This window comes from Gopherus flavomarginatus, chromosome 2, assembly GCF_025201925.1.
Source record: "Gopherus flavomarginatus isolate rGopFla2 chromosome 2, rGopFla2.mat.asm, whole genome shotgun sequence".
NCBI lineage: Eukaryota > Metazoa > Chordata > Testudines > Testudinidae > Gopherus > Gopherus flavomarginatus.
This window is the reverse complement of record NC_066618.1, coordinates 228,656,919-228,729,007: the sequence shown is the minus strand read 5'-3', so window position 1 is coordinate 228,729,007 and position 72,089 is coordinate 228,656,919. Positions and strand designations below refer to the sequence as shown.

General features: G+C 40.0%; 1 protein-coding gene across 1 annotated transcript; it reads left to right on the top strand.

The window, feature by feature from the left end:
* Nucleotides 1-16,848: 16,848 nt before the first annotated feature.
* On the top strand, nt 16,849-67,753 carry ALKAL1 (ALK and LTK ligand 1). Its single transcript, XM_050942074.1, has 6 exons — nt 16,849-17,010; nt 18,588-18,935; nt 55,528-55,581; nt 62,306-62,386; nt 64,021-64,097; nt 67,135-67,753. The coding sequence occupies exons 2-5, from the start codon at nt 18,599-18,601 to the stop codon at nt 64,083-64,085; spliced, it is 537 nt and encodes a 178-aa protein (XP_050798031.1). The 5' UTR covers nt 16,849-17,010; nt 18,588-18,598; the 3' UTR covers nt 64,086-64,097; nt 67,135-67,753.
* Nucleotides 67,754-72,089: the final 4,336 nt, after the last annotated feature.

Genomic DNA, 72,089 nt, shown 5'->3' with positions numbered 1-72,089 from the left:
CCAGGCTCTGAGGTCCATATCAGCTGTCCCTGAGACATTTGTTAGCTTGTTGAACATGTCATCATAAGTTCTTTCTTTCTGTCCTCTAATCTAATCTGCTGTAGCCTCTCCACTGGTGTGGAGGATGTGCTGAAGGCCAAGTTTTCCACTGTAAGGCTCTCAAAGCACAAGGCAACCATTGTCAGCACATACCCTGGGTCTGGTACAAGGTTGCTATTTAAAAAACACTCCCCTTATTACTCTCAGGTGAAAGCCAGAACAAAATCAGAATCCCTAGCTATTTAACAAACTGGTTTGCTGTTCCAGCCATGGTGAGTATGCCCTAGCAGCATGGGGTGACATGCCTTGTGATGCAACTTGTGGGAAACCCACACTGGGAGCACAAGTGAACAATCCCTCCTCCCCCTAGCAACATGGATCTTGCCTAGAGACCAGGGACCAGGGTTTACCTCCAAAATTGTGGTCTTTGTCTGAGGTAGTTCTGGGGGGAAGGGATGTTTGTGTGCAGCCAGAAGGGAACATAAGAAGCCGCGCTGCCCTTCTCTTAACGCTGCTCACAGTTGTCCTGGGCTTGTAGATTCTGAGGTCAGTGTTGATCCCTGCCATCCAAACATGTTAGTGAAACCATGGTTGAGGGATCCAGAAATCACCATGGGTGGGGGATCACATACTCTATTGTTTGTGGTATGAGTCTAGTAATGAAAACTTCCTCCATCTCCCCTAGGTGACCCTATGTGATAGTCTCCTGAGGGTAACAGAGATGGCAAGGGAGCAGATTCTGCAAGCATCTGGGTACAGATCTAGTCCTCAGGCTGCTATGCTGTGTATTGCAGTGATGTTGTCAGAGTTAATAGTGGAGTGGTGGAAGAAATAAGGCAAAACTTTTGAAAAGGATTGCAGAGTAGTTCCATGAAAGTTTCCTGGAGATCTCCATGGTGGATTCTTGGGCCATCCCTGTTCATATAAACAGTCCGGGGGGCACCCTTTGCATAGCATAAGAATTCTTGAAGAGAAAAATTAATTTTCTGTGCAATTTTTGCAATAAAAGATTAGATAAGAATGATCTCTTTGTAAAGCATACCTTTTCAGAGATTTTTGCATATCCCACTAACTTAATAAGTATATTGCATAGACTTCAAATTTCACCCAAAGTATCTCAGACATAGACTACAGAGTGGAACTTGAAATAACAAAGTCATTTCTAAAGTTCATCATAATGTAATCTAGATTCACCAGCAAAATATAGTAGATATTAAAGTTACGTAAAAACAGTCAAATGAATATCCCAGAATCTCAACTTTCACTCAAAATAAACAAACAAAACTGTATCTGTAATCTGTAAAACTGTATCTCTGTAATCCTCATGGTTGTGAAGAAAATCTTGAAGACTTTAACCAATTGTAATTGAGGTCTTCTCAACCACGAGTTAAAAATATATATATTCACAAACCCAAAATTTCATTTAACTTTAGTTAAGGTTGCTCTACTCGATAAACTGAACCATAAAAAAATTAGAAAATAAAAAATTAGTGATTAAAAAGAATTAAAAGGTTGCAAAGTTGAGCACTAACAAGTTGGAAAATGTTAGAATGAATGTTACCCATGCAACCTAAATTCAGTCCCCTTGTGCATATGCATTATGATACAGCCTTTAATTACATGCATAAGTGACTGTCTGGGAAAAAAAACTAATACTAATTAGTCACTGAAATTTGCTTCCAATTCCCCGTGGCATGTTTACAAAACAGAGTTAAAAAGATGAGACACTGACATACAGACTCAGTAAAACGGAAAATTCTGATGCAACCTTAATTATAATCTTGCTATTCTAAAATGATAATGAAGCAGGAAATTGAAAGGTCTAGAAAAATAAGGGTTACTGAAACAATTTAGGAGCTGCATACATTAGGCCATATGGAAAATTATTAAATATTTAATTTTGTTGTAGCACAAAAGCAGATCTTAAAAACTATATAAAGCTCATCTGATGTTACTATTTCCACATATTTTGGGCATATCAGATATTATTTTTTGTTTTTTTATGTCAACTTTTATTTTTTTTTCAAGACTCAATGACTGTTAATGTACACCAGTTGTGGAACAGGGCTAGGTATTTATGACCTTGTCCCATGGAAATCAGGACCTAGGATGAAAACCTTACCCTATTGAAATCAAGAGCGTTTTGCTATTGACTTCAATAGGGCCAAGATTTTATCTCTAAGCTTCCAGCACTGGAGCATGCTGATGCAGTGGTTAAATAAGGATTCTGGAAGAACAGATCCACTGAAATCAAAGCGAATATTTGTGTTGTTAAGCGCTACTTGTCCACTGAAATGTCACCCTAGGAAAATGAATGGATGATTGTGTGTATATGAGCATGTAGGAAGCTGAGAGTGGTGTAGAATCATTTGGTTTTGCACAGCACCTGGTTTAGTGTCCTCTTATTATGGGCTAGATAGTGAACGCCTTACTCCCATTGGTGAGTAATTATTTGCGTAACATCTGTCAAGGTTAAAACTGTTTCTATTGTTGTAAAAGAATATTTTAATGAAATTGTGGCCTTTTTATCCAAAAGGATTATTATTTTATTTATTATTAGAAAAACCTCTAGAATGGTAAGTTTTGTGTCCTGCTAATGTTAAGTAGATAATTTTGGCATTAATAACTGTATTTATTTTAGGAGTGCTTGTGGCACCTTAGAGACTAACAAGGTGCCACAAGTACTCCTCATTCCTTTTGCTGATACAGACTAACATGACTACCACTCTGAAACCTGTATTTATTTTGAAAGTCTCAGTCCCTATTATATTATCTCTATGCTTGAAACATTAGATTTGGTATTGTTTAAAAAAAAAAAAGAAAAGAGAAGACGCATTTCACTAACACTATAAGAAGAAATGTGATATTGCTTAGTTTAGTTCGGGCTCATTCCTTATTTCAGAAAATGTTCTTTAATCCAGTGAGATATAATAAATAAAGTTTTAGAAATTATTCCAAAAAGTCAACAAACTGTCATATTTTCTCATTGTTGCCTTTCTGTTTACTTGAAAAAATCTTAATAATGCAGTTTGCAAGTTCTTTAGTAACCTAACACATGAAACAATCAGCTGAAATGTTGCTAATGTCAGCATGAAATATGTTTTCATAGGAAATCATAAGGCATAAGTTCATTGCCCATCACATTGCTGGAAAACTTGCCCTCTTACAAGCCGTGATTCAGCAAATTATTTAAGTTCATGCTTATCTTTAAGCATTCCAGTGAGATATAAATACTTGTTTAAGTGAGATCAAAAGAGGACCTAGGAGAGTTCTTAGGGACTAGCACAGAAAGGCAGAGGGAAGAGGCTGTGAAGTCTCTGAAAGAGACAATGAAGGTGCAGTCAGAAAGATAAGAAGATAACCAGGAGAGTAATAAATTTTGGAAGCCCAAAGCAAGGAGGCAGTGAAGGAGAAAGAACTAACTAACTTCTCAAAGGTCACAGAAAGGGAAGAAGAGTTAGAACAGTAAAGAAGTTGAAATTAATTAGGAGGTGGGCATTGGTGATTTTAATTAGTAAGAGTGGTTTTTATGTGATGAAGGAGAGCAAACATCAGATTGGAGGCTATGACAGGACTCAAGATGCTATCTTGGCCCTGGTGACAGGTGGGTAACTTGAGCTCAGCTCCTTCCTTCCCTTGCACAGGTGTCAGGTAAGGGTGCTTGGGAAACAAAGTGGAAAGAGTGTTTTCAGGTTCCACAGCCAGGAGTCATAGACCAGAACTGAACCTTAAACTGAGGAGATTTTCTACTTTCTGAGTATGTTCATTATTTTGCTTTCTTGTCATGAATAGGAAAAAACCTGGCTGACTGCAGTAGGGGAGTTTTCTCATGAGTCACTCTATCATGTTCCAGAGCTGAAGAGTAGGGCTGGCCAGAAAAGAAGAAAAATTTTGAGGTTTCAAAATTTGTTTTTATTCCACTTCAGAATAAAACTGAGACCTTTTGTGTGTGTGTGTGTGTGTGTGTGTGTGTGTGTGTGTGTGTGTGTGTGTGTGTGTGTAAAAATCACACAAGAGAAAGACACCACTCCCCCAGAATAGATAATAGACCAGTGTTAGGGTGCTCACCTGAGCTGTCGGAGACTGAGGTTTATCTCCCTGCTCTGCCTGGTTCAGAGCAGGGACCTGAACGTAGATTGCTTGCATCCCAGCTGAATGTCCTAACTAATGGCCTTTGTTGGTGGGGAGGAGTTAAACATTCTCTCTCCATTTTGACCAGAGATTCAGTCCTAGACCTGAAAAGCCTTCCCAGTGAATGTTGGGTTAAAAATTATATACTTCTGCAAAAAGTTTTGGTTTTGACAAATTGGCATTTCCTGACACCTCCTGCTCCCAAAAATATTAACAAATTCCAAAACAACTCTACTAAAGAGAGGAAATCTAAGAGTGAAAATAGAATCTATCAAAATAAGGAGTCTGGATAATTGAGGTAATGGAACAGTAATTAGAGAGACAACAGGCTTCAGAGATTTTTAGTTTGCTTGTTTGTTTAAGATAAGGGAGGTGGCATGGCCAAGTGGCTAGGGCACTGGAGCAGGGATCAAGAGACCTTACTTTTCTGTGTAACATTGGGTAAATCATAAAATGTCTCTATGCCTTTGTTTATCTTCCCACTTGTTGGCTATATTTCCTACTTATACTGAAAGCTCTTCAGAGCAAGAAATGATGTGTGTTTGTTAGAGCTGGCTAGAAAAAGAATTTTCCTTCCTGTGAATTTTTTTTGTTTTTGAGAAATGTTTTGTTCCGAATCAGGAAGTAAAAAACTTGTCATTTTTTTGTGGGAATGAAAATCCAAAAAAAAAAAAATCTGTTTTGGCAGAATTTAGATGGAACTTTTCAGTTTGCTGGGCTGCCTGGTTTCTCAGTCAGTTCCACAGTTCCCCAGCTGCTCAGCTGGCTAAAAGGCCAGTTAACAAGCCAGACAGCAGGCAATCAGGGACACAGGGTTTAAAGGTCTCTTGAAGTACATTTTGAAGAGACAATTTAAAAATGAGTGGTAGAGGTATTGTGTTGGTGGTACCAGTGACTTCTGTACCCTCCTTTCTGTCTCCTTCTTTTACAGAAATAATTCAAAGTTTGTGTTCCATTAATTGATTATCAACCCTCAAAACTCTAACACATTGAATAATCAAAATTTTATTTTATGTTTAAAATAAAATCCTTATGAAGGTTTTGATGGAATCCTTGAGGTTGGCCATCTGGCACTTAAGGAATGCCTATACTTCAAGCCACTGATTGAGACGGCACACTAAAATTAGAATGTAGCCACAGTGGTGGAGGAGCTAACTTCCCCTAGCCTATACATAGGGTTCCAGTCAGGGCTGTATTGTGGGCAGCTAACCCTTCCTGTTTTTCGTGCTGCTGTAGCTACAATCTATTTTTATCATGCTAGTTCCCTCAGAGCTAGCACAGATATGTCTCCTCAAACTGGGAATAACATGCCCATCTTGAAGTGTAGACATATCCATATGATGCAATTATTACTTTTGTGCTTTACAGAAGCACTGAAGACAACACTATGATAATCTTATCTCACTCGGTTGATTTGTTTAAGTTAAATTACTCTCCAACTGTCTAGAAAGGCTTAGGCTCATATAAGTAACCTGATCAAGTTAGATTTAATAAAAGGCCATATGGTGCAGCCAGTCTGAGGCTCTTAATGAATGCTCTTTGCTTGACCCTGTCAAAGGTTAGCCCTACTTTATTTTTTTCTTTTGAAATAGATAAATTCCTTTGTCTAGGATGAGAACATCTAGTTATCCCAGACCCATGAGCTTTGGTAATGGATTTTTCACTGGTTCTTATAGCACTTCTAAAGCAGCCTTAGTGGCTCATGGAATCTCCCTCCTTTTAGCTGGAGTGGGGGGCCCTGTTACAGTTTTGTCCCCTGTTTCTTAAAGCTCTGAGTAAAGCTCTTGGTCTGTACAATTAGTCAGTATTGATAGTCAATAATCAAACGTAATCAAAGAATGTATGTTAGTCAAACTAAGAGAGTGAGAAAAAGCAGGGTCACAATGTATGTGCACATTACTTTCTGATCTATGATCTCTTCTATCTTTTAGAGCTCTCCTAGAATGCCATGGCTCCAATCTGTGTTTAAGGTTGACGTGACATTGCTGTGTGCTTGGCATTAGAATGGGTGCAGAGTGGCTTTCAAATAATGAACAGAAATGTCCCTGTCCATGATGAAAAGAGCATTGTTGAGGAGTATACCTGGTCATGATACAGAAGAGGCATAGAAAGGGCATTGGTGTTTTAAATGCAGCCTGTGAGTGCAATAATGGGACCAGTCCTCCTTCCAGCCAGTCAGTAGGAATTTTCCCATTGACTTCAGTGAGAGGAGGATGGAGCCTGACATGCAAAGCAGCCATTTTTAGAGATTTCTGGTAACTCCTCTTGCCAGCCAGGCTTACTCAGCTATGCTTAGGAACTACATTCTAAGGAAGAGAGGAAGGAAGGGATAGCTCAGTGCTTTGACCATTGGCCTGCTAAACCCAGGGTTGTGAGTTCAATCCATAAGGGGACCATTTAGGGATCTGAGGCAAAAATCTGTCTGGGGATTGGTCCTGCTTTGAGCAGGAGGTTGGACTAGATGACCTCCTGAGGTCCCTTCCAACCCTGATATTAAAGATATTAAAGGAAAAGCAAGGGCAGGCATGAGCATAGGCACTGCCTCTGTGGGTGCTCTAGGGCTGAAGCACCCATAGAAAAAAATAGTGGATGCTCAGCAGGGCGGGGCCTTGGGGCAGAGGAGGGATGGAGGACCCCTTGGAAAAACTGAAAGTCAGTGCCTGTGGTCATGAGTCCTAGCTGTGATTAGAAATGCTTCTGAAGGGTCACTGGAAACATTGTCTCACAGCCCAGCACTTCAAACACATATTCAGCACAGTGATCTTACAGCATGGCTCTCCCCTCAAATTACTTCACTGTATTAAATTGCAGGTAACAAATCACCGTGCTTATTGCTGCTCTCTGAAACCTTCATCCACAACCCGTAGCATAAAAGTACACAGCTAAGCCTGAAACACTCCCTCCAATGGAAATATCCCTGGGAAGTAATCTGTAGGGAGGAAAATTCTGCAAAGATGCCCTTGAGCAGCAGTTATTGACCCTGTGGATCCAGTCCCCTGCACTCAAGGCAGGACTAAGTATTATCTAGACCATCCCTGACAGGTGTTTGTCTAACCTGCTCTTAAAAATCTCCAAGCATGGAGATTCCACAACCTCCCTAGACAATTTATTCCAGTGCTTAACCACCCTGACAGTTAGCAAGTTTTTATTAATGTCCAACCTTAACCTCTCTTGCTGCAATTTAAGCCCATTGCTTCTTGTCCTATTCTCAGAAGCTAAGACAAACAATTTTTCCCCCTCCTCCTTATAACAATCTTTTATGTACTTGAAAACTGTTGTCATGTTCAGTCTTCTCTTTTCCAGACTAAACAAACCAAATTTTTTCAATCTTCCCTCATAGGTCATGTTTTCTATATCTTTTTTGTCGCTCTTCTCTGGATTCTCTTTAAATTGTCCACATCCTTCCTGAAATGTGGTGGCCAGAACTGGACACAATACCCCAGTTAAGGCCTAATCAGCACAGAGTAGAGCAGAATAATTACTTCTCATGTCTTGCTTACAACGCTCCTGCTAATACATCCCAAAATGATGTTTGCTTTTCTTGCAATAGCATTACATTGTTGACTCATATTTAGCTTGTGGTCCACTATGACTCCCATATCCCTTTCCACAGTACTCCCTCCTAGGCAGTCATTTCCCACTTCGTATGTATGCAACTGATTGTTCCTTCCAAAGTGCAATACTTTGCATTTGTCCTTATTGAATTTCATTCTATTTACTTCAGACCATTTCTCCACTTTGTCCAGATCACTTTGCATTTTAATCCTATCCTCTAAAGCATTTGCTACCCTCCGAACTTGGTATTATCCTCAAACTTTATAAATGTACTCTCTATGCCATTATCTAAATCATTGATGAAGATATTGAACAGAACTGGACCCAGAACTGATCCCTGCGGGACCCCACTCATCATGTCCTTCCAGCATGACTGTGAATTACTGACAACTACTCTCTGGGAATGGTTTTCCAACCAGTTTTGCACCCACCTTCCAGTAGCTCCATATAGGTTGCATTTCCCCAGTTTGTTTATCAGAAGGTCATGCGAGTCAGTATCAAAAGCTTTACTAAAGTTAAGATCTACCACATCTACCGCTTTCCTCCATCCACAAGGCTTGTTACCCTGTCAATGAAACCTATCAGGTTGGTTTGACATGATTTGTTTTTGACAAATCCATGCCATCACTTATCACCTTATTATCTTCTAGATCAGTGGTTCTCAAAGCTGGTCCGCTGCTTGTTCAGGGAAAGTCACCAGCGAGCCAGGCCGGTTTGTTTACCTGCCATGTCCACAGGTTCGGCTGATCATGGCTCCCACTGGCCGCAGTTCACCGCTTCAGGCCAATGGGGTCTGCGGGAAGGGTGGCCAGCACATCCCTCAGACTGCGCCGCTTCCCTCAGCCCCCATTGGCCTGGAGTGGCAAATCGCAGCCAGTGGGAGTTGTGATCAGCCAAACCTGCGGACGCAGCAGGTAAACAAAGAGACGTGACCCGCCGGGGGCTTTCCTTGAACAAGCAGCAGACTGGCTTTGAGAACCACTGGTCTAGATGTTTTTAAATTGATTGCTTAATTATTTGCTCCATTATTTTTCTGGGTACAGAAGTTAAACTGCCTGGTCTGTAATTCCCTGGGTTGTCCTTATTTCTCTTTACATAAATTGGCACTACATTTGCCCTTTTCCAGTCTTCTGGGATCTCTCCAGTCTTCCATGATTTTTCTAAGATAATTGCTAATGATATCTCCTCAGTAAGTTCCTTGAATATTCTAGGATGCATTTCATCAGGCCCTGGTGACTTGAAGACATCTGATTTATCTACATCATTTTAAACTTGTTTTTTCCCTAAGTACTTCTGCCATTTCCACATTTTCTGTTATTATTCTCCCTTCCCCCCATCCCCCCACCGAGTAATGAGCCTACCCTGTCCTTGATCTTCCTCTTGCTTCTCATGTATTTGTAGAATGTTTTCTTGTTACCCTTTATATGTCTAGCTAGTTTCATCTCATTTTGCAACTTGGCCTTTCTAATTTTGTCCCTATATAATTGTGTTAGTTTATACAGTATTCATCCTTGTAATTTGACCTATTTTCTACTTTTTATAGGATTTGTTTTTTTATTTTTAGATCATTGAAGATCTCCTGGTTTAGCCAAGGTGGTCTCTTCCCATACTTCCTATCTTTCCTACGCAGTGGGATAGTTTGCTCTTGTGCCCTTAATAATGTCTCTTTGAAGAAGTGCCAGCTTTCTTCAGTTGTTTTTCCTCTTAGACTTGCTTCCCATGGGATCTTACCTACCAACTCCATGAGTTTGCTAAAATCTGCCTTCTTGAAATCCATTGTCTTTATTTTGCTGTTCTCCCTCCTACCATTCCTTAGCATCATGAACTCTATCATTTCATGATCACTTTCACCCAAGCTGCCTTCCACTGTCAAATTCTCAAACAGTTCCTCCCTATTCGCAAAATCAAATCTAGAACAGCCTCTCTCTCTTAGTAGCTTTCTTCACCTTGTGAAATAAAAAATTGTCTCCAATATATTCCAAGAACTTGTTGGATAATCTGTGCCTTGCTGTGTTATTTTCCCAAAAGATGTCTGAGTAGTTGAAGTCCCCCATCACCATCAAGTCCTGTGATTTGGATGATTTTATTAGTTGTTTAAAAAAAGCCTCATCCACTTCTTCTTCCTGGCTAGGTAGTCTGTAGTAGACCCAACCATGACATCACCTTTGTTTTTTACCCTTTTATCCTTACCAAGAGACTTTCAACAAGTCTGTCTCCTGTTTCCATCTCAACCTCAGTCCAAGTGTATACATTTTTAATATATAAGGCATAACCTCCTTCCTTTTTCCCCTGCCTGAGCAAGCTGTACCCTTCTATATCAATATTCCAGTTATGCATATTATCCCACCAGGTCTCTGTAATGCCAACTGTCATATTTGTGTTTATTTACTAGCATTTCACGTTCTTCCTGCTTATTCCCCATACTTCTCTTCTTAGTATACAGACATCTAAGATACTTATTTGATCTTGGGGAACCAAGAGAAGGCTGGGACTATTCATGGGGAAGGCCTGGTGTATCTATGCTGGGTTTGGGGTCTCTTTCACTCCGGGCCGGGTAGCTCCTTTGGAGACCTTAGCTGCCCACAAAACCCTCTTAAAAAGGAATTCCTAACCAGACTCCACCCAAATGCAGTACAGTCTGGCTTCATGTTATATTTTGTATTGATTCCCTCAGGCTTGATGGAGGATGACATACATTCTTTTCAGTTCTACTCTGCCCTTTATGCACCTGGCCAGTCTTTCTCCCTATGTGCAGGTCTATGTTTTCAGTGCAGAGCTCTCCATGAGGTACCAGAAAAAGGAAGAGGTTGATGCAGAGATAGTTGCATGACCCATTATTCCATGTGGATGGTATTCTTCAAGTGTGGGTTCCAAGGGTTTTATTGGGCCCCAATTAGATATGCATTTTTTAATTCTTGTACATGGCAAACACCTGTGGTGAAAGGAGATGAACAGGTGTGGATTGAGAAATGTACAACTCAGCATAAATTAACCTCCATTTCAGTTAAACTGAGAAAAAGCCTACAACAGAAGAGCATATCTCATTCACAGTGATCACTTCCTGATTTTCTCTTACAATTTTTCTTCTTTTCTTCCCTTAAAAATACCTATGGAACTAACAAAAATGATAGTGTAACATTACAATTGCAGGACCATTAAAAGTTAGGGAACTAAAAATGTTAAGGTTGCCTCAACAATAACTTGGGCACAACTCAGATGCCACAGTGAAGAGCATGATATGACTGATAGATTGCACATATTCAGCATTTTCTCATGTTAAATGTACATCTTAAAATATTGCTCTCTGTTATTAAAATATATGGGAAGTATAACATTGAAGCCTTAACTCTTGGAATTTCCCAGTGTTTGATCTTGCAATTGGTGTGTGTGTGTGTGTGTGTGTGTGTGTGTGTGTGTGTGTGTGTGTGTGTGTGTGTGTGTGTGTGTGTGTGTGTGTGTGTGTTTCTAAATTAAAAGGAAATATAAGGGATGAGAGATTTTTCTGTGAGGGGGTGTATACATGGATAGATGGAAGGGATGGGTCAAGAAGGACTGAGCAATGGCAGGAAGGACTTAAAGGAGGAAATAGGGGCACCTGGAGTAGAGGCAGAGAGACCATTGCAGGGGATACCATGACAGAAGGCAGGAAGCAGAGGGTGGGAAAAGAGGGAAAAGGGCCAGAAAGGTAACAAAACTATAAAGAATTAGTGATTTCATTATATTTAAGCTTTTGAAGATAGGTGTGTCAATGCATCCAATATCATAATACATGAAAAGGGGAAATTAACTGAAAGTGAAATACAATTTTTTTTAATTGATAAGAAAAACCCACATCACTAAATAATCCATAATTTGCCTCTGAAACTCTTCACAATAAAATACACTTGGGGCCAAGAGATTATGTGATTCCAAATAGGAAATGAAAATTTAATGGTTAATTATCCTCCCTGTTAAAAATTTGCATTGTATTTCTAGTCTATATTTTTCTAGCTTCATCTTCAATGATTGGGTCTTGTTATACTTTGTCTGCTAGACTGAAGAGCACTTTATTATCATATTTCTGTTCCTTTGTAGATACTTATAGATTGTGATCAAGTCACCTCATAACCTTCTCTTTGATAAACTAAATAGATTGAGCTCCTTGACTCTTTCACTATAAGGCATGTTTTCTAATCCTTTAAACATTCTTGTGTGTCTTCTGTGACACCTCTTCAATTTATTAAAATCCTTCTTGAATTGTGGACATCAGAACTTGATACAGTATTCCAGTAGTGGTCAAACCAGTGCCAAATGAAGTGGTACTATTACCTTTGTACTCCGACTTGTATTGTTTATACTTCCAAAGATAACTTCAGCCCTTTTGGCCACAGCCAGTTATGTTATTCTTCAAGTATGTGTCAGTGTGTAGCCCACTGCAGATGAGCATGTGCTTCCTGTGTGAGACTAAAGTTTTTCTGGAGGGTTGTTAATAACTGTGTCTGTCATGACTATTCATAGGCCCTGTGACTCCTCATGCTCCTGTATAAAGGACAAAGGGTGGGGTGGCCACAATCTTCTCTTAGTTCCCTCTTACTGGCCTCGGCAATGAGACAGAATCTGGAGACTGTCTGATCCACTAGTTCTTAGCTCAGGCTAATCTTCAGAATCTTCAGAATCACTTCTGATCTCCTGTTTCCCTCACCATGATCTGATTTCAACCATCTGGACCAAACTTTTCTAGTTAGACCGTCCCCCCCACCTCCCAACCCACACAGGGCTCTTCAAAATGGCAGACTCAAACCTGCAGGCTTCCAATTCTGTCCATCCCGTGATAGACTAATTCTACTAAAGGGCAGGCAGAGTAGATTTCTCTTTTGCCTGGGGCAATCACCTTCTGAGCTGATGCTTGGTTTCTTATCCAGTCTTGATATGAGAGGCAGAGACTCCACTCTCTGGAACAGTCCAGGCAGATCTCATCGGACCCTGTGGAAAAAAGCTCCAGAATCTTACTGGTGGACAAGCCAGCATCTTTAAGCATACTATTAAGCGGGGGGTGACATATGAGACCAGCATGGAGAAGACAGCACTGAGGAAAGATCTGGTATAGATATTGGCACTGGCACTAAAGTCAGCTTAAACGTTGAAGCCTACAGCAATACCTCCAGCGTCAAAGTAGAGCACCGAAAGGAGTTGCTCCAAGCACCAAGGCAGAAGTTCAAGAAAGAGCTCAGTGTCCTCCCATGAGAAGAGTCACAGCAAAGCCTCTGGAGAGAAACTCTACAAACTTTGCATGACATTAATGCAACAGACTCTGACAATGTTCCTCTCTGCGTCGATCCCATTGGGGCATGAGACTCAGACTGAACAAGGTCCTTCACTGGTGCTGAAAAAATCTACCAACATCAGTACTGACTCTGATACTGGGAGCACTTTAAACACAAGTTCTATCTGTTTAGAAATACATTCTCTCCATCATAGAACAAAGAACCTTCTCCTCTGAGGTCTGCAATCAGCGACACAAAGAGACATACAGACTTCTCCTATAGGACTCAGCTGCCACTGAGTAGTCAAGACTCGCATTTGTCTAGCCAACAACCAGCAAACCTTCTATATGTACAAGGTGTGCTACTGGGGCTCTACTGAGGGTCACTCCAAGCTCAAAACTGGTGTGTAGCTCTTCATTTGCAGGATGTTTACTTCCATATCACCATCCACCTGGGCCACAAGAAGTATCTAAGAGTCACAGCAGGGCTTCTTATTAATACAGGGTTCTGCCCTTCTGATTCTCCATGGCACCAAGAGTGTTCACCAAGTGCCTGGAAGTAGTGGCAACACATTTATGAAAACAGGAAATCCACATTTACCCGTACTGGCTGATCAGCAGCAGGTCCCTGCAGGAGCCTGAGACAACCTTAAATTGTGTCCTTTCTCTCTTCTCTCAACTAGGATTCCTTCTGAACTACAGTAAATTGTCTCTAATACCATCACACACAGTAGACTTAATAGGAGCTTTAGTCAGCTCCAGAGCAGCAAGTGATTACCTGCCAACAGAAAGATTATGATCTCTTCAGTCTGTCATAAACAATTCACAGATTAAATAGACTATGACAGTTCCTATGTGTCTGGAGCTCTTAGGCTACATTCGGTGTGCACCTTGCCAAACTTCACCTTTGGTCCTTACAACTTTGGCCTCCACATCCAGATGGCTCATGAACATGGTCCTGCCTGAAGTCCGGTGAGTGGTCATTTGGCGGCTAGATCCCTTGAATGTGTGGAGAGGGGGAAACATTCTCAGTCACTTCCCTGATGATGGCTTTTATCAAGGATGCTTCTGGAACAGGCTGGGGCACCCACCTCAACCATCTGCAAATGTACTGAGTAACATAAAACTGATGATTATAAGTTAAAATTCCCATTGATTTCAAAAGGAGCAGGATTTCACCTTCTGGGTTTTCTTGTGTAGCTGGGTTAACATGAAAGACATGCTAACAGATTCACTTTGACTCAGTCAGGCACCTATCCTTTGAATCTTCACTTTATCTGCTTTCAGTTATATGGATAATTTGAGGGTAAACTTGAGTAGTTTGTGTATTTTAGTACCTAGAAACCTCATCACTAAAGCAACGCTGGCAAGCAGGTCACCCACTTGCAATTGAGCATATGTTGACCAAGGATAAAGTGAAAATTCAAAAGAGTGTCTCACTGAGCCCAAATGATTTTGTCGGTATGACTTTAATTTCATCCCAGCTAAACACACACTTGTTACTGAGGGATGTCAGAGAAGAAAAAGAAAGTACCACTAATCAATGCAGTAACTAACCAGTGGTTTATAGTTCAGATAGCAAGTAAATATCTCAAACAATTTATGGCTATTGTGGTCATGTTCTTTACATATATCCTAAATAAGGGGCCGTGTCAACTCTAAATCCTTTAGAATTAAGAATTACTCTGTTTGCTGTTTTCCAAGTACTTTCGCTTTAAAAATCACACTGGGATTCTTTCCAAGAATACTGATGTAGGGCTCTTCATGGCCACCGCTAGATAGCCCTGCTGCAGTCTTGGCCTGAGAATAGGTTTTCAACCTATTAAAATTGCCTGAGATTAGTAAAGCAGTCTTCTCCCCCTAGCTGCTGCCCATGTCTCCTTCTTTGAAATACTTTCTGAAGAATGCACATTCCCAAACAACATAAGCAGAAGTAAGGCTTTGCGCAATAATAGAAGATAAATCTCTTAAAAAAAAAACAAAACATAGACTCTGAGGTTCTTGCTTACTTTTTTTTAACTAAATAGGAAAAGCTACTTAAAAGTAGAGATTCAGGAATCATGTAGCCCTAATTAGTCATTATTTTAGAGCTTGATCCAACTCCCATTGCAGTCAATGAGAATCTTTACAGTGACTTTAATGGAAGCTAGATCAGCCCTACTATCTGTAATGCTTACTCTCTTACTCCCTTGGTTTCTTGTTTACTCTCTTGAAAACAGAGGAGGAATACATTTAAAAAAATGTAAAAGATGGGATAGTGCATTGGGCTTTCACCTTTGGCAACCTGGGTTGTTGGTTTTATATTTATTTATTTAATTGAAAGTCTTTATTGGTTTTTTTAGGTGGGAATACCAGTGTATTGTTAATCCAAAAATGTTAGGGTGCAGGTCACTGGAAAGAGAGAAAGAACTGGTAGCAGGAATAAAAGAGAAAGGAAGAAGTTGGGTGCTCTACAAGGTATTCAATGAATGACAATCAAATAAAATGAAAGTGTAATACAGAGTTTTGCAGAATATAACTATAGATTATTGATCATACGTGTCAAGGAATAAGTTATGACTATGTACAACAAAATTTGCTGGTTTTATACTCATTCCTAGCCAACATCCGCTTCCCAGAACCACCACAGAATTTGGATGGCATGAATAGTAGGTTTTGCTCAAGAGATGCTCAGGCATCCAGATCAGGATCCCCAAGATGTTACTGAACAAGATTCAGCTGCATTTGCAGAGCTGACTAGGGAAGCTTTCAAAATACCTGCTCCTTACTATGGTTTTGAGACCTGAGATTGGGAAGATTACTTTAGGATCACAATGATTGCCATACCAGGTCACTCCATGTAGCACAGCATGCTGTCTGACAAGGACCAGTCCCCAATACTTCTAAGGATGATACAAACAACCCCGAGATGGCCAATTATGGGATAATCTGACCAAGGGAAAGTTTCTTCCTAGCTCCCCTATTAGTTAAAGTTTGGCTTATATGTTGTCTAAGCATGAAGATTTGTATCTCCTACAAGACTCTTCTTTAAAAAAACCCTTACTCTTAGAACTTTGGTTACTCCATATAAATGTCCAATTCTTTTTTAAATCCTGTTAAACTTTGGCCTCAGGTGACTTGTGACAAAGGGCTTGATGGGTTAATTCTGTGCTGTTGTGAAGAAGTATTTCCTCACATCATTTTTAAATGTGCTGCTTTTCAATTTACAACAGAACCTTCTGTGCCTGATTGTTCTTCCAGTGCAGAGGTCCAATTTCCAATGATTTCAAAGCTTCCTTTCCATCTTTATGAATCTTTAAGGCAAATTTACAAACATTTTGGAATTAATGATTTTGCTAAGGCAGTGGTAACTATTTTGCCATTTTATTTTTTGTCTCCCATGTTCTGAAATTATTTTTTAAAGAAAAGTATTAACTTGTAATGTGCTTTACTTTATTGGTTCATTAAAAACTTTCTCTCCCTACCTGCCCTCAAAGCATGACAAACCTGGGTGTGTGCAATTTATATACACTGCTCCTTTCTGATGGCTTCTTTTTTTCCAATATGAGAGAAATTAATTTTACTTTCTCCCAATGTATTAATAGCTGTACAAGGGAATTCCACAACGTTCAAAAGTATTCTCCTCTCTCCTACGTGTAGGTTTATTAGCAAGCATTTCCTAATCTACAGAGAAATCTAATTTCACAAATAGATCCGAGCCACTTCAACTGATGGCTTTCAATTGCTATCCACTGGGGGACGAAAAGGGAGGAGGAAGTTTGTCAGAAACACTTTCGCTGAGGCGAAGAATGATTACCAAAGATGTCTTCATTGACTGCCACCCACCTACAGTCGATAGTACTCAAATGAATACGCCGATAGTGAACTATATAAGACAGGCGAATGGCTGCTAAAGGCGCATCCTACTGTTTTGGGTTTAGAACCGATCGCTCCCCATTCACTCTCTAACCAAAGAAGTAAGTCTTCACTGGGAGAAAGAGGAAGGAAAGTCTCTTAGCAACTTAGAAATACCAGAGTTGAGCAAAATTTGACTCTACTTCAAGGTAAGCGCTCCCTCTTATCCTGTTTAGAGAGAGAGACATTTTGCCAGGCTGCTGCAATTCTCTTTGTAGTCAAGATATGGTGGCTGGGGTTTAGCGATTTCTTTAATTATTCCAGGGGTTGTGTCACCACTTAGAATAATCAGGATCCGCTCGCCGCATCAATGAATGAAAGGCTAAATCCGTTCCTAATTCATTCATAGAGCTAGTCATATGCAATAGCTTCAGGCGGAGGGTTGGAAACCTCGAACTATTTGGGGGCAGTTCGCTTGCTGCGAGATCTTTTTAGCTCTTTTGACAAAAGGGAGTTGCAAGTGATGCAAACATAAATCGGTTTGTAAATAACTAAATTATTCCCCTCTTTTGTAATCCTAATTGTTTGCTATATTTAGAATAGCTTACTACATGTATTAAGTTCTCTGCTAGGAGTCTCAGCCCGTCATTTTTGTGTTTGCCTTTTAAACCGCCCTTCATATTTGTCTCCGCTCCAAAATAATGAAACACCCCCGCCTCCGTTTTCCTAAAATACTTATGGAAGTATCTTGGCTTGTAGTATCTCCATGTGTGTAATGTGCTCGCGTGGATGTAGGAGGGCTTTGAGGTCTCACACTGATACAGTAAAACATACTAAAGGTTTGGGCTTTTAAAATGTATTCCTGTCAGAGCACGGGCTACATTGAAAAACAAAGCGCCTAAATTCTCTTACCAGTCACCTGGCAAAATCATTAACCCACCCGAAAGCCAGGAGTTCGATCAATGAATGTGCCCAGTAGATTCACAGAGATGAAAGTCAAGCACATAACTAGAACTGGGGGAAATTGTCATTCTAAGTGGAAAGACAGCGAGAGTGTATTTTATATAATGTATATCAGTATGAGAATCTAGGGCAATGCCAGAATAGTGTGGGGATTTCTAGTTCTATGGCTTAAAAATCCTGGGAACATTTCTCCTTCCTTCCCCATTAAAAAAAAAGTCTCTGTCTTGGTTATCTGTGTCCAGCTGAAAGTTAAAACTGGTTGTAATTCCGCTGAAAGACTAAAGCTTCAGGAGTGATCACACTGGGAGAAGAAAGCTAGGCAAAGCCCCAATAAAGCCCTGGATTGTAATATGTGCTGCTCGGTTAATACTCTTGTCCTAATCTGTGTCTATAAATGAGTCCTAAAGGGATCTGAGATGAAACTGCAGCGCTTGCCGCGGTGGGCGGGGAAGTGTGGCGCGCCCAGGCCATCCGGAGAGCCCTCCTTCTCCCCCGCCCCCCCCCCACGCCAGCGCAGCGGGGCTGGCACTAGCAAGGTCCCCAGCCCGGCAGCGCGCAGTGTAGGCGCTGGAGAGGAGAGGGGTGTGCTGAGCCCAGCGCCCTTGCGCCCACCCGGCTCCCTGCGCGCCCAGCAACACGCGCCTCCGCTGCGCTCCAGCCAGTCTGGTCCCAGCAGCGCTCTTCTACCCAGCGCCCTGCAGCCGGCCCATTGGCTTCGCTCGCTTTCCCCACCCAGTGGGACAGGAGCCGGCCCCAGCATGAGGAGAGGGCTGGGTGCGGGCATGGCCAGGAGCTAACCGTGCTCTGCTCTCTCTTCTCCCAGGAGCCAGAGAGATGCGAGGGGCAAAGAGATGTCACGCTCTGCCTGCCATCTTCTTCCTGCTGCTCACTTCAGCCCCTGCGCCGCCGGGGGTCGAGGGCAGCAGCAGGGACCTGGAGGCGCCAGGAGGGGACAGGAGGACTCTGCTCGATCTCCTCTTGCAAGCTATCGGGGACAGCCAGAGCCACCACCCCCCGAGGGGGGACAGGGTGATCTCCAGGCGCTACAGCGGCAGCGCCCTTTACTCTGCAGCTGTGGAACAAGACCTCCGGGTGACTTCCTCCGCCTCCGCCTCCAGGGAGCGAGCAGCTGGGCAGGTGCCCCGGCTCTTCACCAGCTCCAGGCACGTAGGTAAGAGCAGCGTCCCTTCCCCTCTCCTTTTCCCCTCCGCGCCCCCGATCCCAGCAGGCGGGGGACCGCTCAGCCTCTCTCTCCTATCCCTGGCCTGGCAGAGGAAACTTGTCCTCAGCAGCTGTGGTACTTGTCACACCTAGGCCGGGAGGAAGGGCGCGTTTCCCCAGCTCCCGCGAGGGCAAGCACGCGTGTTTTGTCGTGCTCCGTGGGGATCTGTGTTTCTTCCCCGCCCCTCTATCTGCGGGAGCGGGACATGTTGATGGCTTTAGAGCCAGCGGGAGCCAAGCTGACCGTCCTCCTGGCTCGTCTGAGATCTGCCGCTTGCACGTGGATCCCAGCCGCGCAGAGGAGCTGGCCTCAGCCTTGTAGAAACACAGAAGCAGAGAGCGAGCTTCTAGAAATCTGCTTCTCCGCTTCCTTCCCCCTCTGCCCTGGTGTCCTTGTCGCTGCTGCTCGGCTCCCGTGGCAGCCACCGCAGCGCGAAAGCTGCAAACTTTCGGTGCAGGCAGGAGCGGGAGCAGCGCGCGGATGTTTTGACTGGAGCAGAGCGCGTGGCCCGATGCCCTGGATTGGCTGCTGCTGCCTGTGTGAGCTGCAGAACTTTCCCCACCTTGTCCTTAAAGTTTCTACCTAAGCGATTCCCATTCACTTTCAGGTCCTCGGGTGCCTTGTTAGCCTTTAAGTGCTGCAGGTCTCCCGAGGCTAAGAGCCTGAGTTTACCCCGTGAGCTGCTGTCCCTCTCCCTTACACACCCGCAGGCAGGGCGCAGGAGGTCGGATGATGGGCTGGGGCAGAGGAAAGCACAGCGCTGGGTAGGGAGAGCCGCTGGGGGCGGGGGCGATCCGCTGCAGCACGGGGAGCCTCTTACAGAACAGGGGCCAGGGGCTGCTCCAGGGGAGCTTTTCTTCTTTATCACTTCGCCGTCGTTTCCAGGCTCTCGGCAGCCCCTGGATTTGTTTCTGCCTTTGTGTCCCTCCCGGGGCAGCCAGGAGACTCAGCACATCCGAGACCTGGTGGATTATAGAATATAATATCAGGCTTGGGAAGGGACCTCAGCAGGTCATCTAGTCCAGGGGGTTGGTAACCTTTCAGAAGTGCTGTGCCAAGTCTTTATTTATTCACTCTGATTTAAGGTTTCACGTGCCAGTAGTATATGTTAACGTTTTTAGAAGGTCTCTTTCTATAAGTCTGTAATGTATAACTAAACTATTGTTGTATGCAAAGTAAATAAGGTTTTTAAAATGTTTAAGAAGCTTCATTTACAATTAAATTAAGATTCAGAGCCCCCCTGGACCAGTGACCAGGACCTGGGCAGTATGATTACACTGAAAATCAGCTTGAGTGCTGCCTTCACCACCTCTACCATAGGTTGCCTACCCCATCTAGTCCAACCCCCTGCTCAAAGCAGGACTAATCCCCAGGCAGATTTTTTTTCCCCAGGTCCCTAAATGGCCCCCTCAAGGATTGAACTCTCCTACCCCTTCCCTCAGCTGCACCCTGAAGGGGACTCCTCTCAGACCTGTACTTTTTAAACAACTAGCAAGCAAATATAGGAAGCAATTTATTATCCTGCGGCTTCTGCTTTGGCTCCATTCCCCAAACTAAGAGTTCAGCTTGTGTTGGGCTCCTTGGGGGTGTGTGGGGGGGGGGCGTGGAGGCTAAAGTTACACCAAACCTAACAAAGTATGCTGTCCTTATCTGGAGGTGTGAGAGGGGGAATCAAGTTTACTGGTGTCATGTGATTGTCACTTTGGCTGCAAAAGTTGAGCTTCATATTTTTTGGAAAAACAAAACCAATGAGCAGTGGTTTTAAATCAAGCCCCTCCCTCTTCATATTTACATTGTTTTGTTCTATCCTTGGGTCAGCACAGAAACACTTCTCATGAAAATGAATTCCTACCCACATTCTGCACTGGCAGTTCTTTTATTCCTAGAATTAAGCACAGAGAAAATAACTGATGTTACATTTAGCTCTGGATTTGTTAATTCAAGATGTCTTGTTTTATTGATACTGACAGCACCATTTGGTCCATATATTAAATAAATGCTAGCAACTTTCATGAGTCTGCCTGGGAGAAATGCAGTTTACCTTTTCTTCTTTTTGTGTGAAGAAGGTCAGAGTAGGTCAGAAACATTCCTCCTGTTAAGCAATAAAGTATGGCAGGGAAATGAATTGTGGGTTTGGGCATAAAAGTCAATTGTGATCAACATAATTGTGTCTAGAACATATCAGGTACTAAGGTCTTATTGTGATAACGTCTTGTATCCAGTAATGATGTCAAAACACTGAGTTACAGTGATTAGTTATCTGCAGAATTCTTTAATAGATAAGTGTATAGGTAAGACACACAGTCTTTTGTCTATGTGGTTAGGCTATGTACATTCTACATAACTGGTATTTTTGCATGAAAGTAGCATTATAAGATTTACAAAAAGGAGATTAAAGCATGAATATATCCTGGCTGTAGCCCCCACTGGTGTTTTCCATCAGGCTCACTGCTATTTCCTCCTGATGATGCTGAGCAATGAGAAAAGACACATGAGAAAAGTTGACATGGCAAAAACAAATAAAGTTTGGCCTTTCAGTATTGTGCCTCTTCTATACACATTCCTTGACCTTTACATTTCAAAGGTGCAGGAAGATGCCATTAGTGAATACAGTCCCAGGAAGGAGAGTATCTTTAATGAACCTGCCAATATTTTCCCCCAGTGCTTAGACCACTAGTTTACTGAAAAGAGAGGTGCCCATGATGCATGATATATCACTATCCTGGCTTGGACTACATGTGAGACAACTGCAATATGTCTGATTTTTCACAGGTCCCCCTTTCAAGGCAACATGCAGGATGTTTGACCAAGTTCCACCATAAGTAATTTATTCTCATGACAGGATGGTAGAAGGACAGAATAATTGCACTCCCTGGTCTATGTATATAAATCCTCAGGCTGGGGAGTGCTATTTTTTTAAAAAGCATGATAGATGCAAAAGAAGCATAAACCTCTTAGTGTTGAGAGCAGCCAGACTAACTCTGGGAGTTATAAAAAAAAGTCTATTAGAAAACATATTCAGATAATATCCCCACAGATTCATGTGCTGACAAGAAGGGTGATAGCAGGGAACATAGGTATTGACATACCAGAAAAGACTAGTGGGGCATCAAATCCTGTATCCTGTCACTAACAGTTGCTAATATCAGATGCTTTAAAGGAAGGCATAATTATAAAATACCTACCATAGACGAAGTTTCTTATGCACTGAAATATAAAAGTTAAAGGCATATAAAATATATATATATAATATCTAATGTAACAGTGACTCTTCATTACCCTTATAAATATCTATCTATTTTTTAGAATCTTTTCTGATGGACAGAGAAATACTTTTGAGTGCAGTTCACACAGCATGATTTCTTTCTCTTTAAATACTTAGTTTTAGAGAATGTAGTGCTTGTGAAGAATGCAGGACTAATAATCTTAGAAACTGCAGACCTCCAGTTTTCCATAGAACAGATACAACATGGTTAAGCTCCGAGCAAGCTTCCTCCCTGACCTAGAGAGATCTTCTCTAGAGTTTAGAAATTTTCATGCTTATTCAGCTTCTGGATTTACTGACACAGTAGACAGCAAGGGTTCCAATTACACCTATTTTCATGGCTGAGGTTTTTGAGGTGGCTACCCATCTACTTGAAACTGGATTTAGTTATCAACTCTTTTAATTTATGTCAATGGCATGGTGACAACTTTTGTTTCAGATGGTCACAAAGTGTCTATTGAACTGGATTGATAAATGGATCTCTCAGAAGGCTGGTTCACTCAGATCAGGATGCAGATAGAGCTCCTTATTTGGCTCATCACTTATGTTCATTTTTTAAAATGATCATTTTGTGTCAAATGACAATTCAGTACCCCTTTCTGTTTCTTCTTTCAAAAACAAAAGGTACATGGAGTTATGGTACACTAGGAGAAACACCTATTTTATGTGTCCTTCCTTTCCCTCTTCTCCTAGGAGCCATTCAATAGATTTGGAGAAAGAGGTCTTAGATTATACTAATCATCTCATATTGTGCATGGAGACCCTTATTTCCAGATCCAGTGAAGATGACAGCTTCTTCATCACTTTCTCTCTCTCTCCACTCAGAACCCAAGTCACAGGAACCTCCATCGCCCAGATCCTTCCAAGTTACTCTTGTCATTTTGATTAAGAAAAGTGAGCATCTATTCCCCAGAGAGATATTCAGACAAAGTAATATCTAGCAACCAAAAGACAATCTTCTGCTAGGATGTCTTCTAGAATGTGACTAGAAATACACAGTGTTCCTTTGAATAGTGTGTTATCCCTAATGGAGTTAAATTTGCTACTGCAACATCCATACTTTGAGCCTCTATAAGCCTGAGAACTAGTCATATTAAGAAGCATATTTTTTGCTTTGAAAAGTTGTTATGGGTCCCTCTTTTCTGAACCACGACTGACATTTTCTCCCTATTCCCTATATGTAACTATGGTTTCCTAATCGTCATTATTCTGAATACATGAGTTTTCAATTCTGTCTTTTCATCTGAAAATTAAAGTAGTATTTTACACAAAGATACGGTGGTCCTCAAGTTATCTTCTAATTGAATGTTTGGGTAAACATGAATATTTCATTAATTTCATGAGATTTTCTTGGCTGCCTTTTATCCAAATACTTTCTGCAAAACAGGAACAGCTTTGGTGTACCCTATTATGCTAAAGTAGTCCTAAAAATTAAAAGACCGTATATATTCACTATTCTCCCTTTATGTAGAGGAAAGAGTCATCTAAATTCACAACAGCTAGGTGGCTCAAATTTTGCCTTTGTTATGGGAGGATATTATTTTAAAAGATATCAGTTGATTTTTTTCCCAGGATTTTAGGTCACAACGCCAGGTTCTGTTCTCAGTTATACCAGTGTAAATTCAACAGAAACTTTTAAATTAAACAGACAAGATTTTAAAGGATGTAATGGAGAACGGAATTGAGGCTGATGAAGAATAGAAACTTACTTTTTAATTTCCTATTATTTTTATAATAATTAGCATGTTCTGTCATGATGCACATGGGATATTCCAGGCAGTGCCTATGCCTTCTCAATTAATTAATTAATTAATTATTTTCAATATTCAAATAACTTTTTCCTACTTATAGTATGAAGGTAAAGATTCTAGATATTGGGAGAAAAGGAAATAACAGTAGTCAAAACTTTCCATTTTCCAGAATAACATGTCCACCAGACGGACAAGCCCCTAAAGATTAGCTAAAGTAACAGATGGAGCCACTTGATAAGTAATTCTATTTATTAAGTTAAGAAGTCTAATATTTTTATTTGACTTCCTTAGTTAATCTTGTGGTTCCAAATCTACAATTTATAAGTCAATCATTTTTATTGGAAGCTTGGTGAGCAAGTCCTTCTGTGAGCTGCTTCCAGTCACTTAATCCATGATTAAGGATTAGTAGTTTTGGTGTTTTGAAGGAAATGAATTGATATATAAGCAAAATTATAATTGTGTGTGTATACAAAATCTAGTAGCTAATAGACAGCAAATTAATTTTTATGGAGTAAACAAACCATAGCAAGTTTAGCTCTTCTGATTGTCTTCTCGTTGAAATAATTATCAAGGGATATTTCAGCAGAATTTCTGGACAGTGTTTGTATCATCAGGTTTCAGACATTTTACAGTTCGCTATTATTTTGTAATGACTAATGTGTATTTTGTATAGTTATTCTGGAAGGAAGATTATATTTAGCACAGGGTTATACCATGTGCTTTGTAACTCAACTAGCTCTTTGTGTTTTCTTCTGTCTTGAGGGGAATCTAATAATATTGTGTTTATTATGGTAGTGCTTAAGAGCCAATCAAGAACGGAGCCGCGTTGTGCTAGGCACTGTACAAACACAGGATGGAGGGTGGTTTTTGCCCCGAAGAGCTTACCAATGAAAAAGGCAAGACAGACAAAGGGTAGGGGAAGGAATAGAACATCCAAGCAGATGGCTTGGATGAACAATGTGATGGCAGACCAAATTCAACCAGTATTAGGGTGACCAGATCACAACACTAAAATATCGGGACACATTGTGGTGCCATCAGCCCCGCCCAGTGTCCACCCCTGCTCCTCCCAGGCTCTGCTCCCACTCTGCCCCAGGTCCTGCCCCCTTCCTGCTCGCCCCCCGACCCTTCCTCATTCCCTGACCCCCTGCTGGCTTGCTGCATCCTTCCTCAGTCTCCCCACCCACTGCTCGCCTCCCCACCCCCATCGCCCATCCACATCCGCCGCTTGCTTGCCTCTTCACCCTCCCCACTTGCAACTTGCCTCTTCATCCCCCTGCCCACCACTCACCCCTGTGGTGCTGACTTTCCGTCTGCTAGGTGGGCATTTGCCCACCCCGCCTCTTCCCGCCCAACCATCTGCCCTTGCTCTGCCCCCATTCCATCCCCTTCCTTTAAGCCTCTGCTCCTGCCCTGCCTCTTCTCCTCCTCCTCTCCTGAGTGCGAGGTGTCCCCGCTCTTCCCCCCTCCCTTCTGGAAAGCACTAAGTGCCGCCAAACAGCTGTTTGGTGGCGGGAAATGCTGGGAGAGGGGAGGAGCGGGGACACAGCACACTGGGGCTGGAGGGAGAAAGAGGCGAGGAGGGGGGAGCTTGGCTGCAATTTTTCCTCATGGAGTCGGTGCCTCCCTCCCGCGTGCCTCCTTACCTGAATATCGGGACAAATGGCATCCCAATCGTACATTGATCGGGATGCAGGACAAAGGGTTAAATATCAGGACAGTCCCAATTTTATCAGGACATCTGGTAACGCTAACCAGTATCAGTGTTATTAATACAGAGCCTTTCAGTTACAGTTTTGATTTGTTTGGTGCTATAATTCAGGCCTAATTTGCCCTCCGTTTTATGACAATCTGCATCACATGTTGATTCTTAAGGCTAATTTCCATTTTAAACTTTACAGGCAGTGGCAGAGGGTCCAGTCCGGCAAATGAATAATAGAAAGTGTAACACTTACAACCTTGAGTATTCCTATTGAGTTCAATGGGGCTAACAGTCATATGCATTATCTACGCTGGTACTAAGTTTAGCACTGAGCCCTACATGAACAGTAAGAGATGTGAAATAGGTTTCTCTTAATGCTGTAGGAGTACATTTTGTAGGGAGAGAAAGGATGACATTTTTATTATTTAATTGTACTATTATTTTGCCCTATATATTTTTCCCTTATAAGCTCTCACAGAGAAGATCCTATTAGTCATCTTTTTTTTTTCTGATCAACTGTTTAACATTTGTCCTATTGAACATGCAATTTTGTTTTATTTCATTTTATTCCTTTATCTGACATCCTGTTTCTTTGTCCCCACTCCCCTCCTTGGAACGCACCTCTGTGATCTCAAGCTGTTCCCTCCTCCTGTTCCGGAGCCATTTCAGACCCATCTTTTCCTGCCAGATGCAATGTTACTTTTGTATTACCACTGACAATGAATCATAGAAATGTAGGGCTAGAAGGGACCTTGAGAAGTCATCAAGTCCAGCCCCCCTGTGCTGAGGAAGGATCAAGTAAACCTAGACCATCCATGATAGGTTTTTGTCCAATCTATTCTTAAAATCCTCAACTGATGGAGATTCTACAGCCTCCCTTGGAAGCCTATTCTAGAGTTTAACTACCTTTTATAGTTAGGTTTTTCCTAATATCTAACCTAAATCTCCCTTGATGCAGATTAAGCCCATTATATCTTGTCCTACCTTCAATGGACTTGGAGAACAATTTATCCCTACAGTCCTCTTTATAACAATCCTAACATATTTGAAGACTGTTATCAGATCCCCCTCAAACAAGCCCAGGTTTTTTAACTTTTCATCATAGTTCAGATTTTCTAAACCTTTTATCAATTTTGTTGCTCTCCTCTGGACTTTTTTCAATTTGTCCACATCTTTCTTAAAGTGTGGGACTCAGAATTGGACATAGTACTCCAGATGAGGCCTTACCAGTGCCAAGTAGAGTGGGACAATTACCTCGTGTGTGTTACATACAACACTCCTGTTAATATAGCCCCAAATGATATTATCTTTTCTCGCAATTGCATCATCTCACATTCAATTTGTGTTCCACCATAACCCCTGATCCTTTTCAGTGATACTACAACCAGTTATTCCCCATTTTGTAGTAGTGCAGCAGATTTTTCCTTACTAAGTAAGTACTTTGCACTTGTCTGCATTGAATTCTGACTAATTCTCCAAAATTCGTCAAGATCTTTTGATTTCTAATCCTGTTCTCCAAGGACCCTGCAACCCCTTCCAACTTGGTATCATCTGCAAATTTTATAAGCATTCTCTACACTTCATTATCTGAGTCTTAATGAACATATTGAATAGTACCAGGTCCAGGACTAATCCTGGCGGGACTTCGCTAGATACACCCTCCGAGTCTGACAGAACACCATTGATAACTACTCTTTGAGTATGGCCTTTCAACTAGTTGTGCACTCACCTTAAAGTAATTTAGCCTAGACCACATTTCCCTAGTTTGCTTATAAGAATGACATGTGGAACTGTGTCAAACAGTGCCGGCTCCAGGCACTAGCGAAGGAAGCAGCTGCCTGAGGCAGCCAATAGAAAGGGGAGGCCGTCCATCTGTTGCTGGGGCGGCATGTTGGGGTCTTTGGCGGCAATTCAGCGGCAAGTCCTTCAGTCCCTCTGATCCTCTTCAGTGGCACGTCAGTGGCAAATTAATTGGGTTTGTCTTTTTTTTTTCCTTCGCCACTTAGGGCAGCAAAAAAGCTGGAGCCGACTCTGGTGTCAGAACCCTATGTCTTTGTCTGATATGAGTGTTTCTCAATATCGGTCATCTTTATCTTGGCTCTTAATTTAAATAATCCCCCCACACACAATAGGAATGTGTGTTCCCTGAGCCCCAAGCACAGGGCAAGTGTTGAAAGGTTGGATTGTCATTGAATTTACTGATGCATCAGTGGATTAGAATCCTGCTGATACAGTTTCTTGCCTGATGGCTCTTCCCTCAGGACTATTGCGCAAAGTATCACACTTACATTTTGAAATCACTATGTGTGTGCCTGCCAAACATGGTTTGACATTGCTGTAAAGGGATATGGACTCTCATATGGACAGCTGTTTCAACCTATGTTGTGCCAATAGTCCTCAAACCCATTCTGTATGAGGTCAAGCCTACAGGCCACTGGCCCAGCTTCTGTGTGAACAGCTAGAAGTACAACTATATTGCTTTTTAAAATATAATGAACTCCATCAAATAAAAATTATTAGATAAGTTATAGTGACACGTACATATCTTTTTACAAATGGAAGCCAGACAAGACACATTGTATAGGATGCTGAAAAGCACCTAAGTGATTTAGGAGTACAAGTCCCACTGAAATTCAGTAAGAATTGTGTTCCTAAGCCACTTAAGTGTTTTCAAACCCTCAACTTGTGTGTCCTTTAAAATCAGTGGTCCCCAAACTGTGGGGCACTCCCCCCCAGGGGAGGCACAGAGGAATGTTCAGGGGTGTGTGGGGGGACCAGGGTGGAAGAAGGAGTGCCACCTAGCTCTGCTCTGCCCCCACCTCCCATTCGGTCCTGGCCCCAGTTCATGTCCTGGCCTCAGCCCCCGGCCCCGCTCCTGGCCATGGCTCCCAACCACAGCTGTCGGCAGGGAGGGAGAGGGGGGGCACAGACAGATTATATTAGGGGCAAGGGGGGTGTGACTTAAAAAGTTTGGGGACCACTGTTTTAGGCCAAGATTTTTTTAAAAGGGGGCCTAAGGTTAGGTTCCTAAATCCATGCCTCGGGATCTAATTAAGTGATGTGATTTTCAAATATCTTGAGCACTTCAGTGAAAACTGTTGGATGCTCAGCACTTTTGAAAATCAGGTCACTTACTTAGGAACCTAGATAAAGACTAGATAAAGTCAGAACCAACTTTTACCATCTAGGCTGAGATATTCAGTGCTGCATAAAGGATTCAAATTATTAAAAATTATGCATCCAGACCTCCATAGATGGCTTTGAAAACTTCTCTCCAATCTGTAACCTGGATGGCTGCTCACATATTTTGCATGAGGCAGTGTTTTTGCTGAGTTCATGTCTCTCTCCCTTTTGTTACTGACTTTATATACCACTCTAGCATCTCTTCTTCTGTTACCCTGATTAATGATGGTTTGTCCCATCCTATAAGTAAATGCTGATAGATATTGGGCTCACGCCTTTTCATGGTTATGAAGGCATTATGGGTGTGATTATAGAATGTGTTTTGAATACCCATATGGGCATTAGCTACTCCCTGCTAGGTGTAGTGGTTTTGTAGCTCAGGCCCAGTTTTCTTGAAATCCTATTTTGCTTTTAGTACAATACAGCTGACATTTCAAATTCTTGTGGCTCCCTGTGTACTGGGGTTTGGTCCAATGCAAGGTGATAGCTATCTGTATGGGATTCCCTCTTTTCTGTGCTTTCTCATGGACTTGTTATTTACTGTATTCCAGTAACATCCAAAGGGTCCAATCAGGGTCAAGGGCCTGTGCTAGGTACTGTACAACCATATGCATTGAGAGTGGGCTGGTTTCTCTGGTTTGCTAAGTCCACAAATTGACTTAAAATGGCCAGACAGAGCCAGTGGAGAATCTCCTCTGTGCAGGGGAACTCACCACAGATGGAAACCTGGCAGATGCCGATCAGCCACCTCCTGTAACCGCTGCACTACCCACTCCCACTGTAGAAGAGGATGAAGGGGGTGGCTGGGTGAAGGGGGAGTGTGGTAGAATAGCACTTTACTAAGCCTGATACCTCTCTGGCATAAGTTTGAGCTATTTCCCACAGCTGAAACGTGAGCTGGGTCTGTGTAAGTGAGGCTCAAAGAGCTGTAAATGGCGCTGTCTCAGCAATTCCCCCCCACTGCCATTGTGCAGAGTTTTGATATAGTCTAGAATCTGTTTCACTATCAATGCCCTGAAGAACCTACAGTTTAATTCAGTGTAAGACCTAAGTAAAGGAAGACAAATAAAAACACCTTACCAGCATGATTTTTTTAACCATAAACATGTGATCTGTAATCAGTTCACAGTGAACTGGAATCCTGGTTTCATACAACATGCTCTAAGGATCCACCATAAAATATGTTACTTTTTAACTGTACACTAATCAACCATGTTGTCTTCTGAGAAGGTTATATTTTAAATTTGTAAAAATATATTTAAAAAAATTGCTCATTACAGTATTTTTATCTTATGCAAATCTAGAATCAGCATAGTAAATATATAATATTCATGTAGTTGTTTAAAGCAATTTGTATACAGCTTAATGCTTTAGATGTTCAAGTTTTGAGAGGCAAGTAACTTTAAAAAAAATCTTATTAATATTAGTAGGGGCCTGACCCAGTAAGGTGCTCAGCAGCAGTGCCCATTGAGGGCCCTAAGCCGCAATATTTTTGGAGGCCCTCGCACACAACACATACTAATAATTAGTTGGGGACCCCCTTGAGCTGCTCAGGGCTCTAAGCAATTCCTTAGTCATCTTATGTCTAGTGTAGGCTCTGCGCAGCACTTTGGGCCTGGATCCACAAAAGGACTTAGGGACTGTGACTCTGAGAGTCACAGCACCTAACTTTTAGGTGCCTAGAAAATCACAGGAGCACATTACGATTCACCAAGCCAAATTAGGTGCCTAGGCTCCCTGTAGAATGAACGAGAAGAGAGAGATGCTGCCTGTGATTCACAAAAGTCAGCATGCTAGTCAGGAAGCTGCCAAAGCTAGCTAATGGGATTGCCAACCAGAGGGGTATATGCTAAGCTCCACTCCTCTCTGAGCTAAACACTTACTTCTGGACTGCAGGGAGGTCCCTGCCTCTGCTAGTGATTTACAGCCAGGAACCCTCTTTGGATGCTGGGTATTAGGAAAGGTTAAAAACAAACAAACAAACAAAAAAAACCCAGTGATGTCTCCCTTATTAAACAAGGGAAAATCTTCTGATGCGTCTGGAATCCTGTTTGTATTGTATAACTGTATTTAGCATGACAAATGAGCCCCAATAAATAATGGGTTAAATTTTGGCTCCATTGAAATCAATGGCAAAATTCCCATGGACTTTAATAGGGCCAAGATTTTACCCAATACTGAAGGAAGCAAATAATAGGTAAAATAAATTAGCTTCAAAATAATCTGTGGCGAGGACTGGATGGTTCACAGGATCAATAATGGGATGTGAATTTTTACCTCTATGCCAGCTATGTGACTCAGCTTAGCTTGTTAGTGAGTCTGTGACCAAACTGTTGAATGACATGAATCAATAAGTTATTTATTTTATTCTGTACTATTATCCAATTACTTGTTAACCCAGCAGGGGCATAGCAATCAGCCAAAGGTGGTGGGTGATGGTCTGGATGAACAAGAGTTACAATAGGGTAAGACTAGGGGATATGTTTATTGTTACATAGGCATCTATTCAGCAGCATGTAGTGTACCTGTAGCGACACAGCAGTATGGATGCTGTGAAAGACTCTGGCAGAGGTGAGGCAGTGGGAAAAGGCTTCAGCAGGGCTCTGGTGGGGGAGAGGTAGCAGGTGTGGCCGAGCCTTTCCCCACTGCTCAAGTCTTCCTCTAGATTGAGCTCTTTGAATCTTTCACTATAAGGCATGTTTTCCAATCTTTTAATCATGCTTGTGGCTCTTCTCTGAACCCTCTCTAATTTATCAATATGCTTCTTGAATTGTGGATACCAGAATGAACACAGATTTCCAGCAGTGATTGTACCAGTGCCAGATACAGAGGAAACATACTTTTTCTACCCCTAGTTGATATTCCCCTACTTATATATCCAAGGATCACATTAGCTCTTTTGGCCACAGAATCACACTTGGAGCTCATTTTCAGCTGATTATCCACCATGACCTTCAAGTTTTTTTTCAGAGTCACTGCTTCTCAGGATAGAGTCCTCCATCTTGTCTTTATGGCCAGCATTCTTTGTATGAAAAAGTGTGACTTTACTATACTGAAACACATACTGTTTTCTTGCAGTCAGCTTACCCAAGATATCCAGATTGCTGTGTATCAGTGACCTCTCCATTTCAATATTTACCAGTCCCCCTGAATCTTTGCATTATCTGAAAATTGTATCCCTGATTATTTTATGTTTTTTTCCTTCCAAATCATTGATAAAGATGCCAGGAACATATTCTGCTGAGGTCCCTTTAAAAACACATTCCATTGACAATGAATCCCTCATAATTACATTTTGAGACCTAACATTTCACTAATTTTTAATTAATGTATACCATGTTAAATTTGTATCATTCTAGTTTATTAATCAAGATGTCGGGTGGTACTAAGTCAAATGCCTTTACAGAAGTCCAAGTATATTATATCAGCACTATAACCTTTATTAACCAAACTTGTAATCTCATCAAAAATTGATATGAAATTAGTTTGACAAGATCTATTTTCCAGAAACATATATTGATTGGCATTATTATGTTACTCTCCTTTAATTCTTTATGAATCAAGTCCCTTATCAGCCATTACAAGATTTTTCCTGGAATCGATGTCACGCTACCAGGTTTGTAGTTACCTGGGTCATCCCATTTACCTTTTAAAATATTGGAACATCATTAACTTTCTTTCAGTTCTCTGGAACTTCTCCTTTACTACAAAACTTACTGAAAATCAGTATGAACAGTCCAGAGAGATCCTTGATCAGATCTTATAAGCTCTTGGATGCAAGTTATCTAGACCTGCTAATTAAAAATGTTTAACTTTAGTAGTTGCTATTTAATAACATCCTTAGTTTCTGTTGGAATGGAAAGTATTTCATCATCAACATCATCATCATATGATATGAATACAGTTTTTTTTCTCCAAATATAGAATTCTACTCATTGCCATTGTTAGGATTCCTTTCATTCTTGATATATGTAAAAAAAAAATCTATCTGTGGGCCTAAACTTATTCTTCTTTGGATTTAGTTTTAAATTAATTTTAAATGTTTGGGACTATGTCTGGAATGAGAGTTAGGGTGGAGGAAAATGGGGAAAATCTTTGTGAAAGAAGTGGGTTTTCTAGAGGGTTTTTCAGGCAGAGAATGAAGTTGTGTGATATCATGGTTTTGGAGTACTACAGTAATAGTTGCATTAGAAATACAGTGTGGGATTCTCAAAAGTGCGTAAGTGGCAGAATATAGGGCACATGAAGCAGAGTAGAAAAGAAATGATATATAGGCAGGGTGCAAAAGGTGAGGATAAGGAGTTTGAATATGATATTGGGGTAAACTGGAAGCCAGTGCAAACATTCAGGAAGACTGACATGTTCAAAAGCAGCAGACAAAGAAGATGCAGATAAGTTTGAAGGATATACTGTGAAATTTGGGGAGGCTAGTGAGAGGAGGTTTCAGGAGTCAACTGGACCAGAGTAATAGGAACGTAGAGGAAAGGATGAATTTTAGAGAAACTCTAAGTGGAGAACAGATAGGATTTAACAATGGCCTAGGGACTTGTCTACACCAACAATTTGTTTCCAGCAGGCTGGAGTGTGACTCTACTTCACACTAGCCTACCATAGATTAACTGTCTGTGTGGACCCTGTTAATGTGCATTAACAGTTTTTTAATACGCTTTGACCTAGTCCTCTTTGAAAGGGGACAAGTCAAAGTGCATTAACAAACTGTTAATGCAGCAGAGTTCATGTGAACAATTAATATGAGGTGCTAGTCCAGGGTAGATTCACACTCTAGTTTGCCACAAACTAATTGTTCATGTAGACAAGCCCTATATGTGGTGGAGGAAAGGAAAAAGAGTGTCTTTAGATTACTCTACGGCTGTGAACCTTGGTGTCATTAGAGATGGTGAAGTTGTTGACAGTGACTGAGAAGGAGAGAGGATTTTTTTTTTTGAGGAAGGAAAAATAAGGAGTTCCTGAGTTCCTTTTCACTTTGAATTTAAATTGATGACTGGACATTTGAGAGATATTTCCCATTTAAAAGAAGCAGGGCCAGATAGAATGAGAGAGGTCAGAATTGCTGAGGTAGATTTGTGTATCATCAGCTTAGGGGAAACTGATTCAGTTTGCCATAGTCCAGTTTCTGTCAAAAAGTGTCCACATCACAGTTAGCAGTTTCTGGAAGCCTTGTTGCCAGTTTCAGCAGAGGCCAGAGGTTGATTTTTTATTTTTACAGATGTTCTTTCCAAGTGAGAGTTGAAGGAGTTTGCCAGGGTAAAAGTATGCCTGTGCTGCATCTGTGTTGTAGAGGATTTAATCTTCAGCATTCTTTATCTAGCAGTTTTCACAAATAAATTTACTAAAATAATAACACATTTTGTGTTTTTCTTAAAGAGTGCCATTTAAAATATGTTTTAATATATTTTCTCAATATATCCTTATTTGAAAGAATTACACTTATATAAACATATCACAAATGTTTTCTTCTGTAGAAGAAGTACTTGATTGAGATTGTACTGAAAGATATAATTTCCTGAGTAATATTTTGATGTTCGTGCTTTGAGTAGGTTTGCTTTTGGTTATGAGGTAGGAATTGACCATGGGTCGTTAGAAAAGGGTATGGTGTTAGTGGACATATATACACACATTCCTGTACACAGTGAGATAATATTTTCTATTCAAACATCTTTTCAACTGATTACTTGTGGCTTTTGTAATAACATAAGTTTTTAAGCAATAGTATAAATTCCATATGCATGAAAATAATTCCTCCAATTACTCTGGAGGAAAATCAGCAATGTCTAACTATACTTTACCAAATCTCTAAAAATGACTAATGTGTACTAGGATTTAGTTGGGGTTGGTCCTGCTTTGAGCAGGGGGTTGGACTAGATGACCTCCTGAGGTCCCTTCCAACCCTGATATTCTATGATTCTATGATTCTAGGAGAGAAATACCTAGCTGGACACTCTGTGGAGGAGCCCACCAAAGAGAATGGAAGAACTTCCATTGACTTCAGTGGGCTTTGTGTCTAGTCCACTTACAAAATCTGTCTGATACATGACACAGAACTGCCTGGAAGTGAGTTTTACTTTCTAAAGTGACCATTACAGTAGCTAATAAGCTAATAAATATTTCTTTCAGAATACATACTTTTATTAGTCATCATTATTACGTTAGGGCTGGTGATGATTTTGGAAATTTGTCTGCACACAACTTATGAATTCAAGCTGATGTTATGAAATTGATGCCTCATGGAATGTCTCAGTGCATAGTGAGTCAGCCACAAATTGACTGGAGTTTGTCAGACAAGGTACAGTGTTTAGTTCTAATACCTTAATGATCAGCTTAGGATAGTGGGATGGCTGAAGCCTTGGGAAAACAGTTTGACCCAGTCTGTCCACAGGGAAGGGGTCTGGAGAGCGCAAGATCCCCAGATGCAGAACAAATAAATCAAAGTGTTGATGCTTGCTAGCCTTTAAAAACCACAGAGACTGGGTGAGTCAGAGGAGACTCAGAGAAACACACAGGAAGCTTTGGGCAGGAAAGAAGAAGAGATAGGAAGAGGCAACAGCTGTCAGAGATGCTATACTTGGTTCTTCTTCAGCATGAGGGAGCGATCTAGGTGACCTCTTGAGGTCTTCTCTAACCACACATTTCTATTCTATGCTTTTGTAGTGGGGGTGGGAGGGGTCCTGTTTAATTGTGTGAGCAGCTGAGAAAGAAGGAAGCTAGCTGATCTAGAGAGAGAGTATCATGGACACCCCAGAGGACTCTGTACTAATTCCCAAAAATGCTCCAGAGTGATGAGGAAACTGAGGCAGGGAAACGAGTATTAGTATTTGTCATTTTTCTAGAACTGTGTTTCCCTTGTGCTAGCTAAGTAAAGAGTATTTGCCTTTAGAATCCCTTGAAAATCTACTTGTGTGTCTATCTGTGGTTCAATGAAGAGCTAAACTGTAAACCCAAAGCGCCCAGATTGTTGGAGTCCCAGGAAAAGGCGTGCTTAGGTATGGGGAAATCTTGAGGGGTCAGTACTGGTCCTGGTGGCCACGGGCAGCAGAATTGCTCGTTTCTGTAAAGGGATAACAGAAAGAATACCTGGTTGAAAATGTCATAGAGAGGCCACAGAAACGTCTGGAGTCATCTCAGCTAAAGGGAAGCTTAAAGCGCATGGGTCCAGTGGATTAGGACTCAGAATTGCAGCCTGATGCCAGAGAGATCTTGATTATGTTTGTGTATGACACAGAGGTTATTACTGGTTGTTGCTTCAATGACCTTTTTATAGGCTATTTATTCATGTCTAGGACATGTTTAATATCAATTGGTTGAAACATGGTTGTTCTAGTGAAAACGTTGGTTTGCTATCGTGTGATTGTTCATTTGTACAGTATGCACAAAACTGATAAGAACTGAATCAGAGACATTAAGAATACACCATTTGCCAGGCTACTGACATCTTTTATATCATTTTATTCATACTATATTTTATTATGCCTAATGGATAAAATTCAGTGCTGTGTAAGTGGGTTTAACTCTACTGATTTCCATAAACCTATGCTTACTCTTACAAAAGGTGAATTGTCTCATCTAAGGAAGAAAAGTGTGTATAATGCAAACATTAGAGCTGATTGAAAATGAGACCCTATTAGGAAAAAAATGAAAATCTGAATTTTTTTGTTTTGAAGTGTTAGAAATCAATCTTTTTTATTTTTGAAATATATGATTTTTTGTCTTAAATTTTTGTTTTTGAAACTGTTAATAAAATGGTTAAGTTCAATAATTTTTTCAATGTTTTAAAAATAATGGGGGAAATGGCACAATTTATCTCACAAATGAACCATTTAAACAATGTCAACAATTGTTTGTGAAACATTTCATTTGAGAAAAAAGCTAGTTTTTGTTCCAAAATTGAAATCAGCTGTAACAATTGTAGTCTTAGTTCTTTTCTTGGTGTGTTCAACTATAGTAGTTAAATTTCATTTTAGCAAATATTCCATTATGACACAGTTTGGAACCTAAGTGTCTGGGGATGGTGATTGAAAAAAAAAATGTTAAACTGCACCACCACTTACTGCAGCTATTGTCAGCTTTAAGATTTATTACAAGATTAGGGATACTATGACACAAGCACAATGATAAATTTGCCTTATAAAGCACAGTGTTCCTTCAAAATAAAAATAACTAATACAAGGCTCCTGAAATGTGGCTCACAACCCTATTAAATCCTTAAGTGCACCGTTTCTCACCCCTTCACTATTTATGGACCAGGGTTGGGTATTTCAGTGGAAAATACCTTTAAAGAAATAGTGTTAGTAAGCTGTGCATACTTAACGGTGCATGTGGCAGCAGCAATGGATAAATGTGGCAGCACTAGATAAGTACAGTAGATTGGCAAACCTATTAAATCCTGGGATTAAAATAGCCAAAGAGTTAGCTGTGATGTTGTTAGAATAGCTTTGATAAAGTAGTTACTCCTTCTTTGTCTGTTAATGACATATCATAACTAATGTACGGGCAGTGTATCATAGTGGATAGAGCAGCAAAGAATCCTGTGGCACCTTATAGACTAACAGACGTTTTGGAGCATGAGCTTTCGTGGGTGAATACCCACTTCCTCAGATAGTGGATAGAGTATTGGGTCGCTTCTCAGAAGATCTGGGCTCTATTAGTGACTCTGCCACTGGTCTGCTGGGTGACCTTGGGCAAGTTATGTTGCTGCTCTGTGCCTTCGTTTCCCCATCTATGAAATAGAGCTAATGATATTGATCTTCCTTGTAAAGTGCTATGAGATCCACTGCCGAAAAGTATTATTTACAACAATAGACATCTAGTTTGTCAAACAAGTTTTAATAATTTCCTAGGGATTTTTGTCTTGTATTGTATATAGTATGGTTTGTTTATATCCATTTACATCTTCTTAAAATTATTTGATATGGCTTCAACTACATCACCAGATTGTAATAACCATGAAACCACAGAATATTCTTTCTTGCATATAATGCTAGTGAAAGGTTTCAGAAAAATGGCCTCTGGTCCTTTTTCCACCACACCCCTTCTAGTATAACCAATGTACTTTATAATCCTTACCTGCTTTGACAAGATGTTAGTAAGCCCTTTGTGGCAATAACAGCATGATACTTTTTCAATGCAGCGAAACTCCTGACCACTCTACTGCTAATCATTCACTGAACTTTGTATGACTGGAAAACTGATGTGGGTATGAGCTTATGTTGGTTTCCAACTGGTTTCCTGTCATCAGTGACTATTCCACAACCCCCATAGAAGGATTACTTGGTGGCTTAGAAATGTAATTAGCTACTTGAGCGTCCAGCTGCTTGTGCCACAATCAAGCAAATTAAGTCATTACAAATCCAATATATCTTACTGTACTCATTCTAGTAAATTGCAGGGAACCTACATCAGGCATTGTACAATCTTGTCCTCATCTTAAGTGGCCCCTCAGTATTCCCTGGACAAATTTCAATAGATTTCATTGTAGCAACAACTCTATTCACTATTATTACTAAATTCAATGCCCTTGTGCTCATGGGATCTAAAATGTTTAGCTTTCAGATAGCTGTGGCTATTTCTGCACTGAATAATGTAATTTAGGAGACCAGAAAAAGTCACAGTTCAATGTTTGGTAGAAAAAAAAATGCTGTGAAAACTCCTTCCTACGGATTCAGAAGCAAAGTATAACTCCTTCATTTGGTAATGCTTCAAAGCGCCATTTCCAAATGAACATCATAATTAGCCTTGTCAAGCTTTTTATAGTAAGCAATAGATCTTAGTATTCAGGGCCAAATATTGGAAAACCCACAGCAGAATTGGGATACTCTGCAAATTAAATCTTGCAGTTACTTTCACATCATGTCACAGAAAGGTGAGCTTTATAGATAGCCGTACTAACATGAGGATGTCCTGAGATCTGCAGGGAAAGCTCACGGATCACAGGAGAATCTGCAGAAGGTTGGCACATCTACACTGAGACCCAGGGACTCTGCTGCTCACTAACTTCATGCTAAACTTGTTTCCACTGGCTCCTCACTTCTGCCTAAAACAGCTCTTCATTCCTTTAGGGGCAGAGAGTGGTGTCACGAACAGTACTGAGCATAAGATAATATTACCAAGGTCAGATTTATCTTGCCTAGAAAAATCCTCCTGGGTTTTGTGGATAATGATATCATTGCTGGCCCAGTTCCCTTTCTCCCCAGCTGTGTACGTATGTATGTGTGCGCACACACACATACTTAAATTACAGAATTACAGTGGTGATAGGCATGGCATAAAAGAAACCAAACATGGAAAAAACAGGGACGTAGTATATGGAGATTATTTGTAGGGGACTAGATGGGCTCTATTTAAGGTCAACACTCTTTGTCTCCCAAACTTTGGCCCATTTGAATGTGAGATTTTCACATTTTTCCCTTTGGTTTATCTTTCCATGATTCATATATGGTCCCCATTACCATAGTGTATGAACACCACATAATCTTTAATGTATTTATCCTCACAGCACCCCTCCCAAGTTAGGGAAGATTATCCCCATTTTGCACATAGGGATACAAGACAAAGATAAAAAGTGACTTGCCAGGATGACAGAGAAGGTGTGGAATAGAAAAGGGAATAGAACTATCGTTTTATTATGTCCCAGACTAGACTTTAACCACTGAAAAATCATGACCACCACTGTTTGTAAAACAAATGTTTTCAATAATTGCTATTTAAAAAAGTGTAATATCTTTCAATGGAAAACCTACAAGGCCAGGGGAAAGCATTTGAAAGCCATTTTGCTCTCAGGGGAGAGGTCTACAGCCTCACAGTACAACTCCTAAATGCCAGAGTCCATGGGGAAACAGGGCCCAACCTTGCAGATTATGGAAGTTTGCACATTTTTGGCCTTCGTAGCAAAACCCCCTGAGAAGCCATGCAGTAATTTGTTCTGTTTTCCTAGATCCCCAAAGCTTGGAGGAGGAGTTTAATGCTGATGGGAGTAGCATTAACTCTCATATGGATTTGTCTGCAAATCCAATCTTTTATTTATCATGTTTGGAGGAGAACATGCTATACAGAGCTGCTGCTCCTAAACCTAATCCTCACTCCAGCATGCCACCTTTCTCCCCACAATGCAATTTTGGCACTTCAACTATGTGGTGTTTGGTAGAGGGATGAATTTCTAGTCAAAAGCCATAGTTCTCTATTTCTTTACCTTTAGAATATATCAAACTGAAGCTTAAAAACACATTATAAATAAAATCATTTAATAATACTATTCAATAATAATCATTGTATTCAAAGCATCTGATGTTGGAAGTTACAGCGTGTGCCTAAACCCTTGCACCTTGAGGTGAGATTAATGGTCCTGATCTTTAACTCGGGCCAAGAACTGCATAGTGCAGCTGGTACTATGCTAGCTGCTGGCTGGAATTTTGCTTGTGTACTCTGACTGCCAAAGGCTCTAAAGGGGTGATTGAGCAGCCAGGATCAAAAAAGTTCAAGGAATCCCTGGCCCTGCTGCCTTTTCTCAGCATGCCCCTACTCCAGTAGCATAGGTTATGGGTGGCATTTGATCTACTGGGGTGATCCATCTATGGCTGACTCTGCAGACTTTAGGGCTGTTGCCCAGTGATCCAGGAAAAAAAGCGACTGAACCAGAAGCAGGATCTGGACCATTTTTATTGGTCAAGTACAATCAAGTAGATAATAGTCATGGCTGTTACTAATTCTTTTGGACTTAACACACTGGATACGCAAATACTTTGAGTCTAATTATTATTTTATACCACTCTGGCAGTGTAAAGTGTCCTTAATATGGGTGCAAATGTAATTTGTGTTCACTTTGAAGTACTTTTAGGCTAACAGAGCAGTCTAAAGGTGCAAATGAGAATCTGGCCCTAAGCTTTAAGTGTAAGAATTCCTTATAGACTGGTATGTCCTTTATTTAGATATTCAGTCTGGATTACTAATTACTCTATCTGCCCCATTACTGTTCTAATTCAAAGAAGAAATAGAAACATTTCTAAAATAAGCATAGGAAATGTCAAGTACACTAAAACATTACCATCTACACTGCAAGTAAACTGAAGCCTAATATGTCTCATTACTTTAAATAACTTGTCCTTTTAAAGCTTTATAAGCAGTTAATGTTTATAGTCAATCAGGGTTTGTTCAAAATGTAATAAATAATTTTTGTTCCACAGTCAGGTGTGCCTGCTACTTTTTCTCATAAACAGCTAGGGTAGTATCCTATCCTTTTTTTTTTTTTTTTTTACTGAAATCTCTCACTAATGCTCTCAGATTGTGCTCAGATGAATATAGCATCTAATAGATTAACATAACATAATTCTTTCACTCAATTTAATTTGTGTGTTGTATATATAATCGTCTTAATGCCTTTTTTAAATGTAAAAACCAGGCATATGCTTATAAGAGGGCTTTTTAAGCACATATCTGCATTTGCAACTCTGACACAGGAGAAAGAGGAATAGTTTATGAGAGAGTTTTAGATTGGCATCCAAATGATGCTTAAATTCAAATTCATTGTTTGGTATAAGTACAATCATGATAAAACTATGGTCACTAAAATATTTTTTTCTTCATTTTCTTTAATAAAAAACCTGCAAAACTGCATACATCTAAATTTACTTCCATTGGAATATTTTTAAACAGCTTGCTGGGAAGGCCAATCTAGCATAAAGTGGGGAAACTCCTGCAAAACTGATGGATTGAAGCAGAAGCTTATAATAGAAAAGAAAGAGAAATCATGTTTCTTAATGGTTTTTTGTTAAGCGAAACCTCGAAATTGCTACAGGCTAGAGTTAACTCACACAAATATGCTTTATGAGAGAGAGAGAACACAGAAGAATCATTAATAAGCATTGCTATAGCTGTTTTTTGTGCTCAAAGACAATTAGCCTTGTAAATGTATCCTGATAATTTCATTGTGGTTGAGGCTGAAGAAGCAGCTGACATTTCAGACTCTCTAAGTCAAGTATTAATGAATGATTAAAAAGCAGCTGATTAGAACACATTGGCTTAGAAGAGACCATTGTATTTTGAATATTATTCTTCAATGATTTTTATTTATCTGCTAAGTTAACTCATTCACTGGCAAAGGAATCAAAATTCCTTGGCAAGTGAGAGTTCATGGCCCATGTAGTTATGGGCTTCATTTGCTGGGCTACTACATGGAGTAGCAGTGCATGTCCCAGAGAACAGAATTGGTTGGTATATATAGAAATAAATATAAAAATTCAATCAGCCTGAGGTGGGCAATGATCCCTCCTCTGTAATGATGCACATGAGGATCACAAAGGAGGATAGGAGTCCAAGTATGGGGCCAAGTAGGCAGTCACAAGTGGCGAGGTAAAGATGGTGGCCAAGTAAGAGACCCAAGATCAGATTCTCCTGCCTTCAGAAGGTCATTAAAGGCTAGTTGAAACTCACTGTCCCCTCATTGTTCCACCGTTCTGTTTGTCTGACTAGTGTTCTTGGTGTCATTCCCCCCTCAGATATTTGATTGGGGCCTGGTTTCTTTCAGTTTTGTCTGAACTGAGTAGCTCTTGAATTATTAAGAAAACAAAAAAGACTGATTATCTTTCTCAAGTGACTGGCGCTTAGCACAGTTCACATGCTTTCAGACGCTTAATAAGTGAGTTTCTCTGCAAATTTCCAAATTTCATTCCATGCTCTACACTAGCATTTCACAGCAGGGATACTCAAGTCTACATGTCATTTGTCAAAGCTAAAATTAAAAAAAAAAGCAGCAATGGAGCAGATTGTGGGCCCCTTTTGTTTCCTTTAAACCACTCTCTTTGTAGATCTTTCTGTTAGGAGTGCCTCCCAAACTGATGTATGGAGAACAGTTAACCACAAGACCTGCCCCAAGGCATGGTCAGTGAGTAATCATTTGGCTCCATTTGAATGTTCTGAGATATGCCAGTGCTATTGAATTGTGGATTTTCTTCAAATGTGAGGGATTAGGATCATGATTGGCAAGTATAAAATCTACCTTCAGGCTCTTCTCAATGCACCTGAATAAGTGATCTCTTGGGAGGTTGTTTATTTGGGGTTACAAGTGTTATGACATAGTCTTTCAACATGGTGGTTGGTATCTTGAGCAGCCTCTGAAAAATTCAGCTCTTTCTTAGAATGGGTGCTAAAAAGTAGAAGCATAGATTCCTTTGGTTGTGCTCTTATTGGATACCTTCTTATTTGCTGGGCATGGGGATATGCAGATATAATTTTTAGATTCTCAGTTGTACCTCATATCTTGCTGGACAGAGCTGCGGTGTTGAACCAAAACAGCCAGTTGCAGCTCCCTGATCATATCTGGCCTTATCTTAGTTTAAAACAGTCTCAAGGCTACTCTAAAGTCTCAAGAGACCCGTACACAAGCTGAGAATAACTAGAGTACAGTAGTGTGCTAGTCATGCCCCTTTCTATGCCAAGGACTGAAGGGGCCAGAGGGAGGGAATATAACATAGAAAATGACTATACAAACCTGGAAACTCACTCATTCTGGGGGAATCTCCAGCTGGGAAAATGTACTGGTATTATGTCTTTTGTGCCACCACAAGAGTAGAGGAAAAATAGGCCAGACTGAAGAAGAGAATCTGGCTCGACGAAGTTAAAATAAATATCAGCTGCTAGAGCTCTGACTTAATTGTTTTGCTAAGTAGATCATTTGAATTACACACAGATTAGGGACCTGTTCTTGTTTCCACTGAAGTCAAAGGGGGCAGGATCAATCCCTAAATCTGCTACTACAGTACTGTCTTTCAGCAGCCACAACTGTATCACATGTGAATATTACATCTTTAGGAAATATACCTATTAGACACCGCACACAACTGCAACTGATGCTTTGCAGTTATCTAAAACAGTGTATTTTTTTTGTCCGTCATTGTTTGGTTGTGATTTTATACAAAGCCTTTTTATAGTTTGATGATATGAGATTTCTAATAATGACATGAATGATTCTAAGTATCATAATATGAACCTCAATTTCAATTTCCAGTTTTATGATCATAGATAATCAATAATATTTAGAAGGTATCCATTGTGATATTAGCAACATTTTCCTTTTCTCAACACATTCTTATCTTAAATGTGATGGAATAAAATTCTCATCTTAACTCTGATGGAATAAAAATGACACTTGTGTCCTAAATGAAAGAGTTTAGTGTTTTACAGATAACTTGAGTAATTCTCTTGATTTGTTTTTCTTTGATTACATTTCAGTAGAAATGTTTGATCTTTTCCCCCTTAATATATTAATCAGAAACGGTATTTTCGCTTGAAAACGAAAGATTTAAAGCAAATTTCCTTTTATAAAATTAGCCACTGTTACGTGTTTCTTTTGGCATTTTAACATCTTAATTAAATAAAAACATTTAATCATGGAGTTTCTGCTGCAATAAGTTAACAATCAGGAGAAAGAGAGTAGTAACTGGAAACTTGAAAAGTTCATTTAGGCATAACTAGAATTACATTTACTCTAGATTTGTTTGATAAGGAGGGAGAGAGAGTGGGTGAAGCTTTCACATGTGTAATTGAAAATATTTTTCTGCTACATAGCTAGACAAGGCAGTACTGACTCAGAGTGAAATGCAAGCTGACAGATGACAAGAGGAAAGTATTTGAGAAGATCTATAGTCAATTTATAGATTAACATGTATTGGTATAAATTCTGATTGGAAGGTAAATGTATATAGATATGGTATGTAATTGTTCATAATGTAAATGAGCTGAATATCTAGAATTGACTTAATACAGTGGCAAGTTTCTAGAGATGTTTGGAAAACAGTGGGGCGAAATATCCAAAATAGTAAGAGAAATTCATAGGTGCTGTCTTCAGACAGCTTTTATTTTCCTTTGTACTGTTCTTCAGTATAATGGGAGAGCTGGCCCTTAAATGAAATTGGGCTCAGTGCTTCTGTTCTAGTCCAGGTGCACCCTACTTTCGTGTAATGAGGAGGGTGGGGTTGCCCCTGGGAATTATAAATGAGAGTTCAGAAAGCTGAGAGGGGAGGCTAGAATCCTGAGAAAGTTTAGAGGGTGAGTTTAAAACCCAGAGGCTAGAAAGAGAGAGAGTCCAATGTCCTGAGGGTAAAGAGAGCTCAAAGGAATTGCAGAGCAGAGCTGGACTGAGAACTTGAGCATGGGGATGCCCCTGAAGAAAGGAAAGGTGAGAGTTTTCTGGCTGAGCAGAGGAGCCAGGTCAGGCTAGTGAAAGTGGAAGGCAGTCAGAGGTTCACCTACAAACTTTTCCAGTCCATAGAGCCATGACCTGAGAAGGCTGAGGACTCATGGATACCAAGTCTCCCCTTTCTCTTTATGGCAAGAAGTCTCCCCTTTCTCTTTATGGCAAGAAGTCCACCAGTCATATCCTAGTGCCCATTTACCTCAGAGAGCTGGTCCTTTTAGTCTTTATGCTCACTGGTCACCAGCCACAAGTTGCAACAAACTAAACATTCCTTTATTACCGCCTAACATTTGAATTCCTAACTTTATTCCTTTTTACCTGAAGTGGGCCTCCATAATGCTGCCAGGAAGGGAAAAAACTCTCCAGATGCTTGCCATTTTGGGCCAACAAATGTAAATTCCTTCCTGATCCCCAAAAAAGAAGTGATTGGTCAGATCTGCAGCATCCTGGAAGCACAGCTCCAGGATACTTCAACTATAGGGAAGGAGATCAGGCCAACAACAGTGTTAAGATGGCCACCAGACACATAGCAGGGGTTTAAATGGAGGGAGGGGGGTGCATGAGAGCCAATAAGCTTCCCTCAACACCCCCTGACTAACCAAAGGCAAAGAATCCCTTCCTCTCAGGCACATCCCCAGGTGCAATTTAAGGCACAAATTTCTCTCCTGTCCCCTTCCCAGGAGTTGGCCATTCCACCTCTGGTCCAACCAAAATTTCTTCTTGCTGAGAAGGAGGGAGGGACATTTTGCTTGTCTCATTGTTTTTGAAGAATTCATCTAGAGATTACTGAAGTGCTACTCTAGACATTATTCAATTTTGCCTTTCACCTTACGTAGTTATTTGCACTGGTGCAAAGTGAGTGTAGAATTCTACCATTCTGATTTGAAATGAGTAACTGTGGAACACAAAATAAAATGCAGTCAAAAAAGTACACACAGGCATACTTAAGTAACTTCTCAGATCAGATTCACTTTAGTGCTGTGTACATGTGTTGGTCTCACAGAGTGACATAATGGGTCAAATTCATCTCTGGTGCAACTCCATTGATTTCAGCAGATTTACCTCAGGGATGAATCTGGCGTATTAGTTTGCGACTAAGTGTACCCACTCAATATAATACATTGTCCTACAACTAAACCTCTATGCTTGTAATGTTAACCTGTTTAGAATTCCTGATTTTTTTTTCAGCTGAACAGAGTGAAATGCGATATTTGTATGCTATGCTTATTTAAAAAGCACCTTAATTTGGGGAAAATACTTTCACATTTATTTTGATATTACATTCCTTTGTTTAGTGTTGGCTTTTTTTTTTTAAATTTAGCATATGACTATTGCTAATAACCAATAACATTTTTGTTTAAAGAAAAGTTTATCATACAAACATCCTATGTTATTTTTCTTGGCTGATTCCTCAGGGAAGTTATATGTGCTGAAATCTGGACAGCACTCGCTGTTATCATGTCACAAAGACAGGATTACAACTTTTGCTTCATGGACACCAAGTCAGAAAACTGGGTTATAAATTATCCACACAGGTAGCAGTAATAGCAAATGGAAAAGAGAAATGCAAGTAAAGTCAGTTTGCATTTTCCTTGTCTGTTCTCTTCTAGCTTTCCTGACTGTGAAAGCCACTGTTGAGTGACTAATTTCTCTACAAATTTCAACAGACCTTGTGTGTCCCCTGCTTGCATGAGAGAGGGGAGCTAAACATCGGAAATCTGGGCTTGGGAAGGCAACAGAAATAGAGAGAGCATTGGTAGGCAGCAGACCTGAAGTATGCTCTTAAAGGGAACTGATTCGAGAATAGCAATGCAGAGGTAAGGGGCCTCCTAATGGAAGCAAGTTAAAGGGACTGAAGTCCCTACCTCTTGGACAGGAGGGGAAATCCAACTTTCTCACACACCCCTCCAACAGAAGAACAAAGAGGAAATTCCACAAATCAGAACTCTAGGACTTGGAACTCCACTATGTGGGAACAACTGGCATAGTAGAATATGGGGCACCATGTTAAGTGTAATTTCTCGCACAAATAGTTGCATATACATGCTGTAAAAGCAGCACTCATGTGCTCCTCTCTCCTGTAGGAAACTGAAGAAAGTCTTCTTCAACAAACTTATTTAATGTTAGAGAGGGAAGAATTTTATGTGCCTGGGGCTAATGGCTTGCTATGTTAATAACTATCAATCATTTGGAGTTGTAAAACATATCCACAAAGAACATCCTAAAAAACAGATGATTTAGCCGGGTGCTGCTTATGAAACAAACACGGGCTATGGCACATTGGGAGAAAGTGTTATTTGGGGCATTTCAAGTTTAATCTCATGTGATTATTATGCAGCTCTAGTCAACTATTTTTTTATTGCATCTTAACACATTAGCAACAACACTGATTAATTCAGAAAATATCCCTAGTTAGGTAACTGAAAAAAACAATAAGTAACTCTTTTAAGAACAATGGGTATATTGTCCCCTTCTGCATAAAGATCGTGGGAGGAGGAAATTAATTCCATAAACTCAGAACTAGTTCCCCATGTGAAGATTCTAAGGCATCAAACCCTGTCGGGGAAGAATTTGGGGCTATACAGTGGGAATCAGGATATGGCCTCATGTCCAAGAGGAAACTGGAGATATCCCTGCAGAGAGAGTGGCCCTCTGTTCTTTATCCCATCTCAATCCTCTCTAAACAGCATCACTTGTCCACAAGCGGCTTTGCTCCTTGTGGGGCTCCTGCTAATTAAGAGTGAATGCTGCTCTGAATGACAATAACATTCAGTGGGAAATTGCTGGAAGTAGTGTGAATTTCTCAGCAGATCAGGATATGCCTCATATGAACCCTTCTCTCCTTCCCTCCACATCCATAACCTTGCAGAACCCTCATTTTATCACCTAGTATTCAGGTGGAAAGGGGAAAAAAAGAAAAACTGTGACAATACCTCCACTACTTTCCTCTGCCATTTTTGGGGCCTTTGCAGAACTTAGCATTGGTGCAAATGGCTGGAACCCTGTGCTGCAGGGGTGTGTGTGATGGAAGTTCAGGTGATGGAAGTTAAGGATGAAGATTGAAGAAACTGGTGCTCCCTCTGCGCCCTCTTGCACTGCCTCTAAAAATATACAAGGATGGTATTTATATATAAATAGGGTGACCAGACGTCCTGATTTTATAGGGACAGTCCTGGTTTTTGGGTCTTTTTTTATATAGGCTCCTATTACCCCTCACCCTCTGTCCCAATTTTTCACATTTGCTGTCTGGTTGCCCTATATATATATATAGTGCTCATGTCAGCGGTGATTGATATTACTAGCGTGAATCAGCCATAGTGCAGGAAAGCATTGTCAGGCTTTGCATACACAATTACACTCCAGTCTTGACTCACATCATGCCCCTACTTTTCTAGTCTTTGGCTTTTTAATGACTCGTTACTGAATAAAGACATTCTGGTACTATATATGTGCGTGTGTGTGTGCACATGTGTGTGTTCATGTAATAGCGCTCCTAACTAGAGCTGGGAGAATAGTGTCCTTCCTTCAATATTATTAGAATTTTCTTGGCCATGTTCATATGCCCTTTGATGCTCACTTCCTATGAACATCAGAAAATTTTACTCAGAAAAAAATCACAAAAAGTGAATTCACTAGCTTGAGTATATGCAGAAGCAAAATGTGGATAAACAAATAGGCAGGACATAAATGCATTCATCTAATAAGGGAACAACAACAATGCCATGTGGCTTGGCTGACAAATCACAACCAATTATCACAGTTTACATTTTGAATATTCTCTATACCTGGAGTAAATATACTGAATACAGATTTATTATACAGCAAATAAACCCACCAGGTTGGTGCTGTGTTCAAAGACATTGCATAAGTAGAAGAGGAAAATAAATTAGTCAAATGCTTCATTGTGAATTAGTCACTACACTTGACTCACAGCTTTCATCCTCCCAAACAGACTTTTATTTGGAGAGCTATAGGAGTGGCCTTTACTTGGTGAATTAAATTAACAGCTCAGTTAGCTCAAAGAGCAGAGAGGAATGATATGCATGAGCATGACTGGTATATTCCATTCAGTAGAGGGCAGTGGTATATAAGTTCATGATATTCTATTGAGCAGACAGTGCTTTTTGTTTTGTTTTGTTTTATTATTGATTTATTCTGAGTCATATACTAAGATGAAACCAGCCAATCCATTTTCACTTGTGGTGTCACCAGTAATAGACCACCCTCAGAAAATGATAAAACATTAGTTAACTTCCTTAAATCTTCATTACGCTACAATCCAGTGCATTGTCATTTTGAATTTCAAACAGATTTGTACTACTCATGGGAAGGAGATCTTCTCTGGGTGTAACATTATCCCTGCTGAGTGTCGAATCATTTCCCATTTATCCTCCATAAAACATAATACACACACCAAACCTTCAAAATAACCCTTCAGTCAATGAGAGTTGTGCACGTTTCTTAACACAAGATATACACAGTGCCTCCTCTTAAACAAAAATAGATATTTCACTTAGGCTGATGGAAACGATGTATATACTAGGTGTGTGTGTGTGTGTGTGTGTACGTTGTGGGGGAGAGGCAGGAAATCTACTAAGTTAACTATGCATTTATTAGTTGCACGAAGGTTTTAGATTGTGAGTATCTGGAGAAAGAAAGAGAGAAGCTCAAAAATAGAACAAAGACTGAAATAGATCTGGGAGGCAACATGGATGGATTGATTTACAAGTATTGAACTAGACAGTTGAGATGAATATTTCCTCATTTAGCAGCCATCATATTTCAGGGAGTTCTATGCCTTCATGTACACTTGCTCCAGGAAGAGGATTTCAGGCCATTTACAAATGTGGGACCCTGGGCAACATGATTCCCCAGAGTGAACTAGAGCCTGAAACTGTCATTAAGGAAAGTGAACACTGTGATATTGTCAGAGGTGAGAGTAAGCCGGTCTGGTCCGGTCTACTGGCAAGAGCCAGTACACCATGCTGGACCGCATGGGCTTCCACAGTGGGGATTGAAAGGACTCTGGGCTGCGGGCAGTCCAGAGCCCTTTGAATCCCAGCCGCGGCTCCGGCGGCCAGGCAGGGGCCAAGGGCTCAAAGCTCCCTGCGGCTGCGGGCAGCCCAGAGCCCTTTAAATCCCGGCCGCGGCTCCAGAGGCCGGGCTGGGGCCAGGATTTAAAGGGCTTGGGGCTCCCCTCAGTGGCAGGAGCTATAGGCCCTTTAAATCCCTGCCCCAGCCCTGCAAAGCTCGGGGTTCCCCCCGGTAGCCGAAGCCCCGGGGCCTTTAATTTGCCCCTGAGCCCCGGGGGGCTCCCAGCAACCTCTTCAGCTGGGAACCCCTGGTTGATTTAAAGGCCCTGGGTCTCCCAGCCACAGCTGGTGCCTCAGGGCCTTTAAATCTTGAGAGGCCACGCCTCTACTGGATGAGGCCACACCTCCCTCAGGACTCTGGCAGTACCGGTAAGTCCTGTAAATTACTTTCACCCCTGGGTATTGTACAACGAGTGCACAATGCACCTAGTATGTAAATATAATTTCTCAGTAACAAACTCAAAATACAATCCTAGCAACAGTCTGCAGGGAATGCAAGAATGTGCAAAGAGGTGTATCCTAGAGTTGCAAGATACCAATACTGCCTGAATAAACTATGCATTAATCTGTGTGGTAAACTAAGGCCCTCCATAGCCATTGTGTCAGGAACTAAAAGGTGACGGTTCCCACAATGTATGATATCCTGCCAGAACTTTCCAGGCTAAATATGATGTCGGAACTGGGTTTTGGCACATAGGGCTGAATAGAGTCCAGCTAGGACTGGACTATGCATTTCCCTTTGGTCACCACCTGAGAGAGTCTGCAGCATTTCCAAAATAATGAATGAGGAAATATTCCTCTAAATTGTCACAGTGAATGATTTGACTAATTAACTTGCATTGGCAATATTTTGTAATTGCTTTTAGCATTGTAACACTTTCTATTTACGTAAATTTGTTTAAATTTGGTGTAGCAAGATCTAGACAATCTTACAATAACTTTGTTTCATTTTGACATTGTAATGTTGTCTTAATTGGCTATCTATGGGCTCTCTAGACATTATGAGATGGTTTTGCTGAAGAAAAGCCCCATACAAATGAATGGTGAATTTCTGTTGTGACAAAGGATGCTACTGAATTTTAACTGTTGCGCATGTTATAGTATGTTTCAAATCAGAATATCTTCTTGGCCATTTTAAAGTTTTATTCCTAAACCAACAAACAAGCTCACTCCACATTAAGGATAAGAGCTTTGCAAAATCTTTTTTACACCCCCCTCTTTATAGTTAAACAATAACAACAAATACAATATAATAAACAGTATCATGAATTGAAATAATCCTTTGGAGAAAATGTTGCTACATGCCAAAATGTGATTTGAGATGACTGAGCATCAAGGTTTATAGCGGAAGAGACAGATTCTCATTCTCTAGCTGCAATACTGGTGCCAGGAAAATACACAAAAAAGAGCTTACATGGAGCTTAAAATACCATAGTTGTAACAGACTTTGAAGTCCAAATATGTGGAAATAAATCCAGTGCTTGTAAACATTTGGTTATTTTTTAAGGCAGATATTCTTAAATTTATATTTTTGTAAGATTACCATTCACAGAGGAGTAAGCAGAGACAATGCTAAATATTTCAATGGAGGGATTCAAAGATAGAAATGATGATTCTGGGAATTTGTGTAAAATCCATGAAAAATATGTTCCTATAAGCAAGGTAAGTGTATCCATTGGGCTCATGACAAGTTGTCATTGCCTCAGTCGGTTACACGAAGTCTAGGTGCCTCTAAACTAGATTAATAGATTAATAGAAAAAATACTCCTGAAACACTAGTGCAGGATCTGTTCCAAACTATTCCTTAGTAATAGAATTAATTTGGCTTCAATAGAACCACAAAATAAAAACCACCTTCTCAGGCATTTCTCCTGAGAAATAGGATGAAACAAAACAGCTTTACATGAAAATGTTTGGTTATATAAGCAGAATGAAATACCCCTTGCTTTCTGTTTGAATAACAATTTATTTAAGACTACTGTGGTAGAGCTGGGAATTGGACTCTAATGTCTGGAATCTTAGTTCAATGCCTTAACCATGGTTATTACTGTTATTTATTATCTATATTAAAGTAGCACGGAGAAGCCCAACCAAGGCCCAGGGCACCATTATGCTAAGTACAGTTCAAACAGAGTAGAAAACAGTTCATGACCTCCTGAGCTCACAAGACAAAAAATGAGAAGGGAGACAGAGGCAGTCATGCACAAAATCTGTGGGGTAGAGCTGAAGAAAAGCCTAGCTCTCAATTCCCGTCTGGTACTTTAACCACAAAATCATCATTCCTGCCCCAGGCATCAGAGCAATTGTAGAACAGTTCTAGCACCACTACTTCAGCCTTAGTAATTTTCATGACAATCACCACCTGTGGAGGGGGAAAAGAGGGGCAGGATTTCCCCGTCATGATTAATTATCTAAAGGGGATTAGACATCCAAGATGAGAGATCCCACTGAAACCAAGAAAGAAATCCCTAAGTAAAGAAGATTTCTTATGATTATTAATTGAGATTATACTAGAGATGGAACTCTTGCTTATATAATACAAGTACATGTCATTATAATTCATTTGTAACTTTGTCTATCAATATAAAGGAGAAATGCAAGATTATAAATCTATGCACAAAATATTGCATCATGTATGTTCTATATCTGAACATAAATGGCTTAGTATCCTATACCCATATATATGTGATGTTTAAATAGTACTTTGATTGTATTTGACCTCCCTATGCCACATTCTCTTTATGTTCAAAGAGTAAAATATATATGCTGCTTACCCATATACAATTTTCATTTGCATCTTCCACCCATAGGATACTATTCTGCTGTAGCTGAGCCTAGTGCAGCTCCATAGTAAGCATAATTTAAGCAAAACTTTGCAAATACAGATCATTTCTACTACACAATGCTGTTTCCCCTTCATGAAATGAATATGCATCTAAGGTATTTATCTTGCTACATGAGCATCCTTTAAAAGGTGATGCATATCATGTGAAATGTTACTAAAACTGTTAAAAAGAGCTGGTTGCAAGCCTGGCTAAACTAGCCCAGAGATCTTGTCTTGGGAATTTTACACCAACTTTTGGAAGCTTACTCCTTGTCAGGATTCTGCTTCGGCTTCTGTTGTTGGGTCCATAGTATACAGTCTATCAAGCAAGAGCTTAATTTAATTTAATTTAAAGTCCTTTGGGAATATGGTGGGGTTTTGGTTTGTTTGTTTGGTTTTTGGTCCTTTAAATCCTGGTGGAATTTGGTGATCTTTGGTGTTGGGAATTTTGAAAACATGCCTGCTTTTAAAACTGAGAAGACTTGACTAAAAAGATGGGAATTAACTCTCTTAACAATAGTACCATCGTGCTGACTCTCATTGTTAGCCTCATAGTCTGGTCATGCTGCCTTAAAATTGAGAACTGTTGCAGAGTATAAGTTACTGTTGCTCCTCTAGTGCTACCAGTTAGTTTCAGGTAGAGTTGCTGATGTTAGCAGGTGCAGTTGGGAAAATGCTATCAAAAAAACCCGAGACTATTCACATGTTTAATACAAATTAATTTCAGCTGTGCTTGTGGCGTGTGTATGTGTGTGTGTTCACTTTCTGTGAATATTCTAGTGCAGGGGTAGGCAAACTATGGCACGGGTGCCAAAGGTGGCAAGCAAGCTGATTTTCAGTGGCACTCACACTGCCCAGGTCCTGGCCACCAGTCCGGGAGGCTCTGCATTTTAATTTAATTTTAAATGAAGCTTCTTAAACATTCTTAAAGCCTTATTTACTTTACACACAATAATAGTATAGTTATATATTATCAACTTATAGAAAGAGACCTAAAAACGTTAAAATGTATTACTGGCATGCAAAACCTTAAATTAGAGTGAATAAATGAAGATTCAGCACAACACTTCTGAAAGGTAGCCGATTCCTGTTCTAGTGAAATGAAAGTAAAGGCCTTTTTCACATTTCACTGAGAGTAATTTTAACCCCCCTGAAATTTCATGAAAATAACCTCAGTGCACTTAGGGAGAAATGAATTGGCCAACCAATGAAATCCATGTCAGATCAGGCTCAGATTTTCCAAGGCATCTATGGCAGTTAGATGCCTAAGTCTCATTAAAATTCAGTAGGATTAGGGGACATAAATTCCTTTGAAAATCACAACCTAAAAATAGAGTCCCTCCTCACCTCTGCTCCCCTTCAGCCAAAAAAACCCCAAAACCAAAATCCCTAACCAGAGTCACTAACAATTTATTTTGACAGATTGCTGCCACCTTCCAATCTATTAAAGGAAACTTGCTTTCTGTCATTAGTTTAATAGGAGTTAATTCAGATCAGATCTGGATTCATTGCTGATAATATAACAAAACTCAGGTAGAGCCATTTCCTGTTGTTTGTCTGTGGGAACTGGGTAGAGAGTAGCATAAGAATACAGAGACTTTAACACTATATAAACAAGAAAGAAACAGCTTATAGTGCCTAGACATGTTTAGTGACAAGTCCATAATGTTAATTCCGAATTTGTCTACTTATTAGCATTCATTTTGTGATCCAAGTATTTACTATCTGATACAATGATATTTAAAATGTAAATTGAGTGATGTAGAGGTATAAGGAATGCATGATGGAGAAGGGGCAAGATCTAACCCCTACTGACATCAGGGGGAAAGCTCCATTTACTTTGATGGGAATTTAATCATGTTCTAGGTGCATTATGGAGTGTTTCCCCCTTCCTCCAAAGCCGCAAGTTCTAGGTATCTGAAGAACAAGATACTGTATTTGGCTTGTATCTATCTAGTTTTCTATATGGCCCCAGTCACTGTGGTACCTGAGTACTTATGGTGTAGCACAGCATTCCTGTGTTTAGATTGTGGTCTTTCTAAAAAAGTATGGTTTAACTCTACCAAAAGATATGGCTTTAATTAATACAGGAATTAGCTCAATGGTCTGAGCATTGACTTGCTAAACCCAGGGTTGTAAGTTCAATGCTTGAGGAGGCCACTTAGGGATCCAGGGCAAAAATCAGTACTTGGTCCTGCTAGTGAAGGCAGGGGGCTGGACTCCATGACCTTCCAGTTCTAGGAGATAGGTATATCTCCTATTATTATTATACTGGGTGAAATTCTATGACCTGTTTTATGCAGGAGGTCATACTAGAAGATTGTAATGGTCTCTTAATCTATCAACCTATGAATTATTTGGAAAAAATATTGAAGCTAATTTAATAAACTATATGATATCTATGAAACTGAGAATGCTTACTAATATGGGAGGTTATTGTGTGCATGTACAGCATATTTGTGTGCACATTATTCTCAGTTCATTATAATAAAAGTATCATGTGTATAATTTTTTTTCTTCAGAAATATTTCCAAGAGATTCCAATTTAAAAGACAAGTTCATAAAACACTTTACAGGTAAGGACAACCCTTTCCTTAATTTGTGTACATGAGTATATTCTAAACAGGCATGAAAAACTAGTTACATAGCTAATATTCTTCATGTCTGGTTCTGAATTTAACACCTGTGAAATTAAATTGAGGCTGGAATTTTCAAAAGAGAAAGTCCAGTCCGCATATTTCACTGGATTTAAATGAACAACTTGCCAGTGCTATTGATGAACTGAATATATCCATATACTGCAAAATATATATATATATTTGCAATCTGATATGAGGAAAATGAGGTATACATGAATGTAAATCATATCTGCTTTCTCTTGATAATATTTTGAAAAGTCACCTTGAGTTCATCTCTAATTTTACCCTATTCTGTCTTTGACCAGTTATGTCAGAGCTATCTTACTGTTCTTATTTTCAACTTCATTAGTATTATGGCTGTTTCTGAACTATGTTTATTATTGATAGGTAGGCTCAGAAAGCTTTATTTTTTATTGATTAAATGTTAGTAAACATCAATTTCACTATACACACAAACCGATGACAAAATATTTCCATCAATGATAATTGAATTGCAAATAGGCAAAATAGGGAAAATGCTACCTGAGAACTTATTAGAGTCAAAATGCAGTGATTTAACCTTTTGAATTAGGTTTATTACAAAAGAACTAGCAAATGAGTAGTAAAAACAGGTATGATTTGTTGATTTAAAGATTTAAGTGTGTAAATTTTGACATGTGATGTTGACAATTTGTGTTTTAACAGATTATAAAGCTTAAATGTTTTGAATTTCAGTCATTACATAATTGTGACCACACCATAATTTTATGTAACTGAACATTTAATCAATACAAATCTAAAAAAATGCTTAAAATAACTTAAAATAAATATCAATATTATCTGTCAAAATTTAAAAAATTGAATTCTGCCAAGTTTATTTATAGGCAATTCTTTGTCACGTATCAGCCTAAAAGTTAAGTGCCTCTTATCTCTTTTCTTCTTATGTTCAATCACACACATGACCATGATTGATATGTAAATATCAAAGTTTATTTTGAAGAGCAAAAATAAGTACTATAGAATGCAATTTCTCAGTGGAAGATACCGTACCCTCTGAATATAAACAATAAGAACTGCCTGATAACAACATGTTTCTGTCCCCTTCATTCCTGTTTCCCATTTCCCTCTCCCTCCCCCACCCCCACAAATGTTCAGGAATTACGGGGTAGGAGAATATCAGATGAGTGGTGATGGTGAGAGACCTGTAGAGGAGTGCTCGTGAACATTATGGGGCACAGTGGACTTCAGAACAAGAGAAATGGAACAAAAGAGAGGAACAGGAGGTTGGAGGGGAAATAGCAGCAACCAAATGAATTTGGAGAGAAACCCCAGGCCTGTGGGGAGGAGAACAAGATGCAGCTTAGGGCAGGAATGAGCTGCAAAGAGGCGACTGGAGAGGATACTGGGAGATGAGGAAGTCCTGGAGGGTAAGGAGGAGCAGGAGATATGACTCCAGGTAGCAGAGAGATGAGATGTAGCTCCAGCCAAAGTGGAAGGTGACTCAACTAGGTGATATAGAGGATTCTTTGCAAGGGTAGAAGGAAGTAGAGGGGCAGCAGGATGGACTGAGAATATGGGAGAAAGGAGGGGGAAGAGTAGGAGAAGAGACAAAGGGAAACACAATAAATTCAAAGTTCTGTAGTTCCCAAGTGCCACTATCATGTTGTAAAGGAATCCAGCTGTTCTACGCTTTTTTTGGCTGAATAGAAAAATGTACATTCAACTGATAACCAAATCCTCTTAGACTAATTCTTCCTTAGTTGTTCTTAAACTAAAAACCTATATCTACCTCTTTGTTGAAAGATTTAGTTGAGTCAGATTACAATTTTACCCCTGCTGGACAGGGCCTGCCACCAGCAGCTTTAATTTTCAGTGTCTCTTGTATTGTTCTGGATACTACTGATGTTGAGAAGCTGGCTGTATTTTAAAGAATCCTTATTTACGTTGCAGGAACAAACCATCCCAATGTGTAGAAAGCATAGTAAATATGGCAGGTGACCAGCTTGGCTTAACAGTGAAATCCTTGCTGATCTTAAATGCAAAAAAGAAGCTTACAAGAAGTGGAAGAGTGGACAGATGACCAAGGAGGAGTATAAAAATATTGCTCAGGCATGCAGGAGTGAAGTCAGGAAGGCTAAATCACACTTGGAATTGCAGGTAGCAAGAGATGAAGGGAAAACAGTGGATGTGTTATTCCTTGACTTTAGCAAAGCTTTTGATATGGTCTCCCACAGTATTCTTGCCAGCAAGTTAAAGAAGTATGAACTGGATGAATGGACTATAAGGTGGATAGAAAGCTGGCTAGATCATTGGGCTCAATAAGTAGTGATCAATGGCTGCATGTCTGGTTGGCAGCCAGTTTCAAGCAGAGTGCCCCAAGGGTCGGTCCTGGGGCTGGTTTTTTCAATATCTTCATCAATGATCTGGAAGATGGCATGGACTGCACTCTCAGCAAGTTTGCAGATGACACTAAACTGGGAGGAGTGGTAGATACACTGGAGGGTAGGGATAGGATACAGAGGGACCTAGACAAATTAGAGGACTGGGCCAAAAGAAACCTGATGAGGTTCAACAAGGATAAGTGCAGAGTCCTGCACTTAGGACTGAAGAATCCCATTCACTGTTACAGACTAGGGACTGAATGGCTAGGCAGCATTTCTGCAGAAAAGGACCTAGGGGTTACAGTGCATGAGAAGCTGGATATGAGTCAACAGTGTGCCCTTGTTGCCAAGAAGGCTAACGACATTTTGGGCTGTATAAGTAGGGGCATTGCCAGCAGATCGAGGGATATGATCACTCCCTTCTATTCGACAATGGTGAGGCCTCACGTGGAGTACTGTGTCCAGTTTTGGGCCCCACACTATAAGAAGGGTGTGGAAAAATTGGAAAGAGTCCAGCAGAGGGCAACAAAAATGATTAGGGGGCTGGAGCACATGATTTATGAGGAGAGGCTGAGGGAACTGGGATTGTTTAGTCTGCAGAAGAGAAGAATGAGGGAGGATTTGATAGCTGCTTTCAACTATCTGAAAGAGGGTTCCAAAGAGGATGGATCTAGACTGTTCTCAGTGGTAGCAGATGACAGAACAAGGAGTAATGGTCTCAAGTTGCAGTGCGGGAGGTTTAGGTTGGATATTAGGAAAAAACTTTTCACTAGGAGGGTGGTGAAGCACTGGAACGGGTTATCTAGGAAGGTGGTGGAATGTCCTTCCTTAGAGGTTTTTAAGGTCAGGCTTGACAAAACCCTGGCAGGGATGATTTACTTGGGAACTGGTCCTACTTTGAGCAGGTGGTTGGGCTAGATGACCTCCTGAGGTCCCTTCCAACCCTGATATTCTATGATTCTAGGATAAGTGAGTTGCCTTGGTGTATCATGGGTGGTGTTTGCAAAGATAAGAACAAATAAAAAAAAAGTAGGGTGGCCTGAATGACTTAAAATGCATATACTCAAAACACAGTTACATACAAATCAAGTTATTTTTTATTTGTAAATAAAATAATAACTCTGAGAAGCAGAAAGCTCCTTCTTTCTCTCCTTCTCTTCCTCTTCTCTTTAACCCTTTAAGCTTTCAGTCATTTCAAGCCGCCTTAATCACCTTCAGAGTTAGTTTAATAAAATGACTTTGTTTTATCTTATTCTGTTCCACTGTGCCAAAGTCCACCCTTTTTCACTAGAAATCCATTTCCATCTGTTAAAATATCTTCAGATTCTGAAGTTCTTCTACCAATGGATTAACAGCAAAATTCAGCACAATCTTCCCTAACCATTCAGCCTTTCCTTCTAACTCTTTCATATGCCTCTGTAAATTCACCTCTTTCTACATCATTGTGAGATTTCTTTAAAAATTAAAATTGGTTTTGAACATATTTGTACTGGATATTTCATACCGATATTTAGAGGCAAAAGGCAATGCTTCATAGAGTTTGCTACCTCAGTACTGTCTCCTTCACTCAGGGACAAATGTTCACAAATCTTCAAGCTAAGCATAGTTTAAGGGTAATTCTAGAGTTCCTGATGATTGTGGAATTTTGCAAAATTGCATCTGCACATAATGTGCTCTATCACCTGAGGCCTTAGAAACCAATAAAGACATGGCTTTGATCATACACACTGTTATTACTTCCTAACTGGTTTATTGCAAGGCTGTGTACCTGGACTTGAAAACATGAGCCCTGATAAAATTACAAATGGTGTGGAATATAGTAGCACATCTCAGAAATACAGACTGGAACCAGCACATGATCCTGTACTTCACTAGTTTCCTATAGAACAATGGGTCAAATCGAAGGTCTTGGTCCATATTTTTAAGGCTCTAAATGATGGGGCTCAGGTTACATAAAGTATTGTCTCACCCTGTGGAATCTCCTTCACTTTTCACTCTTCTCAGGAATGGTAGAATTGTCTACTTTGAGTGAAGCAAGTGTGAGAGGAGAGAAGGATTTTCTAGTACCCAGTTTTGGAATTCACTGTTGAAGAAACTAAGAGTGAATGCAAACCTTACTACTGTCCAGTACACATTAAAAAACCAAAAACAAACACGCATAAAACCACCACCAGCAAAAGTCTTCAACTTTGCTTTCCTGTGTAGCAGTGCCTAACACACCCGTTTTATTTATTTTAAAACAATAAGAACTAAAAATACTCATAAGAGTTCTTTTTTGGAGAGGGAAAAAAGAAAAATGTCACTTGACTGATGTTAGTCATATTGTTTAACATTAACTGCTCAAATACAGTATAAGAACTTAGATGAAACAGAAATCATACCTAAAACAGAGTACATTGGTCAAAAACAGTAGTGAAAAATATCCATGAATACTACAGAACATATGACCAGAATACAGAAGTTAGCGATAGATAAAGACCTAAATAAGGCCTGATCCCAAATCCCTTAATCATTTGAGTCCATTTCTATATGAGTAGTCTCATTGAAATTAGTGAGACTACTTACCTCAGTAAGAATTCCTTGCATGAATAGGGAAAGATGGATTAGCCCATAGAACACGTAGTCTATCCATGTAATCCAGGATTATTCTCTATGGTATATTTTGTAATGTTCCCAATTTACATTTTAAAGGTCTCAAGTAATGGGGCTACTTTCCTTGAAAGACCATTCCACAACTTTAGTAGATCTCACCATCAGTAAATTTGTCTTGAAATTAAGTCTAAATTTTCAATATCTTAATTTCATCCTATTATTCCAAATTATAATCCTGTTTGCATCACCGTAAATAACATGAGCCATTGTACAGACATATTCATTGTTAGTTTTAGGGCATGCGGAAAAATAATCAACATTTTTTTCATAGTCCATATGCTTCCAAATTAAGAAAAATATTCTACACATCAAATATGCCAGGAGATTATGCTCAGTTTAAATGTTGAATAAGTACTGTAAGTAAGATTCTTGGCCAATAAACACATTAAATAAAATAAGGGTTTAATTTAAAACCCCAGATGTTCCCTAATATAACAATCAATTTTAAAGACTTTACTTTTGTTTCATCCCACATGTGTGTGTGTGTGGGGGGTGGATAACCATTTTTTCAGGTATTCCTATCACCCTCATCTGACTTCCTTGCCTATTAGTTACTTTGGGGCTATTTTGATTCATTTTCGCTAACTCTTGAGCCAAGTGCTGAAGTCCTCCTCAGTTTCAGCATATTTGTGCCATGCAAACAGAAGACACTGACTGTATGCCCAGACTAGGAAGCACAGCTAGGGTGATGTCATGGATCCAAAATAGCAGAGGCAAACCAGTTACTTTCCTTTGGGCCTAACTCTGAAACATAGTGGGCGGTTGAGGATGCATAATACTTTGCAAGAGGCACTTAGTGGCCAATCCTGCAAGTTGCTATCTTATTAAAACAGTTTAATAAAACAAATCCTTAAATAAAATAAAAAAGTCTCCATGCAGCATCTAGAGCAAATTGAAATTGTAGACTAATTACTTTAGCTTTGCTGGACTTGGGAACTTTATTTGTTTAAAATGCTGCTCTTTAGAGATAAAAATTATAGCAGCCAAACAATAAACTACATCATATGTATTCCTTTTGCGTTAGACTACTGTATATTGAGCTAAGTGGCCACTGTGGTAGCTACACAATTTGATTTTTTACTTCACTGGAAATTTTACTCCTGGCTTTGGACTTATTTCTGGGACTTCAAGACAAAGAGTTGTTTCACTTTCAAAGAACTGCATTTCAGACACATAGAACATGATCATATCAGTGAAAGAACATATGATAGCACTTCATTACAGTGACTAAAGAGATAGTGTGTTAAACAGAAAAAAAAAAAAGGAAATAAGGGAAAAAGGAATGATAAAAATATATTGACTTTGGAATTTAAAATTACTCACCATCTCCACACCAATTTATAGATAGCTGTCTTTCTGTTATCTTGTGGCATCATAATCAGATTACAATGTAATTGTTTAAATTGTATTAACAGCTTAAGCATAATTATATTAAGGCTGTAAAACATTAGCAGTTGTGGGATGGCTCAGACTTGCTTTTTTCTACCTGTAATGTCTCAGGCATACACAGATCTGTTTCTGAAGATTGTGTTTCATCCAGAAGAATGTTGGAGCAGGGGGATTTATATACACGTGAACCAGCTATCACACAGGCTTTGAAATACTCAAACATTTTCTTTTGTCGCTAACTCCTGTTTGTTATCAAACAGGGCCAGTCTCATTCTCAGCTGAGTGTAGCAAGCATTTCCATCGACTCTATCACAACACAAGGGACTGTTCGACACCAGCATGTAAGTAACAGATTAAATGATTTTTAGCTCTAACAGCAGTTTTTTTCCATTTATAAATATGCTTGTTTTGGCTTCTAAGGGCATATCTTCACTATGTAGACTATGCTAGCATATCTCTGTAGTGTAGATGCAGCTGACACCAACAGAAATGTGTGTTCTGTTGGTGCAGGAACACCATCTCCCCAAATGAAGTTAGCTGTATTGATGGATGGCCTCTTCTGTTAACATAGTTGTGTCTACACTGGGGGTTATGTCGGCATAGCTACATTAATTGGGATGTGTGTTTTTTCAACTCCCTGACCAGTGTAGCTATGCTGATATAACTGACATAACCAGGCCTAAATGTGTGCCATTCCAGGCCTGATCATGACCTTTCCTTATACTCAGTCCTCACTCCATGGAAAATACAATGGGTCTGATTTGTCTCTCTCTTTCATTGGTTTTAAACTTGTGTAATTCCATTAACTTCTGTTTAGATGCTCCTAAATAAGACTAATGTAAGTGAGAAGAGAACCAGGCCTCTGGAGAATGGATACATTGTAGCAATAAAATGCCAATTTTTTAGAATAATTTTCTGTAATTACATACACACCTTAAAGAATGAAAGCCAATCAACTGCCAATTTTCAATTGGTTTTTGCAAATAAAAATAATTCCAGCAAGAAGAGAACTATTGCTTTTACTGTTGACAGATTACAGGTCCAGTCCTACAGTCCTTACGGAGCTAAAATTCCCATTTCAAGTCAATGGGTCTTTTACCTGAATAAGGACTTCAAGGCCAGCTGCGAAATCTGTGTGAAAGCATTGTTTAAGAATTTTTTTATATAAATAATGTACTAGAAGGGGGAAAAAATGGAAGCTGACTGGCAATCAATAGCACTGTTTGTCTACATCATTTAAATCTATTAGTCATGCAAAACCTCTCACATCCAGACATATGACATCATTCTGCAAAGTAGAGAACACTTCTTGTGAGGTGTTGACAGCTCAAGTCCCATCGAACATTAGCCCCTCATAGAATCTGACCTTCAAACAGGACAGAGCAGCCAAGTCCCAACTTGATGCAGTAATACTAGGCCCTAGTTCTCCAATCCTTATGCTGAGTAGAAGTGGGAACATAGAAATCCAGGCCTGATCCTGTAAAGAATAAATAATAAGTTTGTTCGTTGTAATAGAATTACTTCCTCTTTCCTGTAGTGTATAGGAATTGAATAATATCCCTTTAATTGGTATGTGACCTCACTATCTTCTGTCTCATAAGACACTAAAACCCTGCCAAAACAGGGTTTATATATGACGTTGCATGTTATGTATATTTATTATGTAAAAGTATTTGGATTCACAGAGCCATGTGATCCTTCATATTATATAGATTTTGTAAGGAGCAAAAGACAAAATCTCTCCTCTTCTTTAATACAATCATGTATCATAGGTGTGTGATGAAAAGCAAAATTGTGATAAGCTACTGGTCTAATTTTGAAACCAGCACAAATCATTTCATGTATTTCTAACAGAAAATTTTTCATTGTGTAGTTCGCATAAACCTGGTTCCCACTCTGAATATTAATGTTGTTCACCCAGAATACATGGCAATTCCAATTGTTTATTATTATTGTGAATGATTTTATTTTATAGATTACAAAAGGTGTGCAAGATTACTAACAAGGTTGGCAATGAGCCCTTTATGTACACAATCCTAGAAAATTTGCTGTGTAAGTATCCTTTTTCTTCATCTGATCCTTGCTTACTGTATGACCTGGTAATTTGCTTGATACCTTTCACCTGTTATCTAGAAAACAAACAGAAATGTGGTAGTGTTTATAACCTGCTGCTTTGTTATTAATGTACTCTATTTTTGTGCCACACTTTGAATTTTTCACTTTCTGGAGGTAGCACATTAATGTACAGACTTGTCCTGCATCTGTTATGCATGCTCCACATTAGCTCGTGGCTCCACATGATGTTTCTGGCACTAAAGAATTATGGCTGAGATGACCCACTTCCATAAAAATATCTGAGAAGGAATCTGGAAAGGTGGGAGAGGGCAGGGAATCTGTGAAGTTCCCTCATAGTATTTTTTCTAGATTCTTCCTTCAATGTGGCAGGGTTTGCTCCTCCATGGAAAAAACAAACAATTTCCAACTCACAATTGCCCTGATGTCTGTGAAGATCTCAGGTGGGATAGAATCCCTTAAAGGTACAGTGCAAAATGTCCTATGCCTTAGCACCAGATCCAGGGCCATCTATAACCCCAAAATCTGCCCCTGGGAACAGCCATGAAGGAGGTGGACTTTGTGGAAGTGGAGGTGTTAGGGAAGCATAGAAAACATAATACGCTATTCTCGGAGCTGAAGTTAAATATTTTAGATCGATCCCCCTCCCCCAGTGTACCAGGCCTAAAGACTCTCAGAAGGATGTTTAGAATGTTCAGACTTTTCATGCTGATTGTTAAAAAAAACTCTAGAGTTATCATAGCTAATAAATGTCAAAAGCTGGGATATTTGTTTATTTAAATATCTTCTGCTGGTGTTAACTTCTTACTACACCCAAATAATGCTTGCAAAGAAGTTAACACAGGGTAGCATGATTTCTGAAAACGTTTTCCCTTAAAACTGTAGTGATAGCCTTAAGAGTTAAGAAACGGTGTCTTTTTTTGGTATCAAGACCTCAGTTCAAATGGAAAGGGAACAAGGAAAGAAGAGCAGGATAAAAAACAGCTGATTTGATTCCCAAGTGAAGATGGGAAGATCCAAGGTGCCCAGCAGCGAGGGAGGGAAGTTTAGAAAAATATAGCAATATTCTAGTGAAGAAATGAGACAACTCTTTCTTTTATCCCTGTATTTTTTATTTTCTTCATTTAAACCAGAGTCATCACTGTCTCGAGATGCTTTGCACCACTGCCACAGCACACCACTGATTGTAGCCCATTGTCTCCTCCCTGTGACTTCAAGCAGGTGTCTTTCCTAACATCTCTCTTCTGTGTATCTCTATTTTTTATTTTCTTCCTGTGTGTTTCTACAATATTTATCTTCCCCTCTTCGCAATTCTATTTTTCTTTTGTTTCCTGCTCTTTGTCTCTTACACTATGTCTCACTGGTCTATTTTCCTCCCTCTCCTTCCTCTTCTCTGCCTCATCTTCCCTCCTCCACATCATTTTTTACCCCTCCAGCTCACTCTGTAGGATTCCCACAGACAGTTCTATGTTCCCATTTTTCTCTTCACATGCTCTTCCAACTGGAAGAGCTGAAGACGTTTGCTGTAGCCTCAATGAAGTTCTATTCCCCAGAAAGTTTACTGCCTTCTGCTTTATCCTAAAAATCAGGGTAAGGAGATCAGAAGTGGCTCCTGATTTAAGGACCCAGCTGTTCTAATTCACTTGCCAAATGGATAGAAAATGAAGAGCTGATTTGGAAGTTGGAAGGGCAGGCAATGTGAGCAGCTTCCCACTCATCATGTTCTCTTTAACATGCATTTGGGCTTTCTTTAAAAAAAACCAAAGTAAAGGTTAGAGGAAAAAAGTAATACAGGAAGGCAGTAGAAACATGGTCTGAGTCCTCCTTGCCTCCCTCTCCTCTCCCATGTTCTATCCTCCTGCAGGGGAGATAAGAGCCTGAGTGCCTGCTCTGTGCGCCCCTTTTTTCAACCCTAATATCTTACAGCAGCTGAGGCTTTTCTCTTGGAGGGGGCAAGAGGTATGTTTGACCCACCTTTCTCTACCCTACTTGCTACCCATTATGCAATGGGCAGAGTCTTTGTTTGCTCCCTCGCCATCTGTCTTGGCAGCAGTGGGCAGGACTGGTGCTTCTCCTTACCCCATTAGTTGAGGATTTAATTGGCATGATTGATTCTTCCCCTCCTGTTGGCTCAATAAGATCAGAGGTAGTGCTCCCTGGAGCAGCTGACAGAGCACCAAAATTATTATTGTTCCTGTCTCCCTTGTAGGACCTATTCCTTGTGTTACATCGGAGAGAGCCCTTTTGGGTTCCTTCATGGCATCAACAGCAGGTCCAAACCTCACCTAGATATTTAAGTACCTTTTCACCTCCTAATATAAAAATAGGCCCATTTTAGGATGTAAGTGACCTTGATAATTTTGTTTAACCAAAACAGCAACTGTGATACAGGGGAAGCTTGTTCTTCCCCCTCCTTTACGTGCCCTGGGAGAAAAGGGTGGAATGGTATTTGTACATTATGGTTCAAGTTTTCCTTTGGAAATCCCAAGCTTTCTTTCCAAAGGTGTACTACACCAACTGTTCCAGGAAGGGATGTACAAGGGTTTCCTCTGCTTCCATTTCAGGACCATGGAGAAGTCTAGTGATGTGATACAATATGTGTAGATTGCCTGCTAGGTGACCTGCTAGCTTGATTAGAAAAATAACAACACTGTGAGACATTTAGGAACATAGTTTATATGAAGGATGCTCACGTGGTTGCAATTACAATCTTTATAGTTTTGTCTAATTAAAGTTACTGTGGTTTGTTGCAGAATGGGTAATACACAATGGTACTTGGGAGTGGCAATAATAAAGATTTTTAATGGAAGCCAATGTATAGAAATTCATTTGTACTATATGCATGGGAAACTTTCTTGAAAGGTCCACGGCACCACAGAGTTAATCTAAAGGTTTCTTCAAATCTAGAGGTTTCTTTAGTTCACACAAAATTTGTAATTTGTAAACGGATTTGGATTAAGTGGACTGCATTAGTGTTGCACAGCTCTAAAACTAGGTATGCTTCTTCTTCTTGCAGTCCTTTCTACTACAAGAGAACTCTGATTTGCCGAGAAAGTGCCTTGAAATCTTCCCCAAGATAATAGAAAAGACATCTGGTATCTTTTTGATTTACAAGCATTGTTTTATTACTAGATGCATTTTATTTTCATATGTTGGACATTCCATATTTGTGTGAAGAAAACATTATTTTATTTTAATTTGTAAATTTGTTGCCTATAGCTCAAATAAGCCAATTATTTAAATATATTGTATATAAAGAATAATAATATACTAATTAAATATTATCATATGCAGAGAGTTGGCTAGTTTTTGCCGTTGGTTATCTTGTTTCATTGTATTTACACCATTTTGCTCAGGCTCTTACTTTCATTATTTGCACTAACTTGAAATGCAAAAGTCTATGTAACTGAAATCTGAATAAGCTGTAAGTGGGATGTTCTACTTTCAGTGGAAGATATTGTATATTCTGAAGCTTTGTTAATATATATACATTATATATTATTGCGCATAAGAAAATAATTCCCAGAAATGCACCTTGCTTTCAGGAACATTTGTATAGCTATTCTGGATGATCATCAGTTACATTTGTACTGGCACTTATGGAAAGAGTTGCAAATAATGTAAATACTATAAAAGACTGGAAGACTGCAATGCAGTTTTGGTGGAATAAAGAATATAAAAATAACCTGTCTCTAAGTTGTTTTTACTGACACCTTAGATGGAGTTGGAACTTACATCTAAAGTATTATGTTATCTCTATAGTAACAGAACACTAATGTAATGCTGGAGAACTTGAAATAACATTCTGTTAAGAGATCTAACCCTTGATTTTACATAGCATAGGACTTTCACAAAGTTTGCTTCCTAAGAGCTAAATTATGCCCACGCATTCAGTTTGCAGCTGATTAAAGATGTGAATGTGAGTACAGAATGCATCTATAGTGCACAGTGAACACAGCACCTAGTAGAGGGCTAAAAGATATGGTCCACAACAGTAGAAACATTTTCACAAAAGTAATGTCAGAGATCAATATGCATGTGCTACAAGGGACATGCTAAGGAGGTACAAACCCAGCTGGCAGCCACCCAAAACAAGTGCAAGGCACCACAGCAAGCTGAAGTAAGGACAGTGCACTAGGCCAGTTCAATACGCCATCCTGCCCTAGAAAAGCACGATTTGTATTACACAGAGTATACCACACTGCATATATATGTTTCTGCTGCTGCTCTGAAGCCTCTTGTACATAGTATAAGAACTTGGACAATAATATGACAAGTTCTGAGATTTTTTCTAAAATATTTGAACTACCACATCTTTCTTTGATGATTGAGCAGCTCCAGCAATTAAGTAACATTTGCTCTTCCTTTATAAATTCATGTTATTGTTGTTTCTCAAACTTTTTACCATCACATTCCACTTTTCTCAAAATGAAGAAGAGATCAGGCCCTGACCTGTTGTATAATGGAGACAATATTCTTATTAACGAAGTACTGAACTATAAAATTCTAGGAGGTTTTCCCTGAGATATTTCAGTGAGACAGATGGGCTTCCTTCTGTGCACATACCTTCTCTAGTAGTAGAAAGACTACTACTGAAATTGGACCATGATCTCCTAGTTTTCCAAGGAGCAATGAGGCAGGATGGGAGGGAAACTGGGTGATCCCAAGAGTTCTGGGGTCAAAGAATAAGGGGGGATCAGAGGCTCATGGGGGATACCTTTCCCCACTCCAGTCAGTTCTCAGAGAGCTTCCATGCATTCATACTGTTCTGTTTACCTGCCTACCAGCAAGGCCCATAGGTTGCCTTTTTCTCCTTTTCAGTGGCTCCATATGGCTGAAAGCCGTGAGACCAAAAGAGAAAAGACATGAGTTTCTGCATCATAACCATGAGTAGGAAGAGTCACTGCAGGAAAACCTTGCCAAACCCCTGCTGGATGCATAATATCCAAGGTCATTTCAAACATGTGGACACACACACAATTTAAAAGAAAATCCCATGCAATTTCTTATTTTCAGGCTGAAGAAGCCTGATCTGGGCTATTTAATGTCATTCTTGGCTAATCTATAATAATATAGTAATTTGAAGGTCTGTAACTAAATCATAAGCTTTGTCGCCCCATGATAGGAGGTAAAGACCCTTGTCCTTGACTGTCAGGGAAATGGTTAATTGTCTTTCCGTAGGAAAGGGCACAGCTATCTTCTCTCAGTGCAGAGATAGTCAAGAGAGGATGGAAACATATGTGGAGAAGGGAAGTCCCTCCTTCTCACCCTCAAATGCTGGGGCTGAGCGAAAAAGGATGTGAGTGAACTGAATGGGGGAAGAAACATAAGCTTGTGAGCCCTCAGGACTGAGATCAGGAAGAAACTAAACCTAAGAATCAGCCTTTCAGCTTTCTTCTGGTGCCTTGGCTGAGGTAAGTCATGTTTTGCTGGGAACCTTGGGTGGGGAGAGATTTACTTTTTCTGGTTAGCCTTTGAAGGGCCAGGACTCTTAGAACCTGCTATATTGTGATGAGCTGGAGTTAAAACTAGCCTTTCCCAGGCTATGAATCACACACCTACTGTTTGACTTCCCCATGTGGCCACATTCCTTCAGCCCAATTGTCAGATACAAACCTAAGCCAGGAGCGGTGCCAGGGTTTTTGGCGCCCTAGGCGGGTGTCCTTCCACGCTCCCGGTCATTGGCGGCAATTCTGCGGTGGGGGGGAGTGTCCTTCCATGCTCCTGGTCTTCGGGGCACTTCGGCAGCGGGCCCCGGAGTGAATGAAGGACCCGCCGCAGAATTGCCGACGACAACCCAGAGTGAGGAAGGACCCCCCACGGCTAAATTGCCACCGCGGGCAGCAAACTGCCACTCTCCCAAATCCTGGCCCTCTAGGTGACCGCCTAGGTCACCTAAATGGAAGTGCCGGCCCTGTAAACAGCTCAGAGTAGAAATCTGAACTTATATTCTACTGCATGAAGGGCACCCCAGAAGTATTTATATGCATCATTTTTCAATCTTGATGATGGTAAAATTTGTTCCTGGGCCACACTTTCAAGACCACAGGAGTCTCGGTTGTGCCTGCAAATACAAACAACTAACCACATGCATATATTTTATAGATACTATTTAGACATCATTCCTTTTTAAGTTTGGCCCTTAATTGCTACAGTCTTTCTGGGATTCACATGGTTCCATCAACTACCTGGAGTTGGGACTTTCAACAGTGGGGCATCCAGACATTAGCCCTCCTTTTTGCTTCGGTCTCTTGTGTGGAGGCTCTCTCTATGGCCTGGAGCTTGATACCACCCACTTTTAATCCCTGCCTTGAGCGTATCGAGGAGCCAACATTTGGTGGAGCAGTCAGCTTTCATGGTGATGGCACAGATAACTGTTATGAGGCAGAGCGAGCAAGAAAAAATTACCAGAGGCTGAAATGGAGATCAGGCATTTATTTGCCAAGAGAACTGCTGAAACAAAGCACTGGAATGTTCAGAGGACAGCATTTGTACCCTGCAGGGGATAGTATCAATATCCATTAGTGGACATGGCTAATGCTTTTTCTCCACTACCACGGCCCCAGAGGTCAACAGTCTATAAGAGCATTTGGTACCAATAGAGATTTTTTTTGTCTTTTTAATTTCCTTGTTTCTTTAGAATGCAGAAAGAAAAGCCTACAGTTCAAGTATGGATGGGACTATAACCCAAAGGTTACAGTAATGTGTGTTGGCTGCTTAATAACAAGTATATATATTCACTTCACAGCAGGGGCCACCTTGACCTTGATGAATGCCAGTGTTATATGAATTACAAAGCTATCAAATAATATGGAAAAGTGATGGTGAGGCTGTAACAGTCTAGAAAGGCAAGGGAATTCTGAAAAAAATCTTGCCACAATGCTCTCATGACAACCCCTTGTGTTTAATCATTACATCCTATGGTGGGAAAACAACAAGGTAGATAACATGGTTGAAATGCATGTGTTGTAAGTATATAGCTACTGTATTCCACTCTATGGATCTCATTTTATGATCCATTATTCACATAAGACCCACTTCACATAATTGATCAATTAACCTTTTTGCATAAGTAAGTGTTTCCGTGACTCATCCTGACTCCTGAACAAACGTACAGAATACAGGCAAAACAAAAATTAATGGTGCTGTAAATCTGGGAGTCTAGGGAAATGTTGCTTCTTTCCAATTACATGAAGTCCATCTTACAACAGAAATAGCTTTGGGGTTTTTTTTATATTCACTCCAATATGCCACAGAAAGACTAAGCCCCATGTAAAACCTATTTAATAGCTACTCACAACTTTGAAGCAGATCTTAATAGGTGAATAGGGCCTCTCAGAGGGTGCTCTAGATTGGGTGAATCTCACTCGCAGAGCAGTTTAAACACTTTAAATCTACAAACAGCTTAAACTGCTAAGCCACTCCTACAGCAGATTAGCAAAAGCTATAGTTTAGATCATTGCTATAACTTCAACATGCATTTGTATTTAAAAGTTCTAAAAGTTTAAAGTTGGAAACTCCTTAATGTGCCATGAAAATACAATAAAATTGACAGAAACTTTCTAATGGATGATTGCCACTGCTAATTCTAATGAAAAATAATTGGTTGCACTTGCTCAGATCCTTTCATTTAAGGATTAAAACTCCTTGATCCAAAAGGAATTCAAGAAGGAAAGCAGTAAAAACTGACACTGAATGAAAAATATGAAGCATAAAAAAAATATAATATAGCATTTAATAACATGTTTATTGCCATATATTGAGAAAGACTGGAATTTGTGGTTCTGCCTCTTGCAGGTACAACAGTCATCATGAACTTAAAGCAATAAAAACTTCATAGAAAGCAGGGCTGGCTCCAAGGGTTTTGCTGCCCCAAGCAGCCAAAAAAAAAAAAAAAAGAAGCCACGATCGCGATCTGAAGCAATTCAGCGGGAGGTCCTTCGCTCCGAGCGGCAGTGAGGGACCCTCCAC

What these genes read in the sequence shown, in the direction of transcription:
- ALKAL1 (XM_050942074.1), top strand. Translation starts at nt 18,599, where the DNA reads ATGCGAGGGGCAAAGAGATGTCACGCTCTGCCTGCCATCTTCTTCCTG. An exon ending in GTTCATAAAACACTTTACAG is followed by an intron (nt 55,582 to 62,305) that starts GTAAGGACAACC and finishes GTTATCAAACAG; the next exon opens with GGCCAGTCTCATTCTCAGCT. An exon ending in GGACTGTTCGACACCAGCAT is followed by an intron (nt 62,387 to 64,020) that starts GTAAGTAACAGA and finishes TTTATTTTATAG; the next exon opens with ATTACAAAAGGTGTGCAAGA.